Source organism: Petromyzon marinus, unplaced genomic scaffold (assembly GCF_048934315.1).
Source record: "Petromyzon marinus isolate PM22_M1 ecotype Great Lakes invasive population unplaced genomic scaffold, UKy_Petmar_22M1.pri1.0 PM_G_Scaffold_30, whole genome shotgun sequence".
In the NCBI taxonomy this organism is placed as follows: domain Eukaryota; kingdom Metazoa; phylum Chordata; class Hyperoartia; order Petromyzontiformes; family Petromyzontidae; genus Petromyzon; species Petromyzon marinus.
The window spans coordinates 2,282,202-2,354,290 of NW_027422873.1; the positions used below are offsets into that span (position 1 = coordinate 2,282,202).

At 43.9% G+C, this 72,089-nt stretch overlaps 1 protein-coding gene and 1 long non-coding RNA gene across 4 annotated transcripts; one reads left to right on the forward strand and one right to left on the reverse strand.

The window, feature by feature from the left end:
- Positions 1–4,719: 4,719 nt before the first annotated feature.
- LOC142915400 (uncharacterized) lies at positions 4,720–47,818 on the reverse strand. Of its 3 annotated transcripts, XM_076061233.1 has the most exons (14): positions 47,420–47,818; positions 45,103–45,143; positions 39,216–39,390; positions 33,900–34,116; positions 28,585–28,816; positions 24,100–24,188; positions 23,278–23,343; positions 17,193–17,535; positions 14,554–14,604; positions 11,095–11,245; positions 10,800–10,921; positions 7,702–10,235; positions 7,087–7,200; positions 4,720–6,219 (listed from the first exon to the last, which is right to left on the reverse strand). In XM_076061233.1, exons 3-12 carry the CDS (start codon positions 39,377–39,379, stop codon positions 10,138–10,140), a joined length of 1,533 nt encoding a protein of 510 aa, XP_075917348.1. In that variant the 5' UTR covers positions 39,380–39,390; positions 45,103–45,143; positions 47,420–47,818; the 3' UTR covers positions 4,720–6,219; positions 7,087–7,200; positions 7,702–10,137. The 3 variants fall into 3 exon arrangements, with proteins under 3 accessions (XP_075917348.1, XP_075917349.1, XP_075917347.1); XM_076061234.1 differs by lacking the exon at positions 45,103–45,143; XM_076061232.1 differs by lacking the exons at positions 10,800–10,921; positions 11,095–11,245; positions 14,554–14,604; ... (6 more) ...; positions 45,103–45,143; positions 47,420–47,818 and having other exon boundaries at positions 7,702–10,133.
- Positions 47,819–59,095: 11,277 nt separating this feature from the next.
- Positions 59,096–62,971, forward strand: LOC142915364 (uncharacterized). The gene is made up of 4 exons (XR_012935910.1): positions 59,096–59,164; positions 59,470–59,535; positions 60,149–60,248; positions 60,611–62,971. It is a non-coding gene; the product is annotated as an uncharacterized LOC142915364 (long non-coding RNA).
- The last annotated feature ends 9,118 nt before the right edge of the window (positions 62,972–72,089 follow it).

Sequence of the window (72,089 nt, forward strand, 5' to 3'; positions counted from 1 at the left end):
AGCAGTGGGGAAAGGACGCAGCCCTGAGGAGTTCCGGTGCTGATGGACCTGGAGTCAGAGATTTGTGTTCCCAGCTTAACGCACTGCTTCCTGTCAGACAGGAAGTCTGTGATCCATTTACAGGTGGTGTAGGGCAAGTTCAGCTGGAAGAGCTTGTCCTGAAGCAGGGCAGGGATGATGGTGTTGAAGGCAGAGCTGAAGTCCACAAACAGGATCCTGGCGTAGGATGCTGGGGCGTCCAGATGCTGTAGGGTGAAGTGGAGGGCCATGTTAACTGCGTCGTCCACAGACCTGTTGGCTCTGTAGGCGAACTGAAGGGGGTCCAAGAGAGGCTCTGTGATGGCTTTGAGGTGTGCCAGGACCAGGCGCTCAAAAGACTTCATTACCACAGATGTAAGGGCGACCGGTCTGTAATCATTTAGTCCTGTTGGCCTTAGCTTTTTGGGCACAGGGATGATGGTGGAGGACTTGAGACAGGCTGGTACATGGCATGTCTCCAGGGAGGTGTTAAAGATGTTGGTGAACACCGGAGACAGCTGGTCAGCGCAGTGTCTAAGGGTCGCTGGAGAGACAGAGTCCGACCCGGCTGCTTTGCGTGGATTCTGCCTCTTGAAAAGTCTATTAACTTCTCCCTCCTGAAAGGAGAGAATCGTCTCTGTAGTATGGGTGGGGGGTGGGGCCTCTCGGGTGGGAAGGGGTGGTTCAGGATAGTCCAATTGTCTTTCAAATCTACAGTAGAACTCGTTCAGGTCGTTGGCTAGACGGGAGTCGTTAGTGGTGTGGGGGGCTCTGGGTTTGTAGTTGGTGATCTGCCTGAGCCCTCTCCAGACAGAAGCAGCGTCGTTAGTAGAGAACTGGTGTTTTAGTCTGAGTACAGTCGTTTAGCCTCTCTCACCGCTTTGCTAAACCTGTTCTTCGACTCCTTGAATCTGTCTCTATCCCCACTCCTAAACGCTTCCTCCTTCTCCAACCTCAACCTTCTGAGCTTTGCTGAGAACCAGGGCTTATTGTTGTTAAAGTTCACCCTGGTACGTGTTGGGATACAGCAGTCCTCACAGAAGCTGATGTCGAGCATATTTACGGAATACACCACGTGGTGGTGCCGCCGTTGACCCTGGCCATTGACCGAGCAGCCCAACGTTCCTACTACCAGCTCCCTCCGCAGGAGAATGTGTTATGTTATCTTATCTCACACCACGGTTAATGGTATGGTTTACAAAATGGAGTATAATAGCGCCTCGCAGCTGTCTCTCACCCCTCCTCTGTTCCGACCATGGATGAACTCGTCCGTCTGAACGGGGCCCGTAGCTATCCGTGGTGCTAAAGTTGAGGGTAAGAATCCACCCATTTTTTCGCCATATAGCATTGTGATATATAACGACTTATTGTTGGTAGCTTAGCTGATTGGAGAATATAGAGTTTATTGATAACATTAAGGTAATTTATATTTTAGTTTTTTATTGGTTCACTATATAGTACTGTGAATAGCTCGGATGTGTAGGCCTTGACTTCAACATAGTCATTTCTGTGACCAGTCACTAGCTAATCACTCAGTTATTTCAATGCTAAATTCGCCTAGTTATTTCAATGCTAAATTCTCCTGTTTGATTTGTACTAAGTGCCTCGGTGAATGTGTATGCTCTGACTTTAACGTAGCTATTTCTGTGACCAGTTACAAGCTAATCACTCAGCTATTTCAATGCTAAATTCTATGCTAATTCCTTTGTCAAGAGGTGCCTCTGCGGATGTGTATGCTTTAACTTAGATATTTCAATGCTAAATTCTATGCTAATTCCTTTATCAAGGGGTGCCTCTGCGGATGTGTATGCTTTAACTTTTAACATAGCTATTTCTGTGACCAGTCACAAGCTAATCATTCAGCCATTTCAATGCTAAATTCTATGCTAATTCCTTTGTCAAGGCGCTTTGTTTCCTCTCACACAGCTTAAAGGTCGTGATCTGAACGTGGCTCTTTCACTCCAGCGCTGTCCTACCAGACAGTCTCGTCCCTTCACCTGATGAAGGCCGCTTGTGTTGTGGCCGAAACGTCGTGAGAATATTATTTATTTTATCAATTTATTATTTTATTCTCATTCTACGTGACTTTACCGAAAGAACCAAAGAAGAAGTATGTGTTAGCTAGAGTAGGTCGGTGGTCACCACCTTATGTGCAGTGTTATATTACTTACCGTTCTAATAAATCAGCGTTGCCTCCCAAGGAGTCGTGTGTGCACCTAATTCGCACCCACTACAAATGCAATACTACTGTAGAATTCAGTGGTAAATGCAATACTACTGTAGAATTCAGTGGTAAATGCAATACTACTGTAGAATTCAGTGGTAAATGCAATACTACTGTAGAATTCAGTGGTAAATGCAATGCAACTGTAGAATTCAGTGGTAAATGCAATAATACTGTAGAATTCAGTGGTAAATGTAATACTATTGTAGAATTAAGTGGTAAATGCAATAATACTGTAGAATTCAGTGGTAAATGCAATAAAACTGTAGAATTCAGTGGTAAATGCAATACTACTGTAGAATTCAGTGGTAAATGCAATACTACTGTAGAATTCAGTGGTAAATGCAATACTACTGTAGAATTCAGTGGTAAATGCAATACTACTGTAGAATTCAGTGGTAAATGCAATACTAATGTAGATTTCAGTGGTAAATGCAATACAACTGTAGAATTCAGTGGTAAATACAATAAAACTGTAGAATTCAGTGGTAAATACAATACTACTGTAGAATTCAGTGGTAAATACAATAAAACTGTAGAATTCAGCGGTAAATGTAATAAAACTGTAGAATTCAGTGGTAAATGTAATACTACTGTAGAATTCAGTGGTAAATACAATAAAACTGTAGAATTCAGTTGTAAATACAATACTACTGTAGAATTCAGTGGTAAATACAATAAAACTGTAGAATTCAGTGGTAAATGCAATAAAACTGTAGAATTCAGTGGTAAATGTAATACTACTGTAGAATTCAGTGGTAAATGCAATACCACTGTAGAATTCAGTGGTAAATGTAATACTACTGTAGAATTCAGTGGTAAATGCAATAAAACTGTAGAATTCAGTGGTAAATGCAATACTATTGTAGATTTCAGTGGTAAATGCAATACTACTGTAGAATTCAGTGGTAAATGCAATACTATTGTAGAATTCAGTGGTAAATGCAATAAAACTGTAGAATTCAGTGGTAAATGCAATACTACTGTAGAATTCAGTGGTAAATACAATACTAATGTAGAATTCAGTGGTAAATACAATACTATTGTAGAATTCAGTGGTAAATGCAATACTACTGTAGAATTCAGTGGTAAATGCAATACTGTAGAATTCAGTGGTAAATGCAATACTATAGAATTCAGTGGTAAATGCAATACTACTGTAGAATTCAGTGGTAAATGCAATAATACTGTAGACTTCAGTGGTAAATGCAATACTATTGTAGAATTCAGTGGTAAATGCAATACTATTGTAGAATTCAGTGGTAAATGCAATACTGTAGAATTCAGTGGTAAATGCAATACTACTGTAGAATTCAGTGGTAAATGCAACACTACTGTAGAATTCAGTGGTAAATGCAATACTGTAGAATTCAGTGGTAAATGCAATACTACTGTAGAATTCAGTGGTAAATGCAATACTATTGTAGAATTCAGTGGTAAATGCAATAATACTGTAGAATTCAGTGGTAAATGCAATACTACTGTAGAATTCAGTGGTAAATGCAATACTACTGTAGAATTCAGTGGTAAATGCCACACTACTGTAGAATTCAGTGGTAAATGCAATACTGTAGAATTCAGTGGTAAATGCAATACTACTGTAGAATTCAGTGGTAAATGTAATACTACTGTAGAATTCAGTGGTAAATGCAATACAACTGTAGAATTCAATGGTAAATACAATAAAACTGTAGAATTCAGTGGTAAATGCAATACTACTGTAGAATTCAGTGGTAAATGCAATGCTACTGTAGAATTCAGTGGTAAATGCAATAATACTGTATAATTCAGTGGTAAATGCAATAATACTGTATAATTCAGTGGTAAATGCAATAATACTGTAGAATTCAGTGGTAAATGCAATACTACTATAGAATTCAGTGGTAAATGCAATAATACTGTATCATTCAGTGGTAAATGCAATAATACTGTATAATTCAGTGGTGAATGCAATAATACTGTATAATTCAGTGGTAAATGCAATAATACTGTAGAATTCAGTGGTAAATGCAATACTACTGTAGAATTCAGTGGTAAATGCAATAATACTGTATAATTCAGTGGTAAATGCAATAATACTGTATAATTCAGTGGTAAATGCAATAATACTGTATAATTCAGTGGTAAATGCAATAATACTGTAGAATTCAGTGGTAAATGCAATACTACTGTAGAATTCAGTGGTAAATGCAATAAAACTGTATAATTCAGTGGTAAATACAATACTACTGTAGAATTCAGTGGTAAATACAATAAACCTGTAGAACTGCACACGCTCTTGTGTGCCGGTTACCTAACATTTACAAACGGAAGCACAGTTAAATAAACATCCCCAATATCTGCATTACCGTATATGTTCAACAGTATGAACATGCAACTCTTTGTCGCTTAATGCAGATACTCTGCAATGGGTATACGGCACAGCGCTCGTACGTGCTGGTTTCTGTATGCACCGACACACAGGGCATAAAACGAAACAGGCTGCATCAAGTGTTTATTCGTATATCAACACGAAACGCATCATTAAACCTCCAAAATGTAAAAAGGGACAAACGCTCCCAACATTTTCTATTGAACACATGAGTACAGTATAACGTAATGGACACATCTTCCATTTTCTTTGGTTCTTTCGGTAAAGTCACCACCACGTACAATGAGAATAATAAAATAATAAAATAACACGATAAAATTCTCACGACGTTTCAGCCACAACGCAAGCGGCCGTCTTCAGGTGAAAGGAACAGACCCGTCGGGACGACAGAGCTTCAATGAACGTTGTTAAGATTCGAAGCGACTTTTTAGCTGGTTGGGGGAAGTGAGGCACCTTGACAAAGGGGTTTACATATCAAACAGGAGAATTTAGCATTGATATGTAAACCCCTTTGTCAAGGTGCCTCTCTTCTCTAAACCAGCTTAAAAGACGCCTCGAATCTTAACAACGTTCGTTGAAGCTCTGTCGTCCCGACAGGTCTGTTCCTTTCACCTGAAGAAGGCCACTTGTGTTGTGGCCGAAACGTCGTGAGAATTTGTTATTTTATTTTGTTAATTTATTATTTTATTCTCATTCTACGTGGTGGTGACTTTACCGAAAGAACCAAAGAAGATGAATCCTTGCAGTCACGAAAGCTTTAAATAGAAACATCTTCCATTCTTTCTTAGCTTTCTTCTTTTATATACGCGAGGGATTTGCCTCTCGAACGGTGGGGTTCACGTCGAAAAATATTTGACGCCTGGCACGCCCTAAGCCCCGCGGTGGGAATAGGCTATTCCTTTTTCACGTCCGTCACATTAAACTTTGGTTTTTGCACCACAGGTTTTGACTTCAGCATCGGTCCAAACGGACAGCTGTCTTCACCTGATGGTTTCCTCTGCTCGTGAATGAGACTGGGACTTCCCGGTGCAGTTCCAGTGGTATTTGAAACTGTGGGAGGCTGATGGAAAGGACTTGCGACCGCGGATTTTGGAGAACTGAGAACGGACTGAATTTGAGACGAGTTAGACGCTGATTTTACATTAAAAGGGTTTCCACTACTTGGTTTAGGACTCCCCGGAGGTGGTGACTTGACAGGAAAAACGGCGTTCTTAGTCTCTGAATGACTCGACGCCACACTCACGCTAGATGGCTCGTCATCTTTGAACAAGACGCTTGGGAAACTGACTGGTCTGAATGGTTTCGGCTTCCACTGGTGAACTCGTGGTGGCTCAGTTACAATCACCTTCTTAGGCATGCCAGCACAACTGCCGGATCGGATGGCATCAAGCATGGCCAGACGTGCATCCTTGGGCCTACGCTCTGTACCTGTGGCCCCGTTACCCACGAGGATGACAGGAGGTGGTGGGGCTATGGGGACTGGAGGAGAATGCACAGGTGCAAGCCGTGGCCGCACTGTGGCTGAGTCGCCCGAGTCGGCTTCTCTCAACTGCTGAGACACCAGTTCTTCGTCTTCTGCTGCTGCCGCTGCTGCTGCAGATGGGGTCTATGGAAACCAGAAGACAGTAGAACACAGCAGTCAACGAGACACCAAGACTTGTGCTACCTGGGGTAACAACACTTCAAGTTCAGACAAATCACGCCATTGTTCGATGCCGTGCAAACGTACATCCTCAAGCTCAAAGAAAATTATGTTGAAGGACGTTTTTGTTAATGTATTAATGGGAGCAAGACAAATAGGCCCTAATATGCGTGATTCGTGTAATTTGCAACAGCTGTCAGGTTCACAAAAGTTCCATTATCCACGGCCCTATTCTTCCTATTATCCTCGATTATCCCCGACTTTCTCATTAGTCATTGCGGAATGGCTTCCTATGATCTGAGATTTTTGAAGGTAAGTGTCCCACGCGGGCACATACATCCCTATCGTACAGAAACTTTTAATTAAAAAAATCACTTTGGCCAAAGCAAATGAACGGATGGCACTTGCTTTGTTTATACACTGCATGGGAAATCAAAGACACAAAGACGAGACACACACACACACGAGACACAAATATCCCCACCCTCCCCCACCCTGTACAGCTGTCACTGACTCTTGGAGCAAGTGATGTTAGCACGTGCTAATGTTTACACACCGCACCGGGTACTCATTTGAGGCCGAGTCACGTAGAAGGGAAACAATAAAATAATAAAAAACAAAACAATAAAATTCTCACGACGTGAAAACCACACCTGATGATGATTGCTTGTGTTGCAGTCGAAACGTCGTGAGAATTTTATTGTTATTATTCATTGTTTCCCTTCTACGTGGTGGTGACTTTACCGAAAGAACCACGAATGTGAATCCCTGCAGTCACGAAAGCTTTAAATCAAAATTAAATACACAGCTGTCACTTGCATTCCCACTTACTTTTCTCAGTCGTTTCCCTCCTGCGCCTGATGGAACAGCGACAGAAATGCGAGCATCTCTCTCTGCCTCACTGTCTACAGCTGCCAGCATTGCCTGCAGATGTTCACCCGAAACCTAGAATATAACGGAACAGCGACCAGAACATTTACGGAAATGTTGTACAACGTTTCACGTTAGCAAGGTAAATGTTTAATATAATATTGTTAGCTCTTTCGGTAAAGTCACGTTGAAGGGAAACAATAAAATAATATAAAAAATATATATAAAACAATAAAAATTCTCACGACGTTTCGACCATAACACGACCGTTTGTGTTATGGTCGAAACGTCGTGAGAATTTTTATTGTTTTATATATATTTTATTATTTTATTGTTTCCCTTCAACGTGACTTTACCGAAAGAGCTAAGAATATGAATTACTGCAGTCACGAAAGCTTTAAATCAAAATGTTTAAGATAACTTTAATTATACATGTGCAATCATGGTTAACAATGCAGGTTCTACAAATACTTTTTTTTTTAAATAAACGAATCACATTTAATTTAGGCTATACACAACATTTTCCATATTTATTACAATATTTTAAATGTGACGATGTAGACAAAGCAGGCTGACCTTTCTCAATGTGCCCACGTTGTCTGTAGACTGAAGCGCTTCCATTAGGGAACCATGTGCATTGTTATCCTTCACAATTGGTGTTTGCACCACAGGTTTTAACTTCAGCATCGGTCCAAACGGACCGCTGTCTTCACCTGATGGTTTCCTCTGCCCGTGAATAAGACTGAAACTTTCCAGTGCAGTTCCAGTGGTATTTAAAACTGTGGGAGGCTGATGGAAAGGACTTGCGTCGGTGGATTTTGGAGAACTGAGAACGGACTGAATTTGAGATGAGTTAGTGGCTGATTTTACATTAAAAGGGTTTCCACTACTTGGTTTAGGACTCACCGGAGGTGGTGACTTGACAGGAAAAACGGCGTTCTTAGACTCTGAATGACTCGACGCTACACTCACGCTAGATGGTTTGTCATTTTTGAACATGACGCTTGGGAAACTGACTGGTCTGAATAGTTTTGGCTTCCATTGATGGACTCGTGGTGCCTCGGTTATAATAATCACCTTCCCCGGGTCACCTGGAGCATTTGGAATGTTGGCATTTTCTTCCGTAGAAAACTGTGGTGGTGGTGGAATCGTGAGCTCATCCTGTTCCCAATTTACCTGAATTGGTGGCAAAGCATGTACAGGTGTTGTATTTGTTGTGGTTGTGCCACTGTAAGTTTCATTCGGAGCATCAATGGCCTTGTAGGCTGTTCTCTTGGCAATGGCAGATGCCACGTAGATGCTGGAGGCCCTCCTGCCGGGACGGAAAAATGCATCTTGCTTTGAGCTCGATGGTGGTGGTGGTAGTGGTGGTGGAGATGTGGCAGTGCTGGCAAGTGGCTCGGTGGCAGAGTGTTGCTGAGATATTGCCTCCGTAGTACACTGGAGGGAATGGGACCTCTGGAATGGGCGAGCCACAATTGAGAGCCCTGATAAATGAGGAATCATTGGTGGAGGAATCACTGGTGGGGGAATTAATGGTGGAGGAATCACTGGTGGAGGACTTAATTGTGGAGGAATCACTGGTGGGGGAATCAATGGTGGAGGAATCACTGGTGGGGGAATTAATGGTGGAGGAATCACTGGTGGGGCAATTAATGGTGGAGGAATCACTGGTGGGGGAATCAATGGTGGAGGAATCACTGGTGGGGGAATTAATGGTAGAGGAATCACCGGTGACTGATGTGCTGTATGCTGTTGTGGATTGGTTGTAATGTCACCGATCTTCGCTGTTGAGTAGTATTTCAACGTTTCTTTGATTTCTTTTGTAGCATTGGTTGCAGTAGCATTTTCAGTCTTGCCGGGTTCTGTTTTATAAGCTGGTAGAAGGAATGGGACATCAGCTGTTCCAGGTTTTGGTCTTATGACTGGCTTGGAAGGAACAATTCTGTAAGTGGTCAATCCCACTTTAGGAAGGTAATCTCTGGTGATTTCATTTGTGGACCTCCACCGATCTGAAGGCTGCTTACAGACAGGAAAAACTGGAGAAGATGTTTCAGCAGAATGATTTTGACATTCAACTTCAGGTGCACGTCGCTCTTTTGAAATTGATCGAGTCTTGTGAAAAATTCTGTTTTGCATCGAAGCCCCAGGCTCATTTGACTGGTCCATTACTGGCTGTGAAGTTTCATTTATTTCGGATACTTTTTCACTTTTAGTTAGCCTTGCTTCTGCAATAACCTTGCAAACTTTGTCTGGCTCAACTATTTCTTCTCTAGCGCCGGCAATTTCTTGACGGATTTCCACTGGCTGGATCAATACAGACTCTTCCACGTGCGTCTTGTGTTGGCGTGTTACCAGTTGTTCCGTATGCTGTTCGGATGATGCATCCTGTCGCTCCACAGGTATACTCTTTACTTGCTTGTCCACAGATTTGGCATGCACTACGGGGATTTTCTCCACGTGCGCATTTAGACAGGTTTCGTTTTTAACGGGCATTTTATCCAGGCACTTTAGACTTCCTCCACCACGCCTTCCTGCCCTGCTTAACTCACTATTGGGTTTGGTGGACGTGTCAGGGAAAGCCACGGGTAACCTTTTACGTCCGGGGTCTTGTTCACCCACGACACAACCAGACGCTTCTGCGGTGGCCCCAGTAAAAGACCCACAAAGGGCAGGTTTGGATTTACGGTCAAGTTGCTGGGCCAAGGCAGATTCCCGAACCTTGGCAAGGAAGTCGACTTTCGCTTCATTACCATTCTTTGTCTGAGTAACGGGTGGCTCGGCAGAAACCTGCGGCGCGTTTCCAGCCTCGTTTCCATCGGCTGCTTCCATTCTTTGCACATCATCGCGAGCTTTGAGAAACTGCAAAGGTTTTTCTGAAGGTCCTCTGTTGACATCTGTTGCCACATTGGCATTTGTCTCATCGTTCACGTCGACTTTATCAGTTTTATCGGAGCTGCTGTCCGCAGTGGCTTTCATCACTGTTGAATCTGGAAGGGCTGGTTCTGGCTTTTAAACCGGCTCTACAGTAGAATCAACGTCAGCCTCTGTTTTATTTATTTTTACAGTTTCCACGTTGCGGGGACCACTCTTAGACCTCGAGTCATCATCTGCAAACAAGACAAAAGCATATTTTTTACATAATGTTTAAATCACAAATGCCACACCCCAATTATTCCACGTATTTTTTTTTTAATGGTGATATTATCACTCATTTGCTTTTCGCTCATTGCACGCTTTATGAAACAACACTGAATTTTATCACACGTTAAGTAGTCTTCTTTGGCTCTTTCGGTAAAGTCACCATGTAGAATGAGAATAAAATAATAAAATAAAATAACACAAAAAATTCTCACGACGTTTCGGCCACAACACAAGTGGCCTTCTTCAGGTGAAAGGAACAGGTTTGTTTTGTTCCTTTCACCTGAACAGGTCTGTTCCTTTCACCTGAAGAAGGCCACTTGTGTTGTGGCCGAAACGTCGTGAGATATTTTATTGTGTTATTTTATTTTATCATTTTATTATTTTATTCTCATTCTACGTGGTGACTTTACCGAAAGACCCAAAGAAGATGAATCCTTGCAGTCACGAAAGCTTTAAATCGAAATTGTTAAGTATTGTGCTACGTTATTCTTATTTCCGCGACTAACCGTTTTGTGTGTGAAAGCGCTCACCCGTCGTCAGCCCCATTTCAAGTTCATCAATTAACTCGTCCAATTCAGCCGTTGCTGCGGCACCGGCGTCAGCCTGCGCCAGGTCTGACGGGCCTCCTTGCACCGCGTTATCAGCTACGGCCCTGCGCCGACATTAACAGACGGCACAGACCGACGTGGGGAACGTGTTCTTTTAGCGTGACAGGACGCGTGACGTGGCAGCGTTTTCAACGCATCTAAATTAAAATGAAAGGAGTGTGTCGCGTGTAAAAAAAGAGCAAATCTGCCCGAAGAGGAATGGGTTGCGACGCCTTACCCAGCTTGTTGAGATGTGACGCAGAAAGTCTTCTGCGTCTCAGACTTGGCGGTGGGTCCTTGTTCGAGCGTACGGGGCGACGACGCTTCGGGCTGTTGCCTTGTGACATCGGGATCGCCGCCCATTCCAGCACCCTCGTTCAAAGATGTTTCTGCGGCGGTAATCAACGTCCAACGACGTAGATGAACGAGGTCCGTTAAACATTGCGGATATGAACACCGTGACGTACTTCAGAACGTTGAGCAATGTTTTTTATATTCTTGGTTCTTTCGGTAAAGTCACGTTGAAGGGAAACAATAAAATAATAATATATATATAAAAAATAAAAAAATGTTTTTATAAATACACCGTTTAAAAATAAATAAATTTATGCAAACCGACACACCTGATGACGACCGTTTGTGTTATGGTCGAAACGTCGTGAGAATTGTTTTTATTGTTTTATATATATTTTATTATTTTATTGTTTCACTTCAACGTGACTTTACCAAAAGAACTAAGAATATGAATTACTGCAGTCACGAAAGCTTTAAATCAAAATTTAATGTTTTTTTATTTTTTTCAACGAGTGACGTGAATCCATTTTCTCTGACAAAATCGTTAAAGTTCGCGCAAACTATCACGCTGTGTAAGAGCACTTGGGGGGTGAAAAAAAAATCGGGTTCTTTTCATTTACATCTTCAACACCACAAAGATGTCTTATTAAAATCCACAAAACGCAAAGCGTAGAGTAATTTTTGAACGCGGACGAATGGCACTCTTTCGCCGTGCTGTTCGGCATCTCCACGAGCAAGCAATTTGCAAACCAACGGATTTTCTCCGACGTGAACGTGTCATCAGTGCGCGGGTTGCTTCGAATAAAGGCAAACAGCGGGGCAGCGTTTACACTATGAGACCTCCTTTGCCAGGAACAAGATATAGCAATAGGTTTTACCCTTTTAACTGGCACAAAAAACTGACACCTGTATTCAAGGCATCGTGTCTGCAATAACCACAACACAAGCAGTCAAAATGCAAACAAAAAAGACAACTCTGAAAATAATATTGGCACTGTCCTTGAAGTTGATTGGTCCACACCCGAGACGGCTTTCTTTAGAGCCTAGTCTCCACTGGTATTGTACGCCTTTTGGCGTCTTCTGGTCCAACACCAGTGGAGACTAGGCTCTAAGAAAAGCCGTCTCAGGTGTGGACCAATCAAATTCAAGGACAGTGCCAATATTATTATCAGAGTTGTCTTTTTGTTTGCATTTTGACTGCTTGTGTTGTGGTTATTGTAAACATGATGCCTTGAATAAAGGTGTCAGTTTTTTGTGCCCGTTAAAAGGGTAAAACCTATTTCTATAGCGAGGCAGTATTTATACTGCGAGGCCGTGGGGCTCCATGAATGAGGCATAAAAGGCGTTCCCATCGTGATCTCAGGGCATCTGCTCTGGGGGTTTCGTGTGAAGTTTTTGTTCAACAAAAAGAGCTTTTGGCCAAGTGTGCTGTACAACAACCAGAATAAACACCGTGGCCAATGATGACATCTGGTCACCGTTACATTGCATTTATGGCTTTTATTTTGGTGATTTCGAAAAGTTTTTTTTTGTTTTGGCCATGTTTTTGTTTATTGTAGTACGGAGTTAGACTGATGGCCTTAATCTAAGTTGTCTTGTGGTTGTTGTTGTTGTTTGACTTGCATCCCACTGGGATTTTTGCACACAGCGTTGGTGGTGTACGGTGCTATTTCAGGAATATTTTGATGTTTTTTTCCTGGATTTTCTGTTTGCAAAGTCACACACAAAGTCACTTTAAGATGTTTTCTTGTTCATGTTTTTGTTTGTTGCGGTTGCACCCGATTCAAGAGCCGGATGGCTCACAGGGCTATACCACATAAATGAAACTATGGAACTAAATGAACTATGGAGAACAGACTTGCTGAAATGTACAAATTGTGCATGAAAAGAGTCAACTTATACGAACGGTAAGCAAAAGTACGAGTCCAACATTGGCAGAAGAAATTGCTTGTGAGTTTTTTTGACGTAATAAACATCAACTTGTATGCGCATTTGAAATTTAAATTTGTGCAAGCTTTCAGAATTTACGTGTATTTTAAATCAATAATGCTTCCATCAAAAGCGCAATTGATTAGCACCTCACATTATCACGTCTGGCTACGTACGGTGCGAAATAATTGCAACATACATACATTAAATATTGTTTGGATTCAAACAGAACGTCACGTTAATGTCAATCACGTATGGCTACGTACGGGGTGAAATAATTTCAACATACATAGATTAAATATTGTTTGGATTCAAACAGAACGTCACGTTAATGTCAATCACGTCTGGCTACGTACGGTGTGAAATAATTGCAACATACATACATTAAATATTGTTTGGATTCAAACAGAACGTCACGTTAATGTCAATCACGTCTGGCTACGTACGGTGTGAAATAATTTCTACATACATACGTTAAATATTGTTTGGATTCAAACAGAACGTCACGTTAATGTCAAACATACAATGCTTGACCTGTTTGTCCATTGGAAATCCAAATTCCAGTTTTACAAAACATCATCAACAACCAAACAATAAGGTAATGGTGTCGTTTAGAACATAGGTAGCCAATGAAATAAAAAATAGAGCACTTGGTGGAGTATCCAAGAGCTTTCATTCCGAAATCTATAACGTACACTCACACTACCACTTTAAACGAGTTGAATATGTTACGTTACAAGCACCACAACTGCCCTTTAAACAAAGATTCACAGCTCAAACACAGGTTGAAAACATAACATACGTACGTGTTCAACATATGTATGAGCAGTTGTGTAAGATGATATATCTTATGAGATTCCACAAGAGATGTTTGACAGCCAGTTATATGTGCCAGCCAAATAAAAGATTTTAAAAAAATCCAATTGGTTGTCCTTGTTAAAGAGCCGCTGAGCTCAATTGGCTTTGCCAGCTGGAATAAAGTTAGTCTGAAATTGCATGGAACATATGTAAATTAACAATATGTAAATCACTAATTCGAATGTTTTTTTTGTTGGTATTTTGGCAGGCTGTTTGCTCCACAGCCTGTCAACATTTTCGTGGAAAAATGAGGACCGGGAAGGTTAAAGGACTTTCAAAAGATCCTTCAATTAATCCACACACTTTCAAAGGAAATGGTGCCCCTGCTGCAAGGTTATGCAGTTGTTTTACCTTGTAAGCATTATTCTGCAGTATGAAAGTCAATTTTATATCTGAATTAACATGCCCTAAAAAAACTCTTAATAAATTACATATTTTATCAAAGTAGCGTAATAATTAGCCAATTGTCGGAACACGATTACAATTTTGATCACAAGATATCTAAATGAACAACCATTTAAAGAAACAGTTTATTGGATTAAAATTACTTCTGGCCTCCATACTGCTTATACAGAGCCATCTATTCCAATGAAGCCGTGCATTTTACAATATTTACCTTCTTCATTTTCATCCTTTAACGGTAAGCGCCCAGAACTTTGAGCGGAGGCTGAGAAACACAAAACAACATTTCCATACATGTGAATGCCATTCATTAGCATCAGCACATTTGACTTACCCATAACCGGTCAAGTGAATTCTTTAAGGTTCAAACAGCAGCTGGCTGTTAATATAAAACATGTTCGTCACATGCATGCACGCACACACACATACACATAAGTACTCACATACACTCACTCACAATCAAATATATACATATACACACTATGTACATGCTCACTGGACCAACTTGCTCACTGATTGGATGACTGTTGGATTGTGATGCCACCTGACTAACAAGAACACAACTGACAGCATGCAACTCCCATCACAACACATTGCACGGTACGATGCCATAGTGCGGCACATTTCTGTGTAATCTATCACAAGACAAGATTTAATCCATATAGTAATAGGTTTTACCCTTTTAACTGGCACAAAAAACTGACACCTTTATTCAAGGCATCATGTTTGCAATAACCACAACACAAGCAGTCAAAATGCAAACAAAAAGACAACTCTGATAATAATATCAGAGTTGTCTTTTTGTTTGTTGTGGTTATTGCAAACAAGATGCCTTGAATAAAGGTTTCAGTTTTTTGTGCCAGTTAAAAGGGTAAAACCTATTACTATATCTTGTTACTGGCAAAGGAGGTCTCATAATGTAAAATATTTCATCCCTTTTACTGGTCATCTGTGAAAATGAGCTTCACAGTTCATCAGATTTCTCCAGTCTAAATAAAGATTCTGATGGCACCCCAAAATTGCAAAATGTCTCTCTTCACAATAATAAAAAAAATAATTTCGTTTGGTCGATGAACAATTCATCCCGGCCAAATCTCTTAAACATAATTCACTATTGCTTCGCGAGGACATTAAACCCCGGAAACATTACTGGGTTAGGCACTTTAACATTCCACGACTTCAACCCTTCATTAAGCGTAACAATGATGATACATTCTGTGTTGATGTCCTCAAAAATAAGTCGCCAATTAAATATTTCACCTTGTCATCATATTACAAACGGTGCTTTGACTGACGACAGACATCGTGGGGCTCATAGACTCTTTGTGTTTCTTCGGTAAAGTCACGACGTAGGTAAAATAAAATAAATAAAACAACTACATTAAATCACGACGTTTCGGGGGCAACACCAAGCTTCCGTCTTCATGGGGAAACCGTCACGGCAAAATTGCTGCATCAACTCGATACATAAATTCAGGTGGAAACCGTCACGGCAACATTGCCGCATCAACTTGATACAGAAATTCAGGTGGAAACTATCACGGTAATATTGCTGCATCAACTTGATACAGAAATTCAGGTGGAAATCGTCACGGCAACATTGCTGCATCAACTTGATACAGAAATTCAGGTGGACACAGGTCACGGCAAAATTGCTGCATCAACTCGATACAGAAATTCAGGTGGAAATCGTCACGGCAACATTGCTGCATCAACTTGATACAGAAATTCAGGTGGAAACCATCACGGTAAAATTTCTGCCTCAACTTCATACAGAAATTCAGGTGGAAATCGTCACGGTAAAATTGCTTGATACAGCTGTGACGGTTTCCACCTGAAGAAGGGAGCTTGGTGTTGCCTCCGAAACGTCGTGATTTAATTTAGTTGTTTTATCATTTATTTGTTTTTTAACTACGTCGTTACTTTGCTGAAAAAAAACACAGAGTGTGGTGAATCCTTGCAGTCACGAAAGCTTCAAATCTGGAAATAGTGGGGCTCACAAGGTAAATGTGTAGCAGCAGAGGTCTTGTTGAAAGAAGACAGTTGAAGCCAAACAAAACCGCATGCACGATTGGAACGTGTTCGCTTACCGTCTCCCCTGTGTAAACATGATGTTGACAAATCGGCTAGGTGATGATACTGTGTAGGAACCTCCTGGTTACTACACCACCAGCCCACAGGAGATTATTATTGTGTCAGTCTGTCGTGCATCCAAACATGGGAGGGGTGGGGCTGGGTGGGGAGGGGAGGGTGGGGAGGGGCTGGTGGGGAGGGGCTGGGTGGGGAGGGGAGGGTGGGGAGGGGCTGGGTGGGGAGGGGCTGCGTGGGGGGGTGGGGCTGGCTGGGGAGGGGCTGGTCACCCCGTGGTGCCCTTATAAAACTCAACGTTTAACCTACTCACGCTGGCTTGTGCCTGCCCTCACAGTCGGGCATATTTACGGAACACACCACGTGGTGGTGCCGCCGTTGACCCTGGCCATTGACCGAGCAACCCAACAACGTTCCTACCAGCTCCTCCCTCCGCAGGAGAATGTGTTTAAGTTTAGGTATTGTGCCTAAGCAGTTCACTGCACTAAAAGCAATGGAATTTCACTTTTTGCTCCCCGAGATGCTTGCAGGTTGTTACCAAGACGAAACGAACAGAAGCTTTTTTTAGACATACTTTTTCGCTTAAATCAAAACGTTTGCCCGATGGCACAGCTTAAATTCCCGCATTTTGAACAGGGCCAAAAAGCGCCGCTCCGTCGTAAAAAAAAAAAAATCGGCCTTGAATCGATAGAACTATAAAGGGCACTTGATAAAAATAAAAAAAATGGAAAATGTGAGCACGTGAGAGCCCTCTCTCTCTCTCACGTGCGGAGCTGCTCCGCCTTCGACGCTCGTTCTCCACGCCGGGCTGCACAGGAGGAGTGGATCCAGGCTGCGACAACAACAACAACGCCGCCGGCCGCGCCTGTTCTGGGGCAGATCTCGGAAGCGGAGGCGGCGGCTCGGGGCCGGCAGCCTGCGTATCCCAGGCGGTGGTGCATGGGGGGGGAGGAGGAGGAGGAGGCGCACGGGGCTTGGTGCGACGCCGCAGCGTGCCGAGCGGCGACGTGGCTCCAGCGGCCCGGGTCGAAGGCGAGGCCAACGGTGCGGGAGGGGGTGACCGGCTTCTTCCGGTCTCCTGTGCGAGGCGCGGCTGGCCTGGAGGGCTCTGAGCAGGAGACACAAGGTTTACATCGTTAGACCTCCTTTGCCAGTAGCCAAAATGTAATAATAATAGGGGGTTTTTCAACCTTTTTTCTGGCAACAAAACTGAAACCTTTTACATTATGAGACCTCCTTTGCCAGAAACAAGATATAGGAATAGGTTTTACCCTTTTAGTACGCCTTTTGGCGTCTTCTGGTCCAACACCAGTGGAGACTAGGCTCTAAGAAAAGCCGTCTCGCGTGTGGACCAATCAAATTCAAGGACAGTGCATATTATTATCAGAGTTGTCTCTTTTGTTTGCATTTTGACTGCTTGTGTTGTGGTTATTGCAAACATGATGCCTTGAATAAAGGTGTCAGTTTTTGTGCCAGTCAAAAGGGTAAAACCTATTCCTAAAACTGAAACCTTTTTACGAGGATTCATGTCGCTGCATTAACCACAATGCACGCCTTTTGGCGTCATCTGGTCGAGCACCAATTTGGGTCGAGGCTCAAAAGAAAGCCGTCCCTTGGCGTGGACCAATCAGTTTCAAGGACAATGCTACATATTATCATAGTATTTTTTTCGTTTGCATTTTGACTGCAAGTATTGTGGTTAATGCAGTAGACATGAATCCTTGTTAAAAGGTTTCAGTTTTGTTGCCAGAAAAAAGGGGAAAAACCCCTATTAAAACACAAAGTTGTTAAGAGATATCCACCAAAGCCAAACCTATCTCCGGCACAATACTGTACAACTATTTAATACATTTTGATTTAAAGCTTTCGTGACTGCAGTAATTCATATTCTTAGCTTTCGGTAAAGTCACGTTGAAGGGAAACAATAAAATAATAATATATACAAAACAACGTGACTTTACCGAAAGAGCTAAGAATATAACTATTTACTAATGGTGGTGTGTTATGTAACAAAGAACTTTATTGAAATCCAAAAACTAATTCGTTGAATTTTTTTTTTTTACAGCTATTGGCCAAACATCCCTGTGCAGGACCCTCTTGAATAGGAGTCTTCAGACTCAGTGCAACTTTCCTGAACATGTAATTATTCTTACGGGTGTAACACATTGCCATGCTGGTCAGTGGGAGATTGTTGAAGTATGATTAACTTAAGTGCAATTTTAATTTTTGAATGACGTGAAATATTAGGTAAAGAGGTATATAAGAAATAATCGATTTCAAGGAGCATCTTCATGATACTCAGCTCGAGTATCATGCCAATAATGGAAACTATTTATATTCCAGATGCTACGTCATTGGTTGGCTATGCACGATGTGAAAGACGTTCAACATACTGCCAATGCATTAAACATATGCAGTATCACAATAAAACAGCATGTAAATGCCACAAAAACTTTGAAGGAGCCTGAAAAGGCTTCATAATTTTGTTTTTGAAGTGTGGTTGCTATAACAATTTTGTTAACAAAGAGATTAAGTAACCAAAGCCTTAGGTTTATTTTATCTCCATATATATGTAAAAGACAAAAAGGTGTGAGTATGTGTCTGTTCAAAATGTTTAGCGAACTTCCCGACATGCAACAAACTTTAAATTTGCCATGTGGGTACTTTACAGACTGTACACCGTGCAAACCTTATACAAATACACTTTTGTTTTAGTTTTTTGGTGGGGGGGGGGGGGAGCTCAATAATGTATTTGTTTTTGCACGGCAAAACATAAATGCTGTGACGTCAAATCTGTCACGTGACCCGCGCATGTGGAAGCCTAACGCATTGTAGTGTAGCATAGCCTGGCACAAGCGTCGTGGTGACGTCACCGCCACTTAGTGGCGAATGGCGGTTGTTGTTGTTGTGTATGTGTGTGTATGTGTCTGTGTCTATGTGGAAGCGTAAAGCATTGTTGTGTAGTGGTTAGCGCGCTGTGTATGTGTCTGTGTGTATCTGTGTATGTGTGTGTGTCTGTGTGTATGTATGTTTGTGTGTGTGACTGTGTGTCTGTGTGTGTATGTGTGTGTGTCTGTGTGTCTGTGTATGTGTGTGTGTATCTGTGTGTATGTGTGTGTATCTGTGTGTGTCTATGTGTGTGTGTGTGTAAGCCTAACGCATTGTAGTGTAGTGGTTAGCGCTACGCCGCGCTACGAACCCGGCGACCCCCAGTTCGATTCCCGCTCACTGCCACCGCCGGCGACGATTATTTCAACCGCTCCTGGGCCTCCCCTAGGTCGACTCAGCCTCAAACGAGTAACTGCCGTGTTGTGTGTGTGAACATCGCCACCGGGGAGACAAAGGCGGCCGGGCGTGGTGGACCCAAGTCCCGGGCGAAGCCGGCTAGTGACAGCTCAGCCCGTGACGTGTATATCCATGCCGTGACCGTACAGCTCATGCAGGCCAACGATGCCATTACCCTCTCATATCCCGACCTGCATCGCGTTGGCACAACGGTGCACAGTAAAGTTCACGCCAAAGGCCCCTCGTGACGCGGTGCTGCCCAACGGGCGTTTGCCGATGTGCTGCTCCACCCATTCAGTCGCCTGCACGTGTTCACCTACACGTGTTCACCTACACGTGTTCGCCTACACGTGTTCGCCTACACGTGTTCGCCTACACGTGTCCGCCTACACGTGTTCACCTACACGTGTTCTCCTACACGTGTTCACCTACACGTGTTCACCTACACGTGTCCGCCTACACGTGTTCACCTACACGTGTCCGCCTACACGTGTCCGCGCAGCGTCAGTAGGCTCCGAACGTTACTGAGCACGACATAGGTTGCAGTATTGAGAGGGGGGATATTGTTGAAACAGCACAATAAGTTGTGTCACGCTTTCTACAGGGTTGGGTGTGGGTGGGGTTGCACGTTCCTCCAGGGATTCAAGCGCTGTTCGTTCGGCCAATGCACACGGTGAAAGCAGACAAAGATACTGCTGCGCACTGCACTTCCATTTACTTCCTTTAGGTCACCGTCGAAAAAGTCTTGCTGGAGGGCAAATAAATAAAGAGGTTTCGATTTTAACCGAACATTAAACTAATTTTCAATGGTACAGTATCTTTTTTCCAAGTAGTGGTATCCCAAACTTTTCGCGGCTGCTTAAATTCCCTTTTCACACCATCGATATGTAAACTCCCCCTCGCCCCCTCGCCGGTCTGCACATGTTCACCCTCTCTACACCGTTCATCGTGCTAAGTCTGCCAATTAAATGCTAAATTCTATGCTAATTCCTTTGTCAAGGCGCTCTGTTTCTTCTCACACAGCTTAAAGGTCGCGGTCTGAGCTTGGCTTTTTCACTCCAGCGCTGTCCTCCAGACAGTCTTGTCCCTTCACCTGATGAAGGCCGCTTGCGTCGTGGCCGAAACGTCGTGAGAATTTTATCGTGTTATTTTAATTTATCAATTTATTATTTTATTCTCATTCTACGTGGTGGTGACTTTACCGAAAGAACCAAAGAAAATAAATGAGAGGCGTTTTTATTAACGGCTCGCAGCATTTAACAAAAGTCAGCTCACAACTCATCTATGGGATGTAGGGAAATAAAGATTCCTTTTCTGCTGGTGGACCCGTGCACGTTTTTTGTTTACAACCTTACTTTTAAGAGCAGCGCAACTGTAGCGTAAGGTTATTAATAATTTCTGGAAAAAAAAAACAGCAAAGGGCTATCACTTAAAACGGTTCACCACAATGGATGGTACAAAAAAAACCTTGATTGAAAGCTTTCGTGACTGCAGTAATTCATATTCTTAGCTCTTTCGGTAAAGTCACGTTGAAGGGAAACAATAAAAAAATAAAATATATATAAAACAATAAAAATTCTCACGACGTTTCGACCATAACACAAACGGTCGTCATCAGGTGTGAAAAAACCGTTTGTGTTATGGTCGAAACGTCGTGAGAATTTTTATTGTTTTATATATATTTTATTATTTTATTGTTTCCCTTCAACGTGACTTTACCGAAAGAGCTAAGAATATGAATAAAGAAAACCCTCATTAAACAAACACTTAACGTCATATAAATCGACAACAAAAAGCTTTAAGAACAGGATTTGCCAGTGGTCAGCGATAACATCGACAAAAATATTACTCACCAGCTCACTTTATTTTCCGATGGGTGTGGAGGGCAAGCGGCACCTGGCCACGTGGTCCCTACCCTACAACTCAAGTGCCAAGGCCTACGTGCTATGGTGTAGCGCGCAGGGAGACGTGCCGCTAACAAGTCTCCTGCTTTTGAACTAAATACGATAGAGTAAGTTCTAAGAGGGGCAGAGTAATGGCAAATTCAAACGTGTGCTGAAATTTGGACCTAAAACCGCACCGGTCTCAGTCTGTGTCACGTCCTGTAAATCACAAACTGGAGAAGCCACGTTGATCTTGGCATTAAGCCTGCACACGCTTCGAATTGAAATGTACATTGCACTGTATGCACACAACATTACACCTGATGATGACCGTTTGTGTTATGGTCGAAACGTCGTGAGAATTTTTATTGTTTTATATATACATTATTATTTTATTGTTTCCCTTCAACGTGACTTTACCGAAAGAGCCAAGAATATGAATTACTGCAGTCACAAAAGCTTTAAATCAAAATTATTGGTGTTTTGTTGCTGCAAATATGGCGATGGGGTTCCTCCCCTTGCACATGATAAATGTATCACGCACGGTATTCATGCCACAGCCTGCACCCCGCTTGAAAGTTGTTTGTGCTTCCCATAGAGGGGCATACTTCCCACCCCCCGGGTTGAGAACCACTGTATTAACTTTTTAAATAGTACATTGTAATAACTGTTAACATATATACGCAAAAAACATGTCGCACCAACAATTTAAATGTGTATTGAGTGACACCTACAGCAACCACGATACATCTGCATTAAAATAAACTGATACATTTGAATTTAAATATTTCAAAAGTAAATCAAGGTATGTGATAAATATAAACTTAAAATCGGCTGTAATTTAATCATTCAACAATCCAGTTGTACAGTGATCACTGAATTAACAGTACTTACCCTGAATTTGATGATTCTCAACATCAATGGAATCAGCATGAATCATACTATACAGCTAAATAAATCGCTAATGCTTCCAAAAGGGTGCACTGTCAGCTAAATTGGTCTAAAACATGTTTTACCAGTGAATAATTTCTGGAAAGTTGTTGTTTTGCAGTTTACACCTACACCTGTACAACTTATTCTACCAAGATAACTTACACAAATTCTCAAAATGGCATTAACTGATTTAGTTGATAGCTAAAATTATTTTCCAATACGATTCTAACAATAAAGTGAACCAGAAAACAAAGATAACGAACTATAGGACTACACTGCATAACACATTGATATTTTTGTGGGGACCTTATAAGCTCCCCACAAAATATCAATGCCACATTTTAAAATGTAAAAAGGGTAATTACGAGTGTTGTATTATATTTAAAAAAATGTCTTTCACGTTGAATTATAAGGTCGGCATGACGGAAAATTATCTTTTTCAACAGTTTGATGTGCAAAAAAATGCGTAACATTTTAATGACACAGTCTGCTTTAGCTTTGAAGCTATGAATCATGTTGACAGGTTTCAAGGTTTTTTTGCCAAAGGCAAGCTTTAATTTGAATCATAGCACCATAATTCAAGACAGTTCTTCAAGGGCAACTGAGTATTAAAAGGGAACGGGGTTAGCGCTAAAAAGTGATGGGCCTGTGCGACATTTACCGCTGTGAGCACAAGCATGAGGAATTATTTTCTGTTTAGCACTGCCGTTAGTATCGTTAGCGGGGCTGTAAACAGAGTTAGTACTTACGTCTCTGCTACTGTCACCATGCATTGAGCTGTTGGAACCACGCTCGGAAACATCATCATCATCACTCTGGGAAAGCCACAGCAGCAGAATGAGGACATGACACGCGGGTAAGCAAAGACAGCAAATACTCAACAATGCGCACGGGGGGAAGTTGTTAGAATAACCAAAACAGCTAGAAGTAGCTGGTTGCGTGTGTTAGTATCAACAGCAAGAACATGTCCCAACAGCGTTCAAAGCAAGCTTCTGCACGCAACGTGTTAGTATATTCAAATATAAGCGGAAATATAAAAATAAAAAGCAAATGCCTCCAGAATACATTTGAACTATAAACACACCGACTTGTTACAAATATATATTTTGTTACTGGCAAAGGAGATCTCATAATGTAAATGCTCACCCCGAGCCCTCAATACTCTGATGGTGCGCTGTTTTTGAGTTGTACGCCTTTTGGCGTCTTCTGGTCCAACACCAGTGGAGACTAGGCTCTAAGAAAAGCCGTCTCGGGTGTGGACCAATCAAATTCAAGGACAGTGCCAATATTATTATTATCAGAGTTGTCTTTTTTGTTTGCATTTTGACTGCTTGTGTTGTGGTTATTGCAAACATGATGCCTTGAATAAAGGTGGCAGTTTTTGTGCCAGTCAAAAGGGTAAAACCTATTACTATATCTTGTTACAAACATGTCTCCGTGTATCTACACATGACACTCCTCTCGACAAGAGAATAACACACCGTTTAATGAAGTCACAAGAGAACACCACGGCAAGAAAAAACACCGCTCAATTTCAAATACGCAGGGGTGCAAGTGTGTCACGTACTGACCTTCTTTATCTTTGGCCGCAAAAAGCTCCAAAGCCCTTTGTGTTTTTTCTCCGGGAGGTCTGCGTTGTCGTTCAGGCCATGGCCCAGCTCTGTAACGCAAAGAGAGCCACTCAATACATCCACAGGGTACTCTTTGGTTCTATTCGCTAAAGTCACGTAACAAGCAAAAAAATAAAAAATTCTCACAACGTTTCGGCCACAACGCAAGCGGCCTTCATCAGGTGAAGGGACCGTGCTGTCATGAGGACAGCGTTGGAGTGAAAACAGCCAAGCCCAGGTCGCGTACTTTAAGCTGTGTGGGAGGCTGTTTTCACTCCAACGCTGTCCTCATGACAGCACGTTCCCTTCACCTGATGAAGGCCACTTGTGTTGTGGCCGAAACGTCGTGAGAATTTTTAAATTTTTATTTTGTTGTTGTTTGTGACGTGACTTTACCGAATAGAACCAAAGAGTACGGATCCTTGCAGTCGCGAAAGCTTCAAATCTAGAACATCCACAGGTGAAGGTTTACATTACCTGAGCGTTAATGTGCATATAGCAACAGGGATGACACGCAGCGAATTCGCTTCACAGTGAACGGTCCGTAGTTTTTGCAGATGCAACACAAAGTTAAATTATCATTAGACCTCCTTTGCCAGTTCCAAAATGTAATAATAATAGGGTTTTTCCCCTTTTTGATGGCAACAAAACTGAAACCTTTTTACAAGGATTCATGTCTTCTGCATTAACCACAATACCTGTGCACCAATCAGTTTCAAGCACAATGCACCATATATTATCATAGTATGTTTTTTGTTTGCATTTTGACTGCAGGTATTGTGGTTAATGCAGTAGGCATGAATCCTTGTTAAAAAGGTTTCAGTTTTGTTGCCAGAAAAAAGGGGAAAACCCAACTATTATTAAAGTTAAATTAATTAAGCCTTTCAATACGTGGTCTATTTTTTTATTAATTGTACGACGCTTGAAACCCAAGAAACTTCAAATTGCAAAAGGTGTACTATTTTCACGCACGTACCAAAATTATCAAGGTGTTTATTAAATGTTGATATAAACATGCATATTACACCATACTTGTGTATATATATTTTTTTAGGTACACCTCTACGGAGCGTTCACATTGTTCATTGTAACAATACTTCTCCACTAGATGGCAGGATTGTAAAAAAATTAAAATATTTTACACTTAAATTTCGATTTAAAGCTTTCGTGACTGCAGTGATTCATATTCTTGGCTCTTTCGGTAAAGTCACGTTGAAGGGAAACAATAAAGTAATAAAAAAGATATATCAAACAATAAAAATTCTCACGTTTTCACAACTGATGATGACCGTTTGTGTTATGGTCGAAACGTTGTGAGAATTTTTATTGTTTTATATATTTTATTATTTTATTGTTTCCCTTCAACGTGACTTTACCGAAAGAGCTAAGCTTATATATTTTACACTTCTTCAATTTCCCACCGGGTGGCGCTGGTGGCACACAAAATGCAGCAAAGCGCGCAGCAGAGAACGGCGCTGGTTGTGCCAAGGGGTTGAAACTTGCAGCCCGTCACGGTAACCATGGAGCTGTCCAAGCACGGACATTCTAAGCCTCCCAAGCCATTATTAATGCGGCCAAGAAGTCAGTTCACCCACATGGTGGCCGCACACGGGACGTGTGAACATTCCGTGCTCGATTCCAGCAGCCAGCAAGCCCAAACATGCAGCTCATAAACTCGCACGCACGCACGCACAAACAAATAACACGAACAATCCTCTGCATTAGTAATAGGTTTTACCCTTTTGACTGGCACAAAAACTGACACCTTTATTCAAGGCATCGTGTTTGCAATAACCACAACACAAGCAGTCAAAATGCAAACAAAAAAGACAACTCTGATAATAATATTGGCACTGTCCTTGAATTTGATTGGTCCACACCCGAGACGGCTTTTCTTAGAGCCTAATCTCCACTGGCGTTGGACCAGAAGACGCCAAAAGGCGTACAACTCAAAAACAGCGCACCATCAGAGTATTGAGGGCTCGGGGTGAGCATTTATATTATGAGACCTCCTTTGCCAGTAACAAGATATAGTAATAGGTTTTACCTTTTTAACTGGCACAAAAACTGACACCTTTATTCAAGGCATCGTGTTTGCAATAACCACAACACAAGCAGTCAAAATGCAAACAAAAAGACAACTCTGATAATAATATTGGCACTGTCCTTGAATTTGATTGGTCCACACGCGAGACGGCTTTTCTTAGAGACTAGTCTCCATTGGTGTTGGACCAGAAGACGCCAAAAGGCGTGCAACTCAAAAACAGCGCACCATCAGAGTATCGAGGGCTCGGGGTGAGCATTTACATTATGAGACCTCCTTTGCTATGCATGGGTAGCCAAAGGAACGACAGAGAAATCCAATCACGGCGGCTTTAGGTTCGAAGCCAATTCATGCGCTTTGCCTACTGACACAAATTAGCACGAGGCAGAGGCGACTAAATTTCGATTTGAAGCCTTCGTGACTGCAAGGATTCATCTTCTTTGGTTCTTTCGGTAAAGTCACCATCAATAAAATTCTCACGACGTTTCGGCCATTCTACGTGGTGGTGGTGACTTTACCGAAGGAACCAAAGAAGATGAATCCTTGCAGTCACGAAAGCTTTAAATCGAAATTTAACCTCTACGGGGAGGGATTTCACACAACCTTAAGCACCTGAAGACGGCCTCTTGCGTTGTGGCCGAAACGTCGTGAGAATTTTATCGTGTTATTTTATTATCTTATTATTCTCATTCTACATGGTGGTGACTTTACCGAAAGAACCAGAGGCGACTAGACCGAGAGTGAGCAGACTGAGAGAGTTTGCCGGGCGGACTGATTTCAAGCAATGCTCACATCAGCATCTAACTAGAGATATTTGAGCAGGTGCCACGTGCACTATTTACTTTAAAAATGCTAGCAGTTATGAACACTGTCACAAAAGTAGGCACAGCAACTAGAATATACTTGTAAGAGACCTCTACGTGGATAGCAAGGCTATTTATTATAGTGGAGGGGGGGGGGTATCAAAACTGAAAGTCAGATGACCAGGGCATATTTCCAGGACGCTGACAAGTAAAATACCTTGAAACCCAAAAGATATACCGATGTCTGAAAACTTTAGAGGTGAAAAAATGAGTAGAATATCAAAAAATTAAAACTTCAGAAGGTGCACACGGTTTGAACCATCACCACATGGGGGTCCGCGATTCCAAATGAACTGTAATAATGATAAAAGTACGTGAAAGGAAGACAAGTGTCATTGCATTTGGAATCTCAGAAAAAAACCATAAACAGACCATAGACTATTCTTAGCTCTTTCGGTAAAGTCACGTTGAAGGGAAACAATAAGATAATAAAATATATTTTGTTTAAAATATATTTTATTGTTTCCCTTCAACGTGACTTTACCGAAAGAGCTAAGAATATGAATTACTGCAGTCACGAAAGCTTTAAATCAAAATTTAGACAATAGACTGTACATCAGAACGATTGAAATGAGAACAGAATTATTTCCAGGTATATCAGGGTAGTGTGGAAGGCATCAAAATGAAATGTAAAAAAAAATGTATTGCATGATGATATAAGAAACATTTTACGCGTTATATATAGGCCTGTAATGTACAAAATATAGTCGCACATGAACACATACACACATATATACAGACGTCTAAAACAAATTGTTATCTTAAAAGTCATACCGATAAAATAAACAATTCTAGGTCAAATTTCGATTTAAAGCTTTCGTGACTGCAAGGATGCATCTTCTTTGGTTCTTTCGGTAAAGTCACCACATAGAATGAGAATAAAATAATCAATTAATAAAACACAATAAAATTCTTACGACGTTTCGGCCACAACACAAGTGGCCCTCTTCAGGTGAAAGGAACAGACCTGTCGTCTGACCTTTATTGTGTTATTTTATTTTATTAATTTATTATTTTATTCTCATTCTACGTGGTGACTTTACCGAAAGAACCAAAGAAGATGAATTCTAGTCAATAACCAGGAGGTTCTATTGACAAGTCTAAAAGAAACTGCAGGGAAGGTAGGCTTTAAGCCAGCCTTATAAAGGACCGCCATGATAAAACGAATTTTTTATTCTTTGGTTCTTTCGGTAAAGTCACCACCACGTAGAATGAGAATAAAATAATAAATTGATCAAATAAAATAACAAAATAAAATTCTCACGACGTTTCGGCCACAACACAAGCGGCTCCAGCGCTGTCCTCCAGACAGTCTCGTCCCTTCACCTGATGAAGGCCGCTTGTGTTGTGGCCGAAACGTCGTGAGAATTTTATTGTGTTATTTAATTTTATTAATTTATTATTTTATTCTCATTCTACGTGGCGGTGACTTTACCAAAAGAACCAAAGAAGGATGAATCCTTGCAGTCACGAAAGCTTCAAATCGAAACGAATTTTTTGTTCTTTTCCATCAGCTCAAAAGTAACGTTAAAACAAAACCTCTGCTCCTGTCGACGGCGTACACCTCCTTGACGCCGAGCTCGGACAGCGAGCACGACGTATCGAGCAGCTCCGTCTCGCTGGCGTCCCCGAACAGCGCCGTGTGGTGGACGTCAAGCTCGCACTTGTTGCAGATGTCGGGCAGCAGCGCTTGCAGGGCCACGCGCGGGCTCGCCAGAACTACGGTCTTCTTACGTGCTCGCGAGTAGTTCACCGTCAGCCGCACCGTTTGCTGAAAAACAAATTAAGTGATGTAATACTCTTTGCTTCTATTCGGTAAAGTCACGTAGGTAAAAAAAATCACGACGTTTCAGCCACAACAACACAAGTGGCCTTCATCAGATGAAGGGACCGTGCTGTCACGAGGACAGCGTTGGAGTGAAAACAGCCAAGCCCAGGTCGCGTCCTTTAAGCTGTGTGGGAGGAAGCAAAACGCTTTGACAAAGGAATTAGTATAAACATGAGCACGATGTACGTAGGAGGTGCATGGGCCATGACCTGAGCTTGGCTGTTTTCACTCCAACGCTGTCCTCATGACAGCACGGTCCCTTCACCTGATGAAGGCCGCTTGTGTTGTGGCCGAAACGTCGTGATTTTTGTTATTTTATTTTTTACCTACGTGACTTTACCCAATAGAACCAAAGAGTATGGATCCTTGCAGTCACGAAAGCTTCAAATCTAGAATTAAGAGATTTAAGTAGAGGATCGACGAATTGAACGCTGTCGTTAACAAATCCCCTCTTCGTTTACCCTCTTAGGATCCAGCTGTCAACGTTCATCAAATTTCTCAATTTAAAAATGAAATACTGGGCTAGGCTGTGGATTAAGGGGGACTAAAACTGGGTTACACTTGGTCTGAATTACAGTATAAAACCTCACGATGTGCTGTAGTGGAGGTTCAATGGGACAGGAAGCCCACCTCTTCACACAAATAGCAATGTTATTGTATTTGTCTCTCAGCCAATGGGGCCTCTGCCTTTGCAGGAAAACTCTGCACCAGTTTCGACCTTGTGGATTGCCCTTTTAAACAAATGCTGTTTCCAGCTGTTGAGAACAGCAGCACCATTAAAGCTATGGTGGATTTAGCAGCAGAAAACAGAAAAACTATACACAAACTCAAGTTTGTGGTGGAGGATCATGGGTAATGAATACATAATACACAGACTGTAAAATTATGTTTTGTCTTTCTGTTCCCCCCCTTGTACTGTGACTCTGTACTGGGCTCATGCTCAGTCCCAACAAAAACCTTTTTGTAATGATGTTTCATCCATTCTGCCTATGGACCTTCCAGACCAATATTTTCCAGCAGTGCAGACAAAGCATGATTTCAGAAAGTAAGCTGGTTTCGAATTTCTGGATCACATCACCAGTATATAACCTGCTTAACAAATGATGCTGTGTAATATTCCATATATCCTGGATGACAGGATGCATGCATTTGTACCCCTGGGGAGAGCCTCTAACTAAGCAAATTCATCGTGTAACTTGTATGATTCACGATAAAGGTTTTTGGGTGAGATCGCGTTATTTATAAATGTGTCGTAAAACCCTCCACCACCCAACATGGCCAAAGCAGTAAACATGTGTCACGTTCACAAAAGACAAAATATTCTAGATTTGAAGCTTTCGTGACTGCAAGGATCCATACTCTTTGGTTCTATTCGGTAAAGTCACGTAGTAGGTAAAAAAATAAAACAAGAAAAATCACGACGTTTCGGCCACAACACAAGCAGCCTTCATCAGGTGAAGGGACCAGCCTGTCTAGAGGACAGCGCTGGAGTGAAACACAGCCAAACTTAAAGGTCGTAGTCTGAGCGTGGCTGTGTTTCACTCCAGCGCTGTCCTCGAGACAGGCTGGTCCCTTCACCTGATGAAGGCCGCTTGTGTTGTGGCCGAAACGTCGTGAGAATTTTATTGTTTTATTTTTTTACCTACGTGGTGACTTTACCGAATAGAACCAAAGAGTAAAAGACAATTAGTTCACTACTTTAGCCCATTTGCGCGTAGAAGAGTGAATCCACAACATAATTTACAACATTGTGAATACGACGTTTCGCTGGTGATTAGATCCAGCATCATCGGGCAATTCGCCAGAATGGTGAAGCCCTCTCCGCTTGCTCCCGGTCTTAAATAGAGCAGCAGTAGGGTGACGTCATCATTTAACTCATATCAGGCGCAGCGATTAGAGGTGGATAGGGGGAGGGTATTGTAATTATATAATAGATTGGTAATTATTCAATTGTTATTAATTACTAGTAGTTTCCCCTATAAGGAATTGTAGTTGCAATATATTTAATTTAACAATAAGGGTTACGACACGTTTATAAATAACGCGATCCAACCCAAAAGCCTTTATTATGAATGATATTGGTCGCGAAAGCCTACGTGTTAAACTTGTAAGATGAAAATAAATGCACCAAAGGTTATCGGTCTGTATCCAGCTATATGCCTCTGTGTCTAGTATACAATAAACAACCATCACAAGATAAAATCTAAGACGTTTTGTCATTTGGTAGAATATCAACTAATGTACCATGGCCTCTGGTACAATTGGGCTTTCACAACATTTACATACTCGCTAAACATTCTAAACTAGCCCCTGATCCTGGTGTACAATGCAAAGCCACCACAGGAGAGAAGATCAAGGCCTTGTTCACTGATCCCCAGGATTAAAGCACCTGCAGTTGCTAAGCATGCTTAAATTACATTTCAGACTAAACAATGCAGAGTAGAATTGGAAATACGTAATAGATTTGGATATCATGGAAAACACATGTCTCTAATTACCAATATCTATCCATATCTCTGTTTAAGAGCATTTCATTATTGTAATTTAATTGTACTTGTGTTGGTGTCAATAAAGTAGGAAATATGGAAACAGTTGCATAAAACTATGACAGTATAGGCTGACCTGGCTATAAATCAAAAGTAAACGCATCTATGCCTCTATGTAAGGAACGAGACAGGAAGACTTCTCCACAAATCTGGATGTCGCCTGATGAAGCTGGTTGTAATTACTGGCAAAACGTCGTACTCAGATTGTAAATGTTGTGGCTTGGCTCCCCAACACACCGGTGTGCTGTACTAGTACACTACACTATACACTACACTATACACTACACTACTATACACTACACTATACACTACTAGACACTACACTATACACTACTATACACTACACTATACACTACACACTACACTACACTATACACTACACTATACACTGCTATACACTACACTATACACTACTATACACTACACTATACACTACTATACACTACACTATACACTACACACGAGTGCTGTACTAGTGACGAATCGTCCACGTTCTGTTTACGCGACAGCCCTTACTAGTTGGCTGTGTCGGGTGGTGGCGGGTTTTCACGACACAACATTTATATATTTATACGCGGTCTAACCCAAAAACCTCTATGATGGATATTGGTCGCGAAAGCCTGCTACGTGTTAAACTGACCAACTCCAACTCTGCCTGACCACCACAGTCCTACTCAAATAGTCACACAAAGTGGCTGCATCTTAGCCCTTCGTATTATTCATAAGACTGCCGGTCTCCTTTTACCAATTGAAATCTTACTCCAACCATTCACATATTTCCAAGAGGAAATTTGACTTCCTCATTACTACCAAGTAACGAGGCAGTCAAATTTAAAAGATTTAACAACAAAAAGCATCGTACGCTTTTCGAAGCAGACTTCAACTTTGCACAGAAGAACGGAACGGTCCAACTCTATCTTCTCAATAAAGCCAAGTATGGCGCGTAAATACTTTGATCTAAAAGCAATCCATCCTTTTCACTGAATGCAAGTGATAAATATAATCACAGCCGGTGAAGTGACGAGAGGGAAATATTTTCCTTTAAAATTAATTAGGTTGCAATGTTTATACAAGATGCTTAAAAGTAAAACATTTTTAAAATAAGAATGTTTGCATAGCATATTCCACCCATGGATAAGTATTATCATCATCATCCGCATCATCATTCAGTATAAATTTTCTACTGGATGAATGCTAAGTATAGCCTGGTAAAAACATGATCTGCAGGCGAACTGAGCCAAAGCAAAATGTAGTTACTCTTTGTTTTTTTATCAGTAAAGTCACGTATAAATAATAAATAATAAAATAACATAATAGCGTACGACGTTTCGGTTGCAACACAAGCAGCCATCATCAGGTACAGAAGAGCTAAGTTTACGAGAGAGAGGGGAGACACAACCTCAGATGTATACACAGATACCCAAGTAGGGGGGAACTAACACAGATACAACAGGGGACACAGAGAGAGAAGCATACCAGACAAACAGGGTTTAGCAACATTTGGAAACCATATAAAGCAACACAGTCAGTCGGTCAAAACACAATCAACGCGTAGTCCGGTTGATCACGCTATTTCAAAGATTGATAAATTGCAAGTTGTAAACTGGCGGGTAACACCAACCGGTGCATCCAGTGAGGCATGATGTGATAATGGCATTTCATCATGTTTCATTAGTCAAGATACCAAAATCCAACCAAATCCAGTCTCACAAATATTTCCATTCATAAGTAGATTTGACCCGAAGGGGTCAAGGTTTCCCGATGATAACTCATCGCGTGACGGTGTAGTCGGCAGCATGCGTGCAAGGTTCAGAAATGAATCCGGCACATTATCACAAAGGTCAAATCGGAGAGCCATGTATATAACATGGTAATCCACAGATGGACCCTAATACAAAACTGTACAAAATCCTTTTACCTGTAACAACACGTGAGACTTTCTACAAAGTGTCAACAAGCACGACACGGCCGAGGAAATGTGTGAAAGACGCCTAATGCAGAAGCTAACCAATTGAGGCAATGACGTCTAAAATGTACTTAAGGAGAATTTAACTAAAATTGTGTACTGACAATGTACACACATGCTGTGTTAACACACACCCATAGCCACACCTAGCTCAAAGTGTAGTTTCAAACTCTTATAATTCATCTAATAATAGTTATTTGCATGTACGCATGAACCGGGCCACTTTGCTTACACGTCCATTTTTCTAATCAGCTTTGTCACTCCGAGATCTCTACGCAGGTTTCAGCGTGTTTCGACTGTACAAAGTCTTGTCTACGACGAGGCCGCGTCAGCGAATCAACGCTTTACCTCCGGGACAACGGGCTGCATCGGCTTCCTGAGTCGGTCATCAGTGGCGGGCCGAGGCTTTTTAGGAGGAAGGCCGTCACTCCAAGATCTCTACGCAGGTTCCAGCGTGTTTCGACTGTCAAAGTCTTACCTACGACGAGGCCGCGTCAGCGAATCAACGCTTTACCTCCGGGACAACGGGCTGCATCGGCTTCTCCAGTCGGTCATCGCCGGCGGGCCGAGGTTTGAGGAGGGCCGTCCCAGCACCGAGGGCCCCCAGCGGTGTGCTGGGCCCGTACTGTAGAGGCGATGCATCGTCCCTCGATAGCAGCTCCAGGGTGTGGCCGTCAGGGCTCAACCGGTAGGGACCGCAGAGTTCAACCAGGAGGTCCGTCACCGTCCTGCTGCTCACACAGCAACACGTGGGCAGCAGCAGCAGCTCCAAGTCAACGTCAAAGTGTGAGTCGTGCGTAAGGACATTTGTTGTTCCCGACTGAGGCCCGACTCGTAATTTAGAAACCAGAAAATTGTTCAAAAGATGCAGCGTGATATTCTTACAGCATGGCTATGAACGCTCGCGGATGCGTTTGTGTCATGTTTACATTCGATGTGTGGAGTGTAATTTAAATTACTGTTTACGGGGCCGTAGCAATGAGTATGGAATGTAAGTAAAAAATTGTACACAATGCATCTTCAAAACACTCACCATCCTAACGTATTACAAGGAGGGGGATCAATCATACGTCTTGTTCACACTCATGGATTTCAAACACGGCTTAACAAGTTAAAACGTGTTGCATGGATACAAAATATACTTTTAATGTTGTATTCAAAATGACCGTAAATGTTTTCCAAGAAATAAAATGGCGTGTTTATTATATCCATAGCGATTATTTGCGCATTTAACAAATCCCAAAAAAAATAACACACCGGCAGATGCAATCACCCAAAAGATGACCACATTACAGACAACTGGAAATAGCTCATTATAAAATTGCTTGCAAAGAGGGCAATTTGACCTCGCGGCCATGAAGATTTATGCTTCGTGAAAATAACACATTTATTTTAATGCATTTAAAACCACTCTCATTAAACTCCACTCACCACTCTTATTAAACTCCACTCACCACTCTTATTAAACTCCACTCACCACTCTTATTAAGCTCCACTCACCACTCTTATTAAACTCCACTCACCACTCTTATTAAACTACACTCACCACTCTTATTAAACTCCACTCACCACTCTTATTAAACTCCACTCACCACTCTTATTAAACTCCACTCACCACTCTTATTAAACTCCACTCACCACTCTCATTAAACTCCACTCACCACTCTTATTAAACTCCACTCACCACTCTTATTAAACTCCACTCACCACTCTTATTAAACTCCACTCACCACTCTTATTAAACTCCACTCACCACTCTCATTAAACTCCACTCACCACTCTCATTAAACTCCACTCACCACTCTTATTAAACTCCACTCACCACTCTTATTAAACTCCACTCACCACTCTTATTAAACTCCACTCACCACTCTTATTAAACTCCACTCACCACTCTCATTAAACTCCACTCACCACTCTTATTAAACTCCACTCACCACTCTTATTAAACTCCACTCACCACTCTTATTAAACTCCACTCACCACTCTTATTAAACTCCACTCACTACTCTTATTAAACTCCACTCACCACTCTTATTAAACTCCACTCACCACTCTTATTAAACTCCACTCACCACTCTTATTAAACTCCACTCACCACTCTTATTAAACTCCACTCACCACTCTTATTAAACTCCACTCACCACTCTCATTAAACTCCACTCACCACTCTCATTAAACTCCACTCACCACTCTTATTAAACTCCACTCACCACTCTTATTAAACTACACTCACCACTCTTATTAAACTCCACTCACCACTCTTATTAAACTCCACTCACCACTCTTATTAAACTCCACTCACCACTCTTATTAAACTCCACTCACCACTCTCATTAAACTCCACACACCACTCTCATTAAACTCCACTCACCACTCTTATTAAACTCCACTCACCACTCTTATTAAACTCCACTCACCACTCTTATTAAACTCCACTCACCACTCTTATTAAACTCCACTCACCACTCTTATTAAACTCCACTCACCACTCTTATTAAACTCCACTCACCACTCTTATTAAACTCCACTCACCACTCTCATTAAACTCCACTCACCACTCTTATTAAACTCCACTCACCACTCTTATTAAACTCCACTCACCACTCTTATTAAACTCCACTCACCACTCTCATTAAACTCCACTCACCACTCTTATTAAACTCCACTCACCACTCTTATTAAACTCCACTCACCACTCTTATTAAACTCCACTCACCACTCTTATTAAACTCCACTCACTACTCTTATTAAACTCCACTCACCACTCTTATTAAACTCCACTCACCACTCTTATTAAACTCCACTCACCACTCTTATTAAACTCCACTCACCACTCTTATTAAACTCCACTCACCACTCTTATTAAACTCCACTCACTACTCTTATTAAACTCCACTCACCACTCTTATTAAACTCCACTCACCACTCTCATTAAACTCCACTCACCACTCTCATTAAACTCCACTCACCACTCTCATTAAACTCCACTCACTACTCTCATTAAACTCCACTCTCACGCCTTTCCAAATTGACATTTCAATGCTTGTGTAGCACCACAGATGGTACTACGGTACCACGTAGTGTAACACCACAGATGGTACTACGTAGTGTAACACCACATATGGTACTACGTAGTGTAACACCACAGATGGTACTACGTAGTGTAACACCACAGATGGTACTACTAGTGTAACACCACAGATAGTACTACTAGTGTAACACCACAGATGGTACTACGTAGTGTAACACCACAGATGGTACTACGTAGTGTAACACCACAGGTGGTACTACTAGTGTAACACCACAGATGGTACTACGTAGTGTAACACCACAGATAGTACTACTAGTGTAACACCACAGATAGTACTACTAGTGTAACACCACAGATAGTACTACTAGTGTAACACCACAGATAGTACTACTAGTGTAACACCACAGATGGTACTACGTAGTGTAATACCACAGATGGTACTACGTAGTGTAACACCACAGATGGTACTACGTAGTGTAACACCACAGATGGTACTACGTGGTGTAACACCACAGATGGTAATACGGTACCACGTAGTGTAACACCACAGATGGTACCTCGTAGTGTAACACCACAGATGGTACTACGGTACCTCGTAGTGTAACACCACAGATGGTACTACGGTACCACATAGTGTAACACCACAGATGGTACTAGGGTACCTCGTAGTGTAACATCACAGATGGTACTACGTAGTGTAACACCACAGATGGTACCTCGTAGTGTAACACCACAGATAGTACTACGGTACCACGTAGTGTAACACCACAGATGGTACTACGGTACCAAGTAGTGTAACACCACAGATGGTACTACGGTCCCACGCAGTGTAACACCACAGATGGTACTACGGTACCACGTAGTGTAACACCACAGATGGTACTACGGTACCACGTAGTGTAACACCACAGATGGTACTACGGTACCTCGTACCGTCGGGGTGAAGGGCTACGGGGCTTCTAGGATCCCAGACAGCTGAGCCCCTCACTGGGCAAGGGGCATCAAAGGGGACCTCCCCCAGCCGATCTGGGACCAGTTGAAGACCGAAGCCGAAGACCGGTAGTAGCCAGACAGGACCCTGGGGCCCCTTGCAAGGGCCCCGGGGACGCCGTGCGGGCTGGTGGTGAGACTCTGGGCCGGTGGTGGGACTCTGGGCCGGTGGTGGACTCTGGGCCGGTGGTGGGACTCTGGGCCGGTGGTGGGACTCTGGGCCGCTGGTGGGACTCTGGGGCCAGTGGTGGGACTCTGGGCCGGTGGTGGGACTCTGGGGCCAGTGGTGGGACTCTGGGCCAGTGGTGGGACTCTGGGCCAGTGGTGGGACTCTGGGCCAGTGGTGGGACTCTGGGCCGGTGGTGGGACTCTGGGGCCGGTGGTGGGACTTTGGGCCGGTGGTGGGACTCTGGGCCAGTGGTGGGACTTTGGGCCGGTGGTGGGACTCTGGGGCCGGTGGTGGGACTCTGGGCCAGTGGTGGTGGGACTCTGGGCCAGTGGTGGGACTCTGGGCCGGTGGTGGTGGGACTCTGGGGCACTGGTAGTGGGACTCTGGGCCAGTGGTGGGACTCTGGGGCCAGTGGTGGGACTCTGGGCCAGTGGTGGGACTCTGGGCCGGTGGTGGGACTCTGGGGCTAGTGGTGGGACTCTGGGCCAGTGGTGGACTCTGAGGCCAGTGGTGGGACTCTGGGCCAGTGGTGGGACTCTGGGGCCGCTGGTGGGACTCTGGGGCCAGTGGTTGGACTCTGGGGCCAGTGGTGGGACTCTGGGCCAGTGGTGGGACTCTGAGGTCAGTGGTGGGACTCTGGGGCCGCTGGTGGGACTCTGGGCCTGTGGTAGGACTCTGGGGCCAGTGGTGGGACTCTGGGACTCCCCGGCCCTACGCCCTTATAAGGGCGAGGTCAGAGGAAGCCAGAGTGTAGACCCTGGGTCGGGGTCAGGGGTCAGCCCCCCCTTAGGGTGATCACAGCGGAGGAGCCGAGAGCGTTGCCAGCGTCACGGCACGCCGGGAGTAGGCCGTGTCCCTAGGGCTGTAGCAGCCCATCAGGACTGTCGGGGAGCGCTGTGTTGTAATAAAGGAGTTGTCTATACGAAGGTGTGTCTACGGAACCCATTACGCCTGTGCCAAACTTGGGCGGCCATAAAATGCTTACCCATCCATCGCTTGATCCCCGCAGGAATGGAATGAGTGTGCGTGTGTGTGTAGCGGTTAGCGCTACGCTGCGCTATGAACCTGGCGACCCGGGTTTGATTCCCGCTCACGGCCAACACCGGTGACAATTATCTGAACGGGTCCCGGGCCTCCCCTAGGTCGACTCAGCCTCAAATGAGTACCTGGTGCGGTGGATAAAAACATTGCCACTGGGGAGACAAAGGCGGTCGGGCGTGGTGCTGGCCACCCACCCCCTCGTGTACCGTTCCGGCCTTCATAAGTGCTCACTAACAGCACTTGCCCAACAGTCTGTTAAGGCTACACGGGGGATCTTTGTCTTTGTGTGCTGCTCGCTAACAGCACTTGCCCCTACAGTCTGTTACAGGCTACACGGGGGATCTTTGTCTTTGTGTGCTGCTCGCTAACAGCACTTGCCCCTAAAGCCTGTCACAGGCTACACGGGGGATCTTTGTCTTTGTGTGTGCTCGCTAACAGCACTTGCCCCTACAGTCTGTTACAGGCTACACGGTGGGGGATCTTTGTCTTTGTGTGTGCTCGCTAACAGCACTTGCCCCTACAACTCTGTTACAGGCTACACGGGGGATCTTTGTCTGTTTATCTTTGTGTAAATAATCCAAGTGCACGACAGGCACCTCCCGTCGACTCGGGCCACGTGGTGCACCCCGCCCGGCAGGATGACGTTGAGCTCCACATTGTCCACTGGGGGGCCGTCGCCACCGTCCGGTGGGTCTAAGCTGGGGGTCCCAGTCTGGGACTGGGACCGCATCAGCGGTGGTACCGGCGCACGGGGCTTCATCTTCCGGGCTGCTGCGGAACGACAACAAAATAAAGAGCAGTGGGACGTTGCGCTGCTAGGCCGTTTTAAGGATTTATATTGTTACATCAACAAGGGGGGTTGGGTGTGCAGTCAGCGTTGATGCAGGTACATTCGTTAGGTCAAGGCGAAGCCACTCATTCTCCAACGTCGGTGGACTGGCGTTTTGTTAGGAACAACGAATGATCGGCCACTTAAGAGATCACAAGGCAATGGGGATCAATGCGTCAACATTCAACCCTGACTTAAAACTGCAATTAATCAAGTGATAGGCGTGTGACCGCCCTTACACACATCACTTTCAGATCTCGCATGGCCACGTGCACCTATATTCACAAATTGAAAGGAAATTAATGTATTCATTTAGTGGTTAGCAGCAGTAATGGATGATCATGATGCTTTAAATAAATAAAACATTTCATAAAAACGAAGCAGATGGAACCATTATATTACAAACACAGTAGCTCCATGTGATGCTTATGTAAAACGCAATATCTACGTAAATGCAATTGCCAGTTCAACGTAACACGTTTGCTACTTTGTTGCATGCAATTTCACGTTCACTTAAAATTGGGCAGTGCTCTTTGAATACATCTTGCACTGACTGTGCAAGCCCTGTACCGCCATGAAATTACTACACAGAGAAGTGATATTAAATCACTCTTGACAACAGGATGTTGATGAGTGATTAGCACGTGATGAGTCATTCATTGATCCGTTCATTTTTTTTTAAATCATCTATCAGTATGGTGGGGGGGGGGGGGGTGTGGTCACTCCGTCAAGTAACCAGTTAACATTATCAAGACACACCTTAGTACATGACTTAAGTGAGTTTAGGGGTGTGATCAGTACGTACGATATAATTTTTGTTTGGGTGAATAATTATCCCGAATGTTTACGATCTGACCACTTACTGCATTCTTGGCGTAATGCAGTAAGAGTGTGAGTGTGTGTATGTGTGTGTATGTATGTGTGTGTCCGGCAAAACAACCCCCTACCTCCTCGCGGTGCCGGACGGGCAACTCTGTCGTGGACAGCGCTGTGGGGGGAGATCCAATTTTGATTGGCTCCTCCCCTCATGGCATATGTGTCCACCACAGGGGCTAAACGGGGGCTCTGGACGGGTGCGAGGGGCTGGTAACCCCTCCACCTTCAATTAATTACCACGAAACCACGAATTAAACTGAAATATGTAACAACTAAGCTTGTGCCGGAGGCCCCGGGGGGCCAGGCGTCTATGACGTCTCCTGGCCAAACCCCAATTGGCGGAGCCAGGAGATTGAATACCTACCCTCGGGGCTACTCCAGAAACAACGAAAAGCCACTACGGGTGGCCACGTGGAATGTTCGAACGCTCACTGCAGAGGAGAGGCTGCCACTCCTCTGTCGGGAGCTGGACCGGTACCGCCTGGATCTATGCGGCATTCAGGAGGTCCGGTGGACCGGCTCTGGCTCCTGCCACCATGAGGGGTGGACAGTCCTCTACTCGGGGCAGCAGACTGCCAAACAACAGGGTGTGGGTCTTCTTTTGAACAAAAGAATGAAGGGGGCGTGGGAGCGTGGCGGTGAGGTGTGGGAAGCTGTAAGCCCCAGGCTACTTTGCGCTCGCCTTCCCATCAACCGGAGGCGAGGAATGGTGGTCGTGGTTACTTATGCCCCCAACGAAGATGAACATCCGTGGAGGGATGCAGGCAAAGCCGATGAGTCAGATGCCTTCTATGACCTCCTGTCACAGGTGCTGGCTAAAGTGGCCCCTCGGGATAGAGTCATCATGTTGGGTGACTTCAATGCCCGAGTTGGTCATGATACTGGCACCTGGTCTGGAGTGATTGGAGGGCATGGGCCAGATCAGCTCAATAACAACGGTAGGAGGCTGCTAGATTTTTGTGCAGCCCATGGGCTTGTAATTACCAACACGCTGTTCCGGCATCGGCGCATCCACACAACATCATGGATGCATGCCGGGTCCAAGCAAGAACATCTGCTGGACTACATAGTGACGGACCAGCGAATGCGAGCCCATGTTCTTGACACCAGGACCTACCGTGGAGCTGATCTGCCCTCTGACCATCGACTAGTCATCTGTAAGATGCGCCTGCCATTCTTCCACTCCGGTGGTGGGTGTACACCCAGGACCCCATTCCAACCTAAAGTGGCCTGGTCTCAGTTATCTGATGAAAGTTGCAAGCGAGAATTTCATCATCGCTTGCGGCTGGGATTGGCATCGTCCCCGACTCCTCCTGATGTCGAGGGTAAATGGGCGAGGTTTAGGACTGTGACTCATGCAGCTGCAATGGCTGCTCTGGGTACGTGGTCCAGACCTCCCCAGACACCCTGGATGACAGAGGAGTTGTTCAGGATGGTTGAGAAAAAGCGACAGGCCCACTGTCATCGGCTACAGAATCCCACGTCAGAGAATGAGGAGGCTTACCGCAGCCTTCGCTCGGAGGTTCGGAGAGCCGTGAGGCGCTGCAAGGATGGGTGGTGGTCGCGGGTTGCTGAGGAGATGGAGTCTGCCTCAGTGGCCCGTGATCACAAATCTCTATTTAACTCCATCAAAAAAGTAACCTGCAGCGCCACACCTATTACCATCATTAGGGGAAAAAACGGTGATCCAATTTCCGACCCCCAGGAACAGGTTCGCAGATTTGCTGAGAATTTCTGTGAGGTCCTGGGGGAGGGAAAATCCCTCAGCCAGGAAAACATCGTGGCACAAAGTGAGGATGACCCTGCTGAGGCTGCGGTGCCTCAAATATTGGATGAAGTCACCCCCTGTGAGTGGCTGGCTGAGGTGCCATCTGCTGAGGAAGTATTGAAGGCGATCCAGAGTCTGAGACCAGGAAAGGCAGCGGGCAGAGATGATCTCCCAAGCGAAATGCTGAGGGAGGGTGGCGTTTGTGCACAGACTGCCCTATATGACATCATAACAACAGTCTGGACCACTGGACGGGTTCCGCAGGATTGGAAGGATGCCCTGGTGGTCCCCCTTTTTAAGAAGAAGGGGGACCGCACAGACTGTAACAACTACAGGGGCATCTCACTCCTCAGTGTGCCGGGAAAGGTCCTGGCAAGGATTATTCAGCATCGCCTTGCCAGGCACGCTGAGGAGAGGCTTGCGGAGCCCCAATGCGGTTTCAGGAAAGGGCGGTCCTGCACAGATGCCATATTTTCTGTCTGTCTGCTACAGCAGAGGTGTAGGGAATTCCAACAAGACCTACATCTCTGCTTTATTGACCTGGTCAAGGCCTATGATACCATCAGTAGGCCTGGGCTCTGGGTCGTTCTTCGTGCTTTTGGAGTACCTGACCCTCTGCTCACGATCATTAAGGACCTTCATGATGGTGAGCGGGCCCGGGTAAAACTACGTGGCCGGGAGTCAGAGCCATTCCCTGTACATCTTGGGGTGCGACAGGGATGTCCTCTGGCTCCCACATTATTTAACATCTATTTTGACCACGTAGTTCGTGAAGCCTTCAATAGCTGTACCGGGGGAATCTCCATATGGTACAGATATAATGGGAGGCTAATCGATGCCCGGGTGCGGTCAAGGGATGGCTCCCTATTGCTCAACCACGTTATGTATGCTGATGATTTGGTAATAGCTGCTCAGTCAGAGGAGGAGTTGGAGACGCTGCTGCTGAGACTGGAGCGTGCCACTAAGAGGTGGGGCCTTACCATCAGCCCCACCAAAACTAAGCACCTGCCTGGGTATTTTGTACCATCGGACACTCCACCCCCACAACTCCCAATCGGTGATGGGGCAGTTGTGGAGAGAGTGGAGAGTTTCCCATACCTGGGCAGTGTGCTTATGACTGGCTCCAGTTTAACAGCAGAGGTCTCACTCCGAATCAGTCGAGCGGCAATATCTTTTCATCGGTTGCGTAACGCTGTGTGGAAGCTACCTGGTCTGTCGCTCCGCACTAAGCTTCAGGTCTTCTCGGCCACGGTCATTCCCTCCCTTCTCTACGCTTGCGAGACGTGGACCCCCCTGGTGTAACATCTTCGCCGGTTAGAAACATTTAGGCTGGCCTGCCTACGATCCATCCTGGGTTTAACCAGACTGGATTGTGTGAGGAGCTCACAAATCCTTGAAAGATCTGGGCAGGGTCCCATCGGTGAGCTCCTCCGGCAGGCAAGGCTGCGATGGCTGGGTCATGTAGCCCGCATGCCCAGCCACCGCATGCCGAAACAGCTTTTGTTTGGCCGGATTGAGGGGGCTGGGCGGGCGCGGCACGGGCTAGAGAAGAGATGGAGTGATGTGGTACAGGAGGACGTGGAGCTGAGTGGACTTGCCGATGACTGGTACCAGCGGTGTCAAGATCGGCCTCTGTGGAGGAGGCTCGTGAAGGATGCTACTGGGCAGTTGGAGGCAGTCGCCCTCCAACAACAACGGAGGGCGGAGGAGCGACGCTCACAACAGCGAGCGGAGCGCCGGGTGGCTAAAGCACAGCAGGTTGGCACAGTAGGGGGCACAGGTGGTGCATCAGCCAATCATCTCAGTCAGTCGACCCGTGGCACCTGGGTCTGCCCCGTGACCTCCTGCCAGCAGGCGTTCGACACTTCACGTGGCCTCAGGGTGCACATAGCCTGGCACAAGCGTCGTGGTGACGTCACCGCCACTTAGTGGCGAATGGCGGTTGTCGTTGTATGTGTGTATGTGAGTGTGTATGTGTGTATGTGAGTGTGTATATGAGTGTGTATGTGAGTGTGTATGTGAGCGTGTATGTGTATATGAGTGTGTATATGAGTGTGTATGTGAGTGTGTATGTGAGTGTGTATGTGAGTGTGTATGTGAGTGTGTGTATGTGTGTGAGTATGTATATGAGTGTGTATGTGAGTGTGTGTGTATGTGAGTGTGTATGTGAGTGTGTATGTGTGTATACAGTCTGTTAAGGTAATATGGGGGATCTTTGTCGTTGTTGTGTATATGAGTGTGTATGTGTATGTATGTGAGTGTGTATGTGAGTGTGTGTGTATGTATATGAGTGTGTATATGAGTGTGTATGTGAGTGTGTATGTGTGTATGTATGTGAGTGTGTATGTGAGCGTGTATGTGTATATGAGTGTGTATATGAGTGTGTATGTGAGTGTGTATGTGAGTGTGTATGTGAGTGTGTATGTGTGTATATGAGTGTGTATATTAGTGTGTATATGAGTGTGTATGTGTGTATGTATGTGAGTGTGTATGTGTGTATGTATATGTGTGTATGTGAGTGTGTATGTGAGTGTGTATATGAGTGTGTATATGAGTGTGAATGTGAGTGTGTATGTGAGTGTGTATGTGAGTGTGTGTCTATATGAGTGTGAATGTGAGTGTGTATGTAAGTGTGTATGTGAGTGTGTATGTGTGTGTGTATATGAGTGTGTATATGAGTGTGAATGTGAGTGTGTATGTGAGTGTGTATGTGAGTGTGTATGTGTGTGTATGAGTGTGAATGTGAGTGTGTATGTGAGTGTGTATGTGTGTGTGTATGTGAGTATGTATGTGAGTGTGTATGTGTATGTGAGTGTGTACATGAGTGTGTATGTGTGTGTGTATGTCAGTGTGTATGTGAGTGTGTATATGAGTGTATATGAGTGTGTATATGAGTGTGTATGAGTGTATGTGAGTGTGTATATAAGTGTGTGAGTGTGTGTGTGTTTGTACAAGGATGTTGCAACCTGCTGTGTACGGTGTACACTGAAGTTATTCTATGTGTAAGCACCTTGGCAGGAGTTTCAAAGGGGGAGGAACAACAACAACAACCTGCTTGCACACACACGGACACACACGGACACACACACGGATACACACACAGACATACACACACAGACACACACACACGGACACACACACACGGACACACACACGGACACACACACACAGACACAATACAACAATGAGTACACACGTGTCAGCCAGAGTGAGCGGACACTGCTCAGATGGATCAACGTTTTCCATCATTAGACCTCCTTTGCCAGTACCAAAATATAATAATAGTGTTTTTTCCCCTTTTTTCTGGCAACAAAACTGAAACCTTTTAACAAGGATTCATGTTACTGCATTAACCACAATACCTGCAGTCAAAATGCAAACAAAACACATACTATGATCATATATGATGCATTGTCCTTGAAACTGATTGGTCCACACCAAGAAAGCCATCCCTTGGTGTGGACCAATCAGTTTCAAGGACAATGCATCATATATTATCATAGTATGTTTTTTTTATTATCATAGTATGTGGTTAATGCAGTAACATGAATCCTTGTTAAAAGGTTTCAGTTTTGTTTTGCCGAATCGATTGTTAAAAAGCCACTCGCCATAACAATTACGTCATCCATTGTGATTCACAGCATCTCAATACTACATTGTTCAAGCGTTATGTAACATGCCCGTATTTGTATTCAGCAAGTTATTTAAACATGCGCTTGAGTGTCATAGATTTTACACGTATGTAGAAAATGCAAAGAAATGTGTCAGGCATATTATCACACGTCCTATTAAACCGCTCCCACCGTCTGTACACACACACGGTGGTGGTGGTACTTTATACTGTAAAACACAGCACTTATAATACACCTTTATAAATGACCGCAGTCGTAAATCGGCCACGTGTATTAACCACGTGGAGCTCATTAACACAGCCACGTTAGCCACGAAAAATCAGACACAGTCGTTCACTCGTAACTTAGAACTTGTAAAATCTATACACGTTACTTTTAAACTACGAATAAGAGTACTGTAATTACGGCAAAAATACATTAGAGGTGCTGTATATCAGAACAATAAATCAAACAATAACACAGCCACGTAAACCACAAACGCCAAAGGCCCCGTTCACCACCACAACTTGTGCTAAAATATTCTTGGTTCGTTCGGTAAAGTCACCACGTAGAAGGGAAACAATAAAACAATAAAAATATAAAACAATAAAATAATAAAAATATAAAACAATAAAATTATTATTCTTGGTTCTTTTGGTAAAGTCACATAGAAGGGAAACAATAAAATAATACAAATATAAAATAATACAATTCTCACGACATATCGACTGCAACACAAGCAATCATCATCAGGTGTGAAAACCACAACAAAATATTCTTGCTGTGGTTTTCACACCTGATGATGATTGCTTGTGTTGCAGTCGAAACGTCGTGAGAATTTTGTGTTATATTTTTATTATTTTATAGTTTCCCTTCTACGTGGTGACTTTACCAAAAAGAACCAAGAATAAGAATCCCTGCAGTCACGAAAGCATAAAAATCAAAATGTAACTTGTGCCAAGTTATCAGAGTTACTCATCAATCCGACTTGTTCAACGTATAGCTGCTACGGCTTCAAAGATTATCACAAACAACAATCATTAAACATAAATAAGGGAGCCCAGAACACCCCACCACCAACAACCACAACAACCACGCCATCATCAACGTATAGCTGCTACGGCTTCAAAGATTATCACCAACAACAATCATTAAACATAAATAAGGGAGCCCAGAACACCCCACCACCACCAACAACCACACCACCATCAACGTATAGCTGCTACGGCTTCAAAGATCGTCACAAACAACAATCATTAAACATAAATAAGGGAGCCCAGAACACCCCACCACCAACAACAACCACACCATCATCAACGTATAGCTGCTACGGCTTCAAAGATTGTCACAAACAACAATCATTAAACATAAATAAGGGAGCCCAGACCACCCCACCACCACCACCAACAACCACAACAACCACACCATCATCACGGACGACATAAACTTGTTTACTTCACACCACGCAACAACTTTACAAACTGTTGTTGTTGTTTACGAATGCGACCTCGCAGAACCGCAAGAGTTTGTGACGCTGTGCAAGCAAGCAGCAGCATCACCATCTATTTATAATTAATATCGTGAACAAAACAAGTACAAACTTCTCCGTCTCTCTCCACTTCCACACTTGCAACCAACCCCACTTCCTCCACGTGCTGCTGCTGCTCACACAGACAGCGACAACAGCAGCAGCGTGCGACAAAAGGTAGCCATTACCACGTGCTGGTGATCACGTGCTGGTGGTGGTGGTGCTGGTCACGTGGTTGTTTGTAGTCGTGGATTTTGTCTTAACGGGGTCTCCAGACAAAACCTTGTAACTCCACAGGCTGCTGGCTGCTGCTGCTGCTGGCTGCTTGCCGTCTCTCACTCCTCCCTGGAAGCCGGGAGGCGGGCGGGCGGGGCGGGCGGGAGCGTGAACAGAACTCGACGGCAGTGTGGCCGGGACCTCGGTTACGGTCGGTCTCAGACGGGCCCCGTCACCGCTGCGTAGTCCCGTCGTCGTGTGCGCGAAGGGGCCCACGGAGCGGATGAGCGAGAGAAGGGGAGAGAGAAGGAGAGAGAGATTATGGGAGCTGTGAGAGAGAGAGCGAAGTGGAGTTGATGAGAGCGGCAGGAGGAGGGGGAGGGGAGGGACGAGGAGGGGGCGGTGCCGTAGTGGGCGGGGTCACACTACGGCACCGCCCCCTCCTCGTCCCTAGTGTGACCCCGCCCACTACGGCACCGCCCCCTCCTCGTCCCTAGTGTGACCCCGCCCACTACGGCACCGCCCCCTCCTCGTCCCTAGTGTGACCCTGCCCACTACGGCTGAGACTTGAAGCCAACTCGGTGTGTGGGGGTGGGTGGTTACTAAAACAAACATTCAGATTTATTAGTGCAGCAAAGCGCTTCATAAACTCAAGCCGTGTTTAATTTTACCAGGGTAAGGCTCACTGGGCTCTGTTAGATCTGCTTTAATTTATTTATCTTTCCAGAAGAGATCTGCATATCGTCGCAAATGATGGGTCAACCAAATTGGCTTATCGTGGGTAAATTTGTAAGACGCTAATGCAGGGTGGTTTAAAAAAATGTGGACCCAATTTCAAAGCGGTATATTTCACGATGGCAACAACACGTTACAATTACACAACAAGTTACAAACGTAACAGTAGGGGTCTTCCCCCTTTTTTCTGACAACAAAACTGAAACCTTTTTAACAAGGATTCATGTCTACTGCATTAACCACAATACCTGCGGTCAAAATGCAAACAAAAAACATACTATGATCATATATGATGCATTGTCATTGGTGTGGACCAATCAGTTTCAAGGACAATGCCACATATATTATCATAGTATGTTTTTTGTTTGCATTTTGACTGCAGGTATTGTGGTTATGCAGTAGACATGAATCCTTGTTAAAAAGGTTTCAGTTTTGTTGCCAGAAAAAAGGGGAAAACCCCTATTGTTACATTTTGGTACTGGCAAAGGAGGTCTAATGAAGTTACAAACGCTTTAATGAGTTATCAAGATTTACTAACCATTTTATAAATTCTCTATGTGCCCTCCACCAACATCGAGACGATAGTTGAATTCGTCCCAAACGCCTCTCAAAGCGAAGTCTTCTCTCTAGCGGTTATCATTTTAAACTCTATGCCCCGCCGTTTCAAGTGGTATTGCCCGATGACGCTGGATGTAATTACCAGCGTAATGTCACAGTACTAATCAAACTGTAAATGTTGTGGATTCACTCTTCAACCACCACCGGTGTGGGGCTAAAGTAGTGAACTAATTGTCTTTTTTCAACGTGACGCTTTTTTTTTGCTGATTGGCCGTGTCGGGTGGTGGAGGGTTACAACACAGTTATAAATAACACCATCTAACCCAGAAAACCTTTATTGTGGATTATTATGAAGAGTTCGTGGTTTGCAGAGATGTAGCGATTTCAAATCGGGTCAATGTATTTGAAACACCCTGCTCTAAAATCCTGACCCGAACCTTAATAACAATACGATTGTATTAAAACATTATAGCAATGCATTGATTAAAATTACATATTTACAGTGGTGGTAAATATTCAACATGCAAAAATAATGTGCGGTGCTTCGAAAAGTATTGCATTTATATCTTCCGGCATAATTATGAAGACAACCTAGACTGGATCAGCCCATCATCTGTTGGGGGTAGATACAATAGGTAACACACTGTGGAGGAGAAGTCAACAGTGGTTGCCTTTATGTGTTTACTTGCCCCCGCCATAGTAACGTCGAATTTCCACCACGTGGCTCAGAGCTCTTAAACGGGAGATGAGCACCGCCTAAATGCTCACTTTGTAAAAAAAATATTTTTGAGATCAGAACGCATCAGTACAAATACAATATTACAGTAGAGTTCACATTACAGCAGTACACAGACAAGTCACAATCATTCATTGTTATTATTTTATCCAGGCGAGATTGCAGGATTTAATCCATGCAACCTATCTTGGCCACGGATCAGTAACGAAGGGATGGGGAACCTTACGACTTCGGCTGATTGTTGATCCTTCAACAACAGCCTTGTGCCATTGTAATGTGTTTTATTTAACGTAAAGGCATTTATAATGTTTTTTAACTTTATATCTTGAAAAGTAATGTCCGTTTGTGTTGACCCTGCAACCACAGCCTTCCGATTAATTATTAGACGGTTGGATATTTTATCATTCGTTATTTTACGATAATTAACTTTACTTCTGAACAATCACTTCGCTGTCTCCTGTAAATCGTTCATTGAATGTTTTTGATCTTTTTATTCTGAATCTGCTCGTATAAAATCGATGTTTTCATTTTATTAAAAAATTTGAGCGATGCATCAATGCGTTTGTTTTTGTCAATTTCCCCGTGTCTAATCGGCACCAGTAATTCTGTCAAATTCGCTTCAGAACGATGGACCCACAAATCAACTTTGGTTACAGCCTGCTTTGTCGAGTCTTAGAAGATGTGCAGTTTGTGGATTAACGCTCCACGATTAATTGGTGATGTACAGTGGGATGATGTATGAAGAAATATTTCATACTGTGGGAATTGCAGGTTAAACTTCAGAGACTGTACCCAGTCTTTGGGGGGTAGGGGAGGGAAAATGTCCTTCCTTGTTATAGTAATAGGTTTTACCCTTTTAATTGGCACAAAAACTGACACCTTTATTCAAGGCATCATGTTTGCAATAACCACAACACAAGCAGTCAAAATGCAAACAAAAGCGACAACTCTGATAATAATATGCACTGTCCTTGAATTTGATTGGGTAAAACCTATTACTATATCTTGTTACTGGCAAAGGAGGTCTCATAATGTAAATCTTTCCTTGTTGTTAAACTCCAACCCTCGCTGCGACCCTGTTGAAGCAACGCTGGATGGCGCCCTATTCCCATTGTAGATCCTGAACTCGCGCTGTGCAGAGTGGTCCTGATGTCTTGTGACTCCCAAAATTAATTGACCCCTAACATATTTGTCATTTGCATGTTAAATGTTGGGTTTTAAATAAAGCCTCCCATTATAATATTAAGCTTTAGAGAATTCAATTGAGAACGCGAGACATTTGGACCACCCTGTATCTGTAGCCTGGAATTCCACGTTGCTGATGGTGGCCAGTTTACATTGGTTGGCTTCTCACAAAGTGATGCTCAATATACACAATAAATATGAAAATAATGGAAGATGAAAACATCTCGCATTCTGAAGGATTTCAGCTCAAAGTTCAGCTTTAAATGTGACCTGTTTTGCTGCCAGAAAAAAATGGGAAAACCTATTCTCATATAAATCAGCTAATGAACTGTCATTCCACTGAATTTGTATCTGAGATATAGACAGGGTTTTCATAATAAATTGATGGTGGATAAAACCAGCAAGTGGCAAATTCCGCAACAGGTTACTTTATAAATTTCTATAAATCTCGGAATGAAATGTGTGTGTGTTGCGTTTTTTTCTGTTTAATTTTTGTTTTAAAAAAATTGTTACTTATTAACTTTGTACCCAGTGGTGTTGACAAGAATCAATGATCAAAGTTAATGACACACCCACAAATGAAAAAAACGGCTGATAAGTTAAAGAGCCAAGCTCCATACTCTTTGGTTCTATTGGGTAAAGTCACGTAGGTAAAAAAATAAAATAACAAGCCAAGCTCCATTGGAAGTCGACAGTGACCAGTCATTTTATTGTCGAGATACGTTACGCAAGTGCGCTACTTGGCGGGCTGCAGGCCAACAGTAGCCGTTCAAGATGAGATCAGATTGCTTCATTGATGTTTTGTTTCATCATTAGACCTCCTTTGCCAGTACCAAAATATAATAATAGGGTTTTTCCTCTTTTTTTTCTGGCAACAAAACTGAAACCTTTTTAGCAAGGATTCATGTCTGCATTAACCACAATACCTGCAGTTAAAATGCAAAAAAAACATACTATGATCATATATGATGCATTGTCATTGGTGTGGACCAATCAATGTCTATGGGAACCTTTAACATTGAAGTCTATGGGAGCCTTTAACATTGAAGTCTGTGGGAGCCTTTAACATTGAAGTCTGTGGGAGCCTTTAACATTGAAGTCTATGGAAGCCTGTAACATTGAAGTCTATGGGAACCTTTAACATTGAAGTCTATGGGAGCCTTTAATATTGAAGTCTGTGGGAGCCTGTAACATTGAAGTCTGTGGGAGCCTTTAACATTGAAGTCTATGGGAGCCTTTAACATTGAAGTCTGTGGGAGCCTTTAACATTGAAGTCTATGGGAGCCTTTAACATTGAAGTCTATGGGAGCCTTTAACATTTAAGTCTATGGGAGCCTTTAACACTGAAGTCTATGGGAGCCTTTAACATTGAAGTCTATGGGAGCCTTTAGCATTGAAGTCTATGGGAGCCTTTAACATTGAAGTCTATGGGAGCCTTTAACATTGAATTCTATGGGAGCCTTTAACATTGAAGTCTATTGGAGTCTTTAACATTGAAGTCTATGGGAGCCTTTAACATTAATGTCTATGGGAACCTTGAACATTGAAGTCTATGGGAGCCTTTAACATTGAAGTCTATGGGAGTCTTTAACATTAATGTCTATGGGAACCTTTAACATTGAAGTCTATGGGAGTCTTTAACATTGACGTCTATGGGAGTCTTTAACATTGAAGTCTATGGGAGTCTTTAACATTGAAGTCTATGGGAGCCTTTAACATTGAAGTCTATGGGAGCCTTTAATATTGAAGTCTATGGGAGCCTTTAACATTGAAGTCTGTGGGAGCCTTTAACATTGAAGTCTATGGGAGCCTTTAACATTGAAGTCTATGGGAGCCTTTAATATTGAAGTCTATGGGAGCCTTTAACATTGAAGTCTGTGGGAGCCTTTAACATTGAAGTCTATGGGAGCCTTTAACATTGAAGTCTATGGGAGCCTTTAACATTGAAGCCTATGGGAGCCTTTAACATTGAAGTCTATGGGAGCCTTTAACATTGAAGTCTATGGGAGCCTTTAACATTGAAGTCTATGGGAGCCTTTAACATTGAAGTCTATGGGAGCCTTTAACATTGAAGTCTATGGGAGCCTTTAACATTGAAGTCTATTGGAGTCTTTAACATTAATGTATATGGGAACCTTTAACATTGGAGTCTTTAACATTGAAGTCTATGGGAGTCTTTAACATTGAAGTCTATGGGAGTCTTTAACATTGAAGTCTATGGGAGTCTTTAACATTGAAGTCTATGGGAGTCTTTAACATTAATGTCTATGGGAGCCTTTAACATTGAAGTATATGGGAGCCTTTAACATTGAAGTCTATGGGAGTGTTCTATGTTGAACTTCTTTCGCTCCGTACGTGGCCAGCCATGCAAACCCGCTGGCGGCATTCACAAAACAGACTCAACTCCCGTACCTCTGATTAGCACGGTTGGCCACGTAGGGTGCGAAAGAAGTTCAGGGCACGTACACATACAGAGAGTCCCACGGACACCCAGATCCACGGAGGCACAGATTAGCACGGTTGGCCACGTAGGGTGCGAAAGAAGTTCAGGGCACGTACAGCCCTCGCGACAGGGAGCTTCGAGGCGCGATGACGGAATGCCGAATGAACGAGGAGCCTCTTCGTCGTCAGGGCTGTCGTTTGCGACATGGCCGGGTAGCTTCTGAAAAACAGCTGCACGGCTCGGTGGGCATCAGGCGGTGAAATAAACAAAAAAAGTCTCCAGCGAGCGGAGAGCGAGAGGAGAGGCGGAGAGGGACGGACGCTCAGGCGCGGCGTTCGGTCTCACCACAGGATGGTGGCGGGCGGCCACACCGAGCACTCCATGTACACCGCCTCTCCCTCTCTCGCCCTGTACATCCTGTCTGGCTCCGACAGCATCGATGGGGGGCTGTGTTGTATATATAGGTGTTATGAAAATTGATGAAAATAATGAAAATTAAATGAAATTTGAGATTTGCATAATTTATCCGAAATTATGTTAATCAGTGTAATTATGCACATAAATTATGCTGCTTTGAGAGATAATCGTTTTAATTTTTGCGAGTGGGCGTGGTTATGATAATGCAGGTCGTTATGGATTATAAGGTCGAGCCTCGGTGACGTGGATTGTGTTTTGAATTGGAATAACGCAATTAATCGTATGCAGTGACGCAGGCGTTGTGAGCGTGAATGAGAGAGAGTCGATTCGACTCTGCTCTTTAATTCCATATTATCGATAAGGATACGATTACTCTCGATTGAACATCATGAATTATGTGTGTTATGGATTATGTGTGGTGATAGTGTGCTTATGATAGGTCCCCAGGATTCAGATCTCATACGCAGAGCAATATTATGCAGAATTTCAGGAAGAATCACACAAACCTTCTGCTTTGATCAATTTCATTTTCTAGCTAACTTTAATTTTTGGATAATATGAAAACTCAATCTCGGGATGTTGGAATTTCAACACAGCGTTAACATGATACCATCACGATTGCGTTGTTTCACCTCGATAGTGGCACCTGTGGTTAATTCCCGACGCGTAACGCAATCGATCGGTTGTTGAGAGAGAGATTAAAAACAAGCGAACTATTCTATCAAAACCTTAAACTTATAATATGCAAACTCGTATTCTTGAATGATTACACAACACGGCACTTGGTCTTTGATTCGTATCCAATCCTTAACACATTCTGATATGCGAAATGATTATGCTTGAAATCGTCAGCACAGTACCACGGCGATGTTCGTTCATTGATTTATCAACGATTATGCAATTAAAGCGTTCGACTGAAATAATTCTGATTGCCTCATCAACGTAACTCAATGGGTGGCGATGTTTTTCGTTATCAGCTAATAGTTGACGCAGTTATCATGAGTCTTGTATGTTTAATGGGAGGGTTGTTGATTTCTTGCGTTGAGCAAACGCCTAGGTTGATTTCCTTGTCAAAAATTTTTTTGTTCGTTGTGTAGCGGTGGGGGAGTGAGAAGGGAGTGTGGGGGAGGGGCATACAAACGACTGCCAGTTTCTGTTCACCGCTGGCTGGATGAGTCAGCACGACGCTCGCCGTCGTCGCGCCGATGGGTGTTGAGTGCGGGGCCGCTTCCCTCTCAGCCCTGGTGACGCGAAGTTGCGTGCTGTAGCACGCTGGTGGCGCACTGTTGGCACGCGCTGGTGCTGATGCTGGTGCTGATGGCACGCTGGTGGCGCGCGCTCCCTCTCCTTGAAGATGCGCGAACGCGCCCGTGCTGGTTCGCTGATAGCAGTTTCTCTCCACTGCTGGCTGAGCTGCTGCACGCTCTTGCTTGGCGTTGCTGGCCGCGCTCTTTCTCCTTGAAGATGCGCGAACGCGCCCGTGCTGATTCGCTGACAGCAGTTTCCTCCACTGCTGGATGAGCTGCGCCGGTGCGTGCTCTTTCCGCTGCTGTAGTATCTGACGCTGCGCTCGCGGGCGACAGGTCAAGTTTTTCTTCTGCTGAGTGAGCCGAGTCGCACGCGCTCTCTTTGTTGAGGTTGTTGGCGGCTCTCTGACAGCAGGTTTCCTCCACTGCTGTATGACTCAAGTCGCACGCGCTTGGTCACTGGTTTGCTGAAGTTGTTGGCGGCTGCTCGTGCTTTTCCGCTGCTGGTTGAGCCACGTTGCACGTGCTTTCTTTGTGGAGATGCTCGAGCGCTCTCAGCGCTGATTCGCTGATACTTTGTTGGCGGCTGGCCAAGCTTTTTCTTCAGTTGAGTGAGTTGAGTCGCACGTGCTCTCTCTGTTGAAGTGCGCGAACGCGCCCGTGCTGGTTCGCTGACAGCAGGTTTCCTCCACTGCTGTATGACTCACTTTTGTTGATACATCGCGACTCAGCGATCCTCGCTACTCAGCGAGGCTCGGAGCCAGCCGCTCCATGCGACTGCTCATCCTGTGGACGTCTTGACTCGCTGATCTGTCTTGACTCTTGACTTAACTTCACTGACTTTTGAAAATGCAGCTGACCTTATATTCAAAGACAATTCTCTCTTGCGCAGTGGAAAAGGGGGGGGGCGGGGTCTGTGTGTGTGAGTTCGTGTGTGTGTACAGATGGCTCCTGCGATAACGATCTGTTTGCCCTGGCGTGAAATTCCTCTCTCGCGCTCTTCGGGAGAGACAAAGGTGGTCGGGAGTACCTATCTCTTTATACTTTCGACTTTATATTTCTCAAATACCATTTGGTCCCATGTTCGCCAAGACTCGTGTTTGTAACTACGTCCTCCCGACACCCCTCTTGGGTTACCGAGGTTTGCATTGATATGATGGAGTTATTAGAAAGAAAAATAATTTTCATCCTGAGTTTAAGAGGTCCGTTTCCAGATTGTTGGAATCCATATCCCTTGGTTCTGTAAGGTTCTATAATGGAATATCGTTTAAGGTTAACACGTTGTTATTATTAATATTATATTGCAAATTTCTTTAAAACTTTGTTTGCCTGGTTGCCATGTGTGGGGTGGGGTGTGTCTCCTCATCAAACCCGGCTGGCTTTTCCAGATGGCCCCTTGTGACAAGGTGTAATTCCTGCTTCTCCGCGCTGTGAGAGAGACAAAGGTGGTCGGGGTTGCTTGGGATATTGTTTAAACTCTTTCGTAAGTTTGCCCGTTCGCCTCATTCCTTCTCGATAACCTTTGATGTGACTCGGTATTTTGTCTCCAAGCTTTGTTTTAACAGTAAAAGTATTAAAGGTGAAAATCATTTGATAGCGAATTAATTATTGGATAATAATTCACTAATGTATCTGGTGGCCTGGTCTTGATTGGAGTGAGCGCGAGGACCGCTAACTTTAGCTTATTCTTGATATTGCATTTTAAATTTGAACCGTTGTTTTAATGACAAAGGGAAAAAATATATATGGTTTAACCCGTGGGTGTCCTCGTTTCTGGCTTGCGGAGGGCTTCCCTCTGCGTGACCTCCCTTAGGGCACATCAAACTCTTGTTCATCTGGAGATCTTCGCAGATAGCTGCTAACATCCTCGCCTCGAGAGTTTTATTATTTCTTTATTTTTTAATGGTCTGTTTATGATCGACATCTGGTTTTTCGTGTGCCTGGCTTACGGGTTTTATTGATTATTATTTTTGTTTGTTAAAAAATATATATAACGCAAATATTATTGTTAATATCAATTTTGGAAAAGGCTCATATACTACAATAGAGCCCAATGCATATCCGACCTGGAACACATAGCCAGTGAACTCAAGCACGTACACCAAGCTCTTAAGGCTAATGGTTACTCCGACTACACAATCCGCAAAGCTATCACTCAAACCATGAAGAAGGACCCTCTTGAGGAGCTTTTCAAAACCATCACTTTACCCTACATTGCGGGGATCACAAAAAAATATCTCCAAAATCTTGAATAAACACAAGATCCAGGTCCGTTTCAACACATTACATAAAATCCGTGATCTGGTTCCGTCTGTAAAAGATGTGATTCCGGACATACAATACCCTGGTGTCTACAAACTAAGTTGCCTCTGTGGTAGTAGTTACATTGGAGAAACCAAACGCCATGTCTCGGACCTCATTCGTGAACAGAATGCAGACCTGAAACACGGTAGGACCAACACCTCGACCGTGGCAGATCACTGTTATAATTCAGTAGGCTCACATGGCATTGACTTCTCCAAGACGGAGGTTCTTTGCAATCCATCTGGCTACCATGAGAGATTCGTTCATGAGGCTATCCACATATACAAACACAGAGACAATTTCAACCGAGAGGAAAGAATTCTGGCTTAGCAATCATTGGAAGGATTTGATAAACCATTTCGGGTCTTAATTGATTGTTCACGCTTACGGTGGATTTCAGACAGCATACATTAATTTTTCGTCTCCCCCCTCCTCTTTTCCAAACATAGATGGAGTCGTCCTTCTAAATAAACTGCCAAATCGCTATCCGTGGTGCTGACGTTTAAAAATAAATAAATACAAACCGCCACTTCTTTAAAATGTTTCTTGCTGTTGGTTTTCACACCTGATGATGACTGCTTGTGTTACAGTCGAAACGTCGTGAGAATTTTATTATTTTATATATTTTTTATTGTTTCCCTTCAACGTGACTTTACCGAAAGAACCAAGAATATAATTCATTGTTTGTTATGTTCGTGTTACATTTTAAACAGAAAATGTTTACGTTTGCGGGACCTCTTTGGCCCAGAATTAAAATGGTGACAGAGAAAGGGACGTGGCGTGAACACCTACACACAGTCATTGTACACACACACACAGAGTGTACACACACAGAGAAAGGGACGTGGCGTGAACACCTACACACACTCAGTGTACACACACACAGAGTGTACACACACAGAGAAAGGGACGTGGCGTGAACACCTTCTGCCTATAAACAAACAGCAGCAGCAGCAGTGGCTGTGAAGGTGTTGATCTGACTGGTGTCAGAACATCACAACAACAACCACCACCACCAGGGTGATGGGGGGTGGTGGTGAAGGGTGGTGGTTAAGGGTGATGGGGGTTGTGGTGGGGGTTGTGGTGGGGGTGGTGGTGGGGGTTGTGGTGGAGGGTGGTGGGGTGGTGGTGGGGGGTGGTGAAGGGTGGTGGGGGGGGGGAGGACTCCCCGGGACTGCCAAGTGTACACACACACACAGTGTATACACACACAATGTACACACACAGTATACACACACACAGTGTACACACACACAGTGTACATACAGACACTATACACACACACAGTGTACACACAGACACTGTACACACACGGTGGACACACACACAGTGTACACGCACACAGTGTATACACAGTGTACACACACACAATATACACACACACAGTGTACACACAGTGTACACACACACACAGTGTATACACACAGTGTATACACACACACAGTGTACACACACACAGTATATACACACAGTGTACACACACACAGTGTATACACACACAGTGTACACACACAGTGTACACACACATAGTGTATACACACATAGTGTATACACAATAATGTCCACGTTGTTGTTGTAGCTGAGCCCACGCACCCAAGGGAGGGAGCAATGGAAAATGAATCTAAATCAACTTAAACTCCAATCCCGCTCTGTGACGTCACCACTCAGCATTACTTCATCGGCGTGAACCGCCAGGGGGAGGTGTACCTCGATAGTGACGTCATGTCACCAAGGTATTCACCCCTCCCCCGTCCACCGCGCTCCTGAGCATGACGTCATCTCCGCGTGGGTTACTGCCGATATCGTTCCAGTGCCAATCCTTATTTGGGCAAAGCTACGCCCAGTAACTGGCGGCTCATTAACATAATGTGTTCGTTAAAGCCGTCGCGAGTTTATTGCGACGGGTTCAGCACTCACGACGTAACGGACGGCCACATTAGCATAATTTATTCATTCTTTAATTTATTTATTTACGGAGCTGCTCATTGTGGGAGGAGCGTGTCTCGTACCCCGAAAGTGACGTCACGTCACCTGCTGCCGCGTGACCGCACGAGGTAACAGGAAGCTATCGCTTCCTGCACTGAAATCCGATGTGAGAAATTCTCATTGCGATTGTGGTTGTTGTGGTGGTTGTTGTGGTGGTGGTTGTTGTTGCTTACCAAGGTAGAGCCTCTCTCTCTCAGGGATGTCAGTTGAGTAGCAGCGAGCACAGGAATCGATGTCCAGGTTGGAACTTTACAACGCGGGGCCTAGCCACGCGGGGCCTTGCCTCTTGCCCTCGCCTGATTGCGTTTACTTTAATTATCTCGCTTAAGTTTAATTTGTCTTCACCCGGCTCGCCACTTTGTAACTTTGTTTTATTGTCAATATTCACGCAGTTTTTATTTTTTTCACCAGGCCAAGCCCGCTTGAGCTGCTATACCGCTCTTGTTATCAGAAGCAACCTGCCCACAACAATACAAGGTGAGGCTTTGTCAACGTGTGTGAATGTTTTGACTTAAAGCTTTGGTGACTGCAGGAATTATTATTCTTGGTTCTTTCGGTAAAGTCACGTAGATAGAAAATTAAATATAACAATAAAATAAATGAATAATTCCAAATAAAGAAAAGCAACTCACGTCGTTTTGATCGCAACACAAGTAGTCTTTATTTAATGTAATTGTATTATCAGTTATTGTTATTTTCTATCTACGTAACTTTACCGAAAGAAACAAGAATACGTGTGTCAATGTCTATCGGTCAAAGATGCTAAACGGAGTGACGCGCAAACTCCAAATATACAGCAGGCGTCAGGGTCGGGATCGAACCCACGACTTCCTGTTTACCCGGTGAGGTAGTTAACATCTCACCAGTTAGTCTCGGCTATGTTCATTGATCCTCGATTAATTACTTGGTGTAGTGAGGAAGCATTAATGCCGAGCAGATGAAGGTGGCCAGAAATGATTCTAGACACGCCACTGCCAGTGTGTGACAGTGTCAAGTTTGTGTTTGAAGTAAAGTCTATTAACTCTATTGAACACGGAAGTTATATCAAAACAATAGTTTATTTTTGTTTTCCTCTGGAACTCTTTGTAAGAATGGAAACAGGATGTGAACACAGAACACACATTCAGCTGAAGTCGGAACTGTTCATCCCCAGCATTCAAGGACATCTGAGCCTGGATTCACACCTCTAAGTTGCGATTGAACATTAATTTATGCATAACACAAATGGTATTGTTTTCAACACCCTTTGCTATGTCAGCTGAATTTAGCTCTTATAAATATTCCTTTTGTAGCCAGACAGCCAAAATTGTGTACTCGGAGTTTTGAGTTAACATTCATTTTGAAGATACGAAGACTTCCAGGCATGTTTATAACCATTTTCCCTCTCATTGTGTGCCATAACAGCCCTGTGATGAATTTGGGAAACTTTTTCACTACATGAATATATAAATAAGTATAGACGTTTAAGTCACATGTGACTGTATATATGCATTTCTCTGTGCCTTAATACTGACGTGAAGATGGTGTGGATATTCTTATTTTTTGTCTGCAGCTGACGCTGGTCTGATGGAGCAAAGGCCCTCAGCACAGCAGCTCGGTACGACAAGTCAACAATGCGACCAGCGTGCATACAGCACGGATCGGACTGGAAATTTGACACAGCACCAGAGAACTCACACAGGAGAGAAACCCTTCAAGTGCACTGTGTGTGACAAGGCATTTTCATGGCCATCAGTTCTTGAGACCCACCAGAGAACACACACAGGAGAGAAACCCTTCAAGTGCACTGTGTGGGAAGGCATTTTCACAGTCACCTACTCTTGTAAAACACCAGAGAACACACACGGGAGAGAAACCCTTCAAGTGCACTGTGTGTGGGGAGGCATTTTCACATTCATATAATCTTAAAGTACACCAGAGAACACACACAGGAGAGAAACCCTTCAAGTGCAGTGTGTGTGGGAAGGCGTTTGCACATTCATCTGCTCTTGTAGTACACCAGAGAACACACACGGGAGAGATACCCTTCAAGTGTACTCTGTGCAGGCAGATGTTTGCAAATTCATCAAATCTTCAAGTACACCAGAGAACACAAGCATCAGAAGATCCACAAGGAGTGGAGTCTGAAATCAGCTTGTGAAAGTCAAAGTGCTGCCATGAGCCCATCCCTCATGAAACAGTAACCGGAAATCCCAGCTTGGACACTTTTAAAGTTATCAAGGTGAAATATGAAGAGGTGAAGGTGAAGAGGGAAGAAGTGATGGTGAAGAGCAAAGAAGTGAAGGTAAAATGTGAAGATGAAGATTCAACTCCAAAATGGGACCTTCACATCGGAAAGCAGGAGGAGAATTCTGACTGAGGCAGAGCGAGGCAACTCCCAGCAGTTTGTGGAAGTGGAGGTGTGGGTGGACTTCCTCCGAGACAATCCAAAGTCAAGTGGAGACCCGGTAGATGTGTAAGCCAGAGACGATGTCGCTCCAATAGATGCACCTTTGTCAGAGGCCTTTAATGACAAGAATGTGAAGTTGAACACTCAGCTCCTAGGTTCAACTTGCAGAGTAAGAGTGGCCAGTCTTTGTGGACCTGTGGGTTGGGTCAATCTCTCACCAGGAGCGAGAACCAATAAGCTCCCAAGCATTCACGATGTTCTAATGATAATTGCTTTTACATGGTGCTTACTTAATCGCCTCGGCAACTCGGAGTTTTGTATCTCGTCTGAAACTCTCGAAGAGCATCCCCAAGTAGCAGCTGTCCCTGTGTGGCACAGGGTGGTGGCCCTGTACCGGCCTGCATGTGGACAAGAGCCTGTCAGTAGGGGGCGATGATTGATGCGTCATCTCAGTTGTGTAGTTTGTAGGCAATCTTTATTCGAAGCTTTCGTGACTGCAGGAATCCACACTCTTGAGTTATTTCGGTAAAGTCACCACGTGGGTAGAAACATAACGGATCACGGCGTTTAGATCACAACACGCATAATCGTCATCAGGTGGGACAACCACAGAAATAGAAACTGCTGAAGTAGTAGGTGCCTACTCCAGCAGTTTCTTCTCATTGCTGCTGTGCTTGTCCCACCTGATGACGATTGCTTGTGTTGCCATCGAAACGCCGTGATTTATTGTTTGTAGCGTAATGTTTAAAATTTGCTACATTTTGACTCAGACGCCAGCATGCAACGGCCTATTCGTTTTGAATGACGCAACAATAGTACTGTGTACATACACTGTTAAGCAGACGGTGCGTATTTGTAAAATAACTTCTTGTTAATACGATGTAACGTGATGCAGTCAATTTCGCTGCAGTAATCCAATGTTAATATGCCCGTCAATGATTTAGAATGAATACCGTGTCTGATTGTGCGTGTACATGTAACATTTTGTATGAGGAACAAACATTGAATAAGTGATGTTAGGACAAAGTGTGTGTGTGTTTTGGAAGTAACCTGTACAGAGAACTCAGGTGAGACCCGTTGTTCTTGTGATACAGGTCAAAGGGTACTTTTGTGTTTCACGAAGCATCTGCCTCGGGAGCAACTCATCGTCTTTGAAATAGGGAGCACGCTCGGATCATTCATCAGTTACAAGGCATACCACTTGAAAGTTACACGTATAGGAGGAGGTACATTCTCTACAACACGAATTGTAGTTTTGTCTTACGTGTTATCGTAGATTTTGTCTAACTGGGACTAGAAATGCTCCTTGCTGATTCACGTCTGGATGTTCGTAACCATCGGTTGAAGCAAACCCCACTGCTGTTGAGACGCTGTGCATCATTTAATGGTCCAACACATTGACGGCCTTCAGGCCAGGAAAGTCACAACATTTGCACACGAAGGACGCATTCACATAAGCACCCCATGCTCCGTTTTGAAGTTTTAAAATGGAACATCTTTGAATTGTGTTGTGTTTTGAATTAGATGATTTTATTTCTTCATTAAAAGCTTGTATCAATTTACATCTGGAAGACTTCATTGAAAAGGACATTTCGTGTGAATTTTCTCTCGTCATTAAGTAGATGGCCTTGCCGGGGGTTCGGTTCAATGCGGACACAAAGTGTACACACAGTGTACACACACAGTATACACACACAGTGTACACACACACAGTGTACACGCACTGTACACACAGTGTACACACACAGTATACACACAGTATACACACAGTGTACACACAGTGTACACACACAGTGTACACAAACAGTGTACACACACAATGTACACACAGTGTACACACACAGTGTACACACAGTGTACACACACAGTGTACACAAACAGTGTACACACACAGTGTACACACAGTGTGTGTACACACTGTATACACATAATGTATACACAGTGTACACACACAGCGTATACACAGTGTACACAAACAGTGTACACACAGTGTACACACACACAGTGTACACACAGTGTACACACAGTGCACACACTGTACACACAGTGAAACAGTGATACAGTGTACAGACAGTGTACACACACACAGTGTACACACACACACAGTGTACACACACGCACAGTGACACAGTGACACAACAACAATCGCCATTCGCCACTAAGTGGCGGTGACGTCACCACGAAGCTTGTGCCAGGCAGTGACACACACAGTGACAGTGACACACACAGTGACAGTGACACACAGTGACACACAGTGTATACACATAGTGTACATACACACAGTGTACACACACAGTTTATACACATAGTGTACACACACACAGTGTACACACACACAGTGTACACACACACACAGTGTATACACAATAATGTCCACGTTGTAGCTGAGCTCACACACCCAAGGGAGGGAGCAATGGAAAATGAATCTAAATAAACTTAAACTTCAACTCTGTGACGTCACCACTCTGCATTACCTCATTGGCGTGAAACGCCAGGGTAAGGTGTACCTCGCTAGTGACGTCATGTCACCAAGGTATTCATCCCTCCCCCGTCCACCGCGCTCTTGAGCGTGACGTCACCTCCGCTCGGGTCACTGCCGATATCGTTCCAGTGGCAATCCTTATTTGGGCAAAGCTACGCCCAGTGACTGGTGGCTCATTAACATAATATATTCGTTAAAGCCGTCGCGAGTTTATTGCGACGGGTTCAGCGCCCACGCCCCCATCGCTCGACATATGGGCCGGCCTCATTAACATAATTTATTCAATTTTGATTTAAAGCTTTCGTGACTGCAGTAATTCATATTCTTAGTTTTTTCGGTAAAGTCACGTTGAAGAGAAACAACAAAATAATAAAATATATAAAACAATAAAAAATTCTCACGATGTTTCGACCATAACTCAAACGGTCGTCTTCAGGTGTGTTGGTTCGCATAAATTTATTTTTAAATAAAATCCGTGATCTGGTTCCGTCTGTAAAAGACGTGATTCCGGACATACAATACCCTGGTGTCTACAAACTAAGTTGCCTCTGTGGTAGTAGTTACATTGGAGAAACCAAACGCCATGTCTCGGACCGCATTCGTGAACACAAAGCAGACCTTAAACACGGTAGGACCAACACCTCGGCCGTGGCAGATCATTGTTCTAATTCAGTAGGCTCACATGCCATTGACTTTTCCAAGACAGAGGTTCTTTGTAAGCCATCTGGCTTCCATGAGAGATTCGTTCATGAGGCTATCCACATATACAAGCACAGAGACAATTTCAAGATGGATTCTATCTTAGCAATCATTGGAAAGATTTGATAAACCATTTCAGGTCTTAATTGATTGTTCACGCTTACAGTGGCTTTCAGACAGCATACATTATAAAAAATTTCGTCTCCCCCCTCCTCTTTTCAGAATATAGATGGACTAGTCCTGGGTAAACTGCCAAATCGTTGCGCGTGGCGCTAACGTTTTTTTTATAAATAAATAAATGCGCCGTTTAAAAATAAATTTATGCGAACCAACACACCTGAAGACGACCGTTTGAGTTATGGTCGAAACGTCGTGATAATTTTTTATTGTTTTATATATATTTTATTATTTTGTTGTTTCTCTTCAACGTGACTTTACCGAAAAAACTAAGATTATAATTTATTCAGTTACAGAGCCGCTCGTGGGAGGGAAGTGACGTCATGCTACTTCCTGCAGTCGCGAGGCAACAGGAAGCTGCCGTGCGCGCGCTTGCACTGAAATCCGAGGTGAGAAATTCTCATCGTTGTGGTGGTGGTGGTTGTGGTTGTGGTGGTTGTTGTTGTTGTTTACCAAGGTAGAGCCTCGCTCTCTCTCGTAGGGATGTCAGTTGAGTAGCAGCGAGCATGGGAATCGATGTCCAGGTTTGAACTTTACAACGCGGGGCCTAGCCACGCGGGGCCTTGCCTCCTTCCCTCGCCTGATTGCGTTTACTTTAATTATCTCGCTTAATCTTCTTTGGTTCTTTCGGTAAAGTCACGTAGAATGATAATAAAATAATAAAATTGATAAAATAAAATAACACAATAATATTCTCACGACGTTTCGGCCACAACACAAGCGGCCTTCATCAGGTGAAGGGGGGCGAGACTGTCTGGTAGGACAGCGCTGTCCTACCAGACAGTCTCGCCCCCCTTCAGGACAGCGCTGTCCTACCAGACAGTCTCGCCCCCCTTCACCTGATGAAGGCTGCTTGTGTTGTGGCCAAAACGTCGTGAGAATATTATTGTGTTATTTTATTTTATCAATTTTATTATTTTATTATCATTCTACGTGATTTTACCGAAAGAACCAAAGAAGGTGAATCATTGCAGTCACGAAAGCTTTATCTCGCTTAAGTTTAATTTGTCTTCACCTGGCTCGCCACTTTGTAACTTTGTTTTATTGTAAATATTCACGCAGTTTTTATTTTCTTTTGTTACCAGGCCAAGCCCGCTTGAGCTGCTATACCGCTCTTGTTATCAGAAGCGACCTGCCCACAACAACAGAAGGTGAGGCTTTGTCAACGTGTGTGAATGTTTTGACTTTAAACTTTGGTGACTGCAGGAATTAATATTCTTGGTTCTTTCGGTAAAGTCACGTAGATAGAAAATAAAAGAAAAATAAATAAAAAATTCTTTTTTAACTGAAGCAAAAAACCCCACAACGTTTCTATGGCAACATTAATGTTGAAGATGCGAGGGCTTACAGGAATATTTATTACATTTGCCCTCTCATTGCGTGCCATGACAGTGCTGTTTGCACAGTCACACATAGTCACTGTAAGATGTTTCTCTTGGTCGTGTTTTTGTTTTGTCGCTTGTTGTGGTTGCACTCGATTCAAGAGCCGAATGGCTCACGGGACTATAACCAAAATAAATCAAACTGAAAATCAAAAACTGAAACTGCGTGATGAATTTGGGAAAGTTTTTCACTACATCTCCAAATATATATAAAAGGCAAAGTTGTGATTGTGTGTGTTGTCTGTTCAAAATGTTTAGCGTACTTCCCGACATGCAACAAACTGGAAATTTGCCATGTGGGTACTTTCCAGACTGTACACCATGCAAACATTATACAAATACACTTTTGTGTTTTTTTGGGGGGGGGAGGGGAGCTCAATAATGTATAGATTTTTTGGACGGCAAGTGAGCTGTGACGCCAAATCTGTCACGTGACCCTCGCATGTGGAAGAGTAACGCATTGTAGTGTAGCGGTTAGCGTTGTCTGTGTCTGTGTGTCTGTGTGTGTATCTGTGTGTGTCTGTGTGTGTGTCTGTGTGTGTGTATCTGTGTGTGTCTGTGTGTGTGTGTCTGTGTGTGGAAGCGTAACTCATTGTAGTGTAGCGGTTAGCGATACGCCGCGCTACGAACCCGGTGACCCTAGTTCGATTCCCGCTCACGGCCACCACCGGTGACGATTATTTGAACCGCTTCTGGGCCTCTCCTAGGTCGACTCAGCCTCAAACGAGTAACTGTTGTGGTGTGGACATCGCCACTGGGGAGACAAAGGCGGCCGGACGTGGTGGATCCAAGTCCCGGGCGAAGCCGGGTAGTACAGCTAGTCATGAATACATAAATGAATATAGACGTGTAAGTCACGTGTGACTGTTTATATTCATTCCTCCATGGCTCGTTACTGACGTGTAGATGGTGTGGATATTCTTATTTTCTGTCTGCAGCTGACGCTGGTCTGATGGAGCAAATGCACTCAGCACAGCAGCTCGGTACGACAAGTCAACAATGCGACCAGCGTGCATACGGCACGGATCGGACTGGAAATTTGACACAGCACCAGAGCACTCGCACAGGAGAGAAACCCTTCAAGTGCACTGTGTGTGACAAGGCATTTTCAGATTCATTGACTCTTAAAAAACACCAGAGAACACACACGGGAGAGAAACCCTTCAAGTGCAGTGTGTGTGTGAAGACATTTTCAGATTCATTTGCTCTTAAAACACACCAGAGAACACACACGGGAGAGAAACCCTTCAAGTGCAGTGTGTGTGGGAAGGCATTTCCAGATTCATCTAATATAAAAAAACACCAGAGAACACACACGGGAGAGAAACCCTTCAGGTGCAGTGTGTGTGGGAAGACATTTTCAGATTCATCTACTCTTAAAACACACCAGAGAACACACACAGGAGAGAAACCCTTCAAGTGCAGTGTGTGTGGAAAGGCATTTTCAGATTCATCTCATCTTAAAAGACACCAGAGAACACACACAGGAGAGAAACCCTTCAAATGCAGTGTGTGTGGGAAGACATTTTCAGATTCATCTACTCTTAAAACACACCAGAGAACACACACAGGAGAGAAACCCTTCAAGTGCAGTGTGTGTGGGAAGGCATTTTCAGATTCATCTACTCTTAAAAAACACCAGAGAACACACACGGGAGAGAAACCCTTCAGGTGCAGTGTGTGTGGGAAGGCATTTCCAGATTCATATAATATAAAAAAACACCAGAGAACACACACGGGAGAGAAACCCTTCAAATGCACTGTGTGTGGGAAGACATTTTCAGATTCATCTACTCTTAAATCACACCAGAGAACACACACGGGAGAGAAACCCTTCAGGTGCAGTGTGTGTGGGAAGACATTTTCAGATTCATCTACTCTTAAAAAACACCAGAGAACACACACAGGAGAGAAACCCTTCAAGTGCAGTGTGTGTGGGAAGACATTTTCAGATTCATCTACTCTTAAAAAACACCAGAGAACACACACGGGAGAGAAACCCTTCAGGTGCAGTGTGTGTGGGAAGGCATTTTCACAGTCATCTGCTCTTAAAACACACCAGAGAACACACACGGGAGAGAAACCCTTCAAGTGCAGTGTGTGTGGGAAGACATTTTCAGATTCATCTGCTCTTAAAACACACCAGAGTACACACACGGGAGAGAAACCCTTCAAGTGCAGTGTGTGCGGGAAGGCATTTGCACATTCATCAAATCTTCAAGTACACCAGAGAACACAGAAGCATCAGAAGATCCACAAGGAGCGGAGTCTGAAATCAGCTTGTGAAAGTCAAAGTGCCGCAATGAGCCCATCCCTCATGAAACACGAACCGGAAGAAAATCCCAGCTTGGACACTTTTAAAGGTATCGAGGTGAAATTTGAAGAAGTGATGGTGAAGAGGGAAGATGTGAAGATGAAGAGGGAAGAAGTGATGGTGAAGAGTGAAGAAGTGAAGGTGAAATATGAAGAGGTGATGGTGATATGTGAAGAAGTGAAGGTGAAATGTGAAGAAGTGAAGGTGAAATCTGAAGAAGTGATGGTGAAGAGGGAAGAAGTGAAGGTGAAATGTGAAGATGAATATTCAACTCCAAAATGGGACCTTCACATCGATGGAGGCAACGTGAAGCAGGAGGAGAATTCTGACTGTGAGGCAGAGCGAGGCAACTCCCAGCAGTTTGTGGAAGTGGAGGTGTGGGTGGACTTCCTAGACAATACAAAGTCAAGTGGAGACCCGGTAGATGTGTAAGCTTGAGATGATGTCGCTACAATGGATGCACCTTTGTCACAGGCCTTTAATGACAAGAACGTGAAGTTGGACACTCAGTTGCTAGGTTCAACCTGCAGAGTAAGGGCGGCCAGTCTTTGTGGACCTGTGGGTTGGGTAGATCTTTAACCAGGAGCGAGAGACAATAAGCCCCCAAGCATTCACTATGTTATAATAATTGCATTTACACGGTACTTGCTTAACCCCCTCAGCAACTCGGAGTTTAGTGTCTCGTCTGAAACACTCGGAAGAGCAACCCCAAGTAGCAGCTGCCCCTGTGTGGCACAGGGTGGTGGCCCTGCACCAGCCTGCATGTGGACAAGAGCCTGTCAGTAGGGGGCGATGATGCGTTATCTCAGTTGTGTAGTTTGTAGGTAATGTTTAGAATTTGCTACATTTTCACTCAGACGCCAGCATGCAATGGCCTACTCGTTTTGAATGACACAATAATGGTTTACATACACTGAAGCAGACTGTGCAACTTTTTTTAAAAAGCTTCTTGTTAATACGATGTATCGTGATGCAGTATATTTAACTGCAGTAATCAAATTTTGTTAATATGCCTGTCAATAATTTAGAATGAATACTTATTTGATTTTGTGCATACTTGTAACATTTGATCTGTAAGGGTCAAACATTGAATAAGTGATGTTAGGACAAAGTGTGTGTGTGTGTTTGAAAGTAACCTGTACAGAGAACTCAGGTGAGACCCGTTGTTCTTGTGATACAGGTCGAACGGTGTTTTTGTGTTCCACGAAGCATCTGGAGCAACGCATTGTCTTTGAAATAGGGAGCACGCTCGGATCATTAATCAGTTACAAGGCATACCACTTGAAAGTTACACGTATAGGAGGAGGTACATTCTCTACAACACGAATTATAGTATTGTCTTACGTGTTGAGGCCACGTGATATGTCGAAGGCTCTCTGCCAGCTGACAGGACAGACCCAAGTTGCCATGTGCTCAATAAGATGACTGACAGGCACCACTGCACCGACTTGGTGTGGTAGACGCTCCGCTCGTAGTCGTGAGCGTCGCTCATCCGCCCTCCGTTACTGGAGGGCGACTGCCTCCAACTGCCCAGCAGCGTGCTTCACGAGCCTCCTCCACAGAGGCCGATCTTGACACCGCTGGTACCGGTCATCGGCAAGTCCACTCAGCTCCACATCTTTATGTACAGCATCAGTCCATACATCTTTAAGAGGGTTATCGAAATGCCATGCAACAGACAGATGGGCAGATATGAACGAACAGAGCTAATGCATGAACATCTCAACCTTGGTTGGAAAGCGTTAAAAAGGAATGTCTTATTTGACCTGAACTGCATATTGTTTGATTTGAGTTAAGGACAATAAAAAAAACTAATACAGAGATCGTGCACTCACATCAGTCTGGGTTAGCGCGTGAGAGGACCTCCTGTAATACTATGATCTTACCAGATACGGAGACAAATTGGCATTAATGCAGATTTGAGGCTATGCGGATGGTTTTGAACCCAATGCACCCTTCAATGGTAATGCACATAATAGAGACATGCTTTGTTCACTTTTCTAAACCCATGCTTTTAAAATAATCTCAAGCAATTTTCTCTGCCAGTCATGTTGCCTGATCTTTTTGCACTCACACAAAGACAAAGATCCCCCATATAGCCTTAACAGACTGTAGGAGCAAGTGCTGTTAGCGAGCACCTATGAAGGCCAGAACGGTACACGAGGTGGTGGGTGGCCAGCACCACGCCCGACCGCCTTTGTCTCCCTAGTGGCAATGTTTACACACTGTACCAGGTACTCACACACACACACATAAAGAGCCCCCGTACAGCCTTCAACAGACTGCTGGGGCAAGTGCTGTTGGTGAGCTCCTATAAACGCCGGCACGCACGGCACTCGAGGGGGAGGGTGGCCAACACCGCACCGGGCCGCCTTTGTCTCCCCTGATATTTGCACACCACACTAGGAAGTCATTCAAGACTACATCGATGTAGGGAAAACCCAGGACTGGTTTAAATATCTGCCACTGTTGTGTCTCATGAGCAGGAATCCAATTTGGGTCACCGAGTTTCGGAGTGCAGTGCGATAGCCACTAAATTACCGCTCCCCACTCGTACACAACGACAAGAACAAAGATCCCCGGTAGAGCATTAGCAGACTCTAGGGGCAAGTGCTGTTAGCGAGCACCTATGAAGGATGGCACGGCACACGTGGGGGGTGGGTAGCCAGCACCGCGCCCGGCCGCCTTTGTTTCCCGAGTGGCGATGCTCACATCACACGAAGTACTCATTTTTAGGCTGAGACGACCTAAGGAAGGCCCAGGACCGGTTCAGATAATCGTCACTGGCGATGTTGGCCGTGAGCGGGAAACGAACCCGGGTCTCCGGGTTCGTAGCGCAGCGTAGCGCTAACCGCTGCCCTACCGCTCGTACAAAGATACGCTTAAACACGCGCACGCAAATACACATTCTGTTTGACTAACACTTCTTTCAAACCTTACGTAGCCAAACATTTCCATTGTACAGTTTCTGGATAATGTCTGGAATTAACCACAGTTTTGACTGTGACACCAGCATGCAATGACCTGTGCGTTGTGAGTGACACAATACTCTGTTTTACATCCGCCGTGAAGCAGAACAGCGCATGTTGTGGTGAATGTTACTGGGGTAGCCAGGTGTGCCTCTCGGATTTGAACTTTGAACCTCTGCAACAAATAGAGAATGCGCTACCATATTCCTGGTTCTTTCGGTAAAGTCACGTAGATAGAAAACAAAAAATAAACAATAAAAGATTAAAAAGATGCAAATAAATAAAAAATAATACATTTTTAAAAATAAATTGATGAGAAGATGCCATGGGTCGACTGACTGAGATGACTGGCCAATGCTCCGCCTTTGCCCTCCACTACACACACACAGTGTGTACGTACACACACACACTGTGTGTGTGTACGTACACACACACACATAGTGTGTGTGTACGTATACATAATAATGTCCACGTTGCTGAGTTCACACACCCAAGGGAGGGGGCAATGGAAAATTAATCTAAATCAACTTAAACTCCATCCCCGCTCTGTGACGTCACCACTCAGCATGACCTCATCGCCATGAAGTGTTAGCGGGAGGTGTACCTCGCTAGTGACGTC

What these genes read in the sequence shown, in the direction of transcription:
- LOC142915400 (XM_076061232.1), bottom strand. Translation starts at nt 10,104, where the DNA reads ATGAAAGCCACTGCGGACAGCAGCTCCGATAAAACTGATAAAGTCGAC. An exon ending in ACGTGGGCACATTGAGAAAG is followed by an intron (nt 7,201 to 7,701) that starts GTCAGCCTGCTT and finishes GTTATATTCTAG; the next exon opens with GTTTCGGGTGAACATCTGCA. An exon ending in GAGGGAAACGACTGAGAAAA is followed by an intron (nt 6,220 to 7,086) that starts GTAAGTGGGAAT and finishes TGGTTTCCATAG; the next exon opens with ACCCCATCTGCAGCAGCAGC.